The following is a 71047-nucleotide window of genomic DNA, read 5'->3' on the forward strand; positions in this document are numbered from 1 at the left end:
CTAAAAATGAAACGAAACGTACGACCTCCGGATGTGACGTTCAAATCTTGCGGCAGGATGTGAAGCGTTGACATCTCGGCCATCGTCGAGAGCTTCACGCACCATCCACTAGGTGGAAACATCCTTCGGTAGATGGACTGCCTGTTCTCACACACAAGCACGAAAGTGCTTTGGTGAGGCAGTAATCAACGTATGTCCATGATCTTGTGCTAATAAAACAATTATTATTATTAGTATTAGTATTATTATGCGCTGGAGACAGTCTATTCAACGAAGGATGTTTCCACCTAGTAGACAATGCGTGAAGCTCTTGACGTTTCGTCCTGCTCACGCTTCCCGTGTACCCTTAAGCTGAGACTAAAAGTTCCGCCTTCAGCGCAAGCTTTCTGCCCTCGCTAAAACAAGTGCAAACGCGCGAGAACACGCAACCAAAGCACTGCAGAAGCCACTCAGCGAGCTCGCGCTGAAGGCGGAGCTTGTATAATCTCAGCTTAAGGGCAAACAAAGTATCGCGAAATGGCGCAAGAGGCGGCCCTGGTGCCAACTAACCCGCAGTGAAAGCGCACTAAAATGAACCGGGGAGCGCTCGTTCGATCGGCGACAGGCTGTTTCATGACCGATGGTCGCATTAGCGCGGACGGCGTGGGGCTCGACACTGTGGGCTCCGTGTGTTGGCGGGCCTAATCGAGCACTCGTTCTTCTCGCGTCCGGGCTTTGTCGGTCTGCTTGGATAGACGCTTCTATTCTTCTCCACGCACAATGGCGCCATTCTTCTTTGGAAGCGATCTCTCGGTTCGAGCTGACCCTGCTGTTAAGGCCTTTGTTGCTAGACTAGGCCGAAGAAAGCGGTCTAGACGTGCACCAGAAGAATGCTCGAAGCGAGCTATCTGAAGCGTTTTCATTTCGCTACATTCGAGCCAAGCCATCGAAGCTCCCAACATTGGAGGTGGGTACGGCTGTCTGTTGTGTCTGTTGGTTCTGAGCCTCTTTCTGTGGTTTCCAATTCAGGTTCGATTGTGCAGTTGTTAGGGTGAATCGAACAACTTTCAACCGCACATTGAAAGATCCGTCGCTTTTTGCGATTCCACGTTTCACCTGAGCGAGAGATACATCCAGTCTGGGATGTGCATTCCCTGAACGGAGGACATCCAGGCGGTGTATTTCATCTGCAGCGCGAGATGTTCCGTCGCAAACTGCAACCACGGCCCCCTTCTGCGCCCGTCCCCGGCAGCCGAGAAGCCAGCCAGTCGCCCGGCCACCGCCCGTCGACGCCACCTCCCCTGGCGCTCAGATGAACCACTTCACGTGACGAGCCTCGTTTTACGTGCCGCATCCCTCGGCCGAAGCTGCACGTCGAGGGTTTCCTCTTTTACGCCATGCCTTTGCCTCTCTGCCGCGAAATGTCTGCTGCAACTTAAGATCTGTAGGAGAAGCTCCGGTTTTCGATGGTACTTCGGTGCGTGCGCAGCCAGCGCACAACGGAAGGCAGCGAACGCGTGCTGGAGGCTGAGCTTCTCCCGCTGATCTTCAGTACTAAAGGACTATAGTCGGTGAAAATATACAAAACAAAGTCGACAAACCGTAACTGTGGACTACATCTATTTGTTTGCAGTAACGGGTTCTCTTTGCAGTTTCGCGGAACAAACGTACACGAAGTCGCTTCCCCGCGAAGGCAGCTGCTCCTAGCACGCCGGTGCAAAGCGGTGAAGCCCGACGCGCGCGCCGAGGCAAAGCTCCGTGGCTTCACGCTCGCTGAGGTATTCTACTCAATAGGGCACCCTGACAGGTCCGTCGAAAGGCAGCGGGGCCCAAGACCACGATGCGACGTTCCACGGTCGAGGCATTCCGACGCATGTTCTCGGAGTCCGGCGTGCCGGGGCTGCGCGTCATCCTGGGCTTCTCGGCGCCGAGCCGGCGCCTCCTGTGGGCGGCCGTGCTCGCGCTGCTCGTGGGCCTGGGCCTTCACGACCTGTACGCCGCCTTCAGGGACTTCGCCCAGTACGAAGACACTGTCGACGTGGAGCTCTCCAGGTTGCCCGAGGGGCTCGTTTTCCCCGCCGTCACCATCTGCAACCTCAATCAGGCGGGTCACCACAACTTCTGTCCGTCCACGCGCTATTCAGCCGGGCTCACCCTGTATGATCGCGCAAAGAAGGCTTTCGTGCGCTGTAATGGCGCATTCACACTGAAAGCGGATCCGCGTTCGCAAAGCGGTTGCGAACGGGGTTGTATAACGATTTAGTACAATTGCACGCGCATTTGATGTCATTAAATGCGCGTGTAATTGTACTGGACCTTTATACAACCGCGTTCGCAACCGCTTTGCGAACGCGGATCCGCTTTCAGTGTGAATGCGCCATAACAGTCTCAAAGCCCGTCATTTTTATGGCCTTATTAAAGCCGAATATTGGGGCCTCTGGAACCAAAAACCGCGCTTCGTATTTTACGCAAATCCTTCCAGGTGGTTTCTTGCGCGCTTTGTTACGGAAATTGTCCACTGCATAAATGTAGCCAGGGAAAGGGCTTGAAACGGGTGTTGAAATATTGAGGCCATATTAGAAAGCCCCTCCTTGGTTGCGCAAAAATGAACAGGAAACTCTGGCCTGTTATTCTTCCGTTGAGGCGTTGTCTCGATATTATGCTTGGCACCCTTCAGATAGTTGAAAAGCGCGACGAGCTGCGATAGTTTAGAGTAACGATGTCAAGTATGCGGTCAAGCTCCCACTGACGGCTCTTTCATCTACCCGCGCAATGCCATTGCATCACCGTTAGCAGGCGGTACCGGGGGCCATCCTTTCTGCGGATATAAATATCACACTATTCATTGACAACTGGTTGAGACATGGTTAGATGCGTCTTCTTTGCGAGAATATGACGCTGACTGTAGAATGATGCGCTTGGTGCAGACAGCGGCAGCGGCCTCCCGCGCAGAAAACGGGCCATCGGAGATGAAACCGCAGACGCGGAGTGGACGAGCTGCTCGTGTAAATGGACGTTTATTGAAAAACACGCAATTCGGCGCTATCACCCAGACATTCCAAAGCTGGACCATCACTTTACCGATGTGGCCGAGCGTGTTCCCGAGCGCGCAGCTGAAGATCTGCCCAGTGCATGCGGGGCAGAGCGTTTGGCGAACTCGAACCGCCCTCGTCGCGTGCCAGGTACGTCGCTCGGTCTTCTGCGGAGACATCGTGCTGAACCGCAGCACCGCCACCGAGTGGCAGCAGAAGCTGTGCTGCGACCGGGGACCCCGCCCCATCTGGGTGAGCAGCCTGCGAGATCCTTCGTCATTCATCACGTTGGTTGACGAGACTGTGGGGCGCTTTAGCCCGAGTACCGCTGAAGCGACGACCGGAAACGGGATCCACGCGAAGACCTTTGAAGGCTTCTCATAATTAGTTCTCATGAACTAAGCACGAGTGAGCATGCAGGCTACGCGCGTGTGAAGCTGATGAGTATCGGCTGTTTTTGTTGGTCTAGAGGGATTCGGACATTGGGCTCCTCGTAGGGAGAGAATGCAACGACTCTCTCATGGGGAGTTTATACTTTCGGATTTGTGAGGAAATCCGCGCTGGCCGAAAGGGGAGTTTTGAACCGGGTGGCGACATTGACTCGTCGCTGGCGAAAAATCTCAATATGGGTCCCGGGCTGATCCAGATTTTCCGCCAGCGACGAGTCGATTTCGTCACCCGGCTCCAAAAGCTACTTTCCGCCTGCGCGGATCCGCCCGCGAATCCGCAAGTGTAAACGCGCCGGCACAATGAAGCACTTCTCGAAGGCGCTTTGATGGACACTCGATTCTCCGTGTAGCCGGGAGTGACGGGAAAACAGGGTGCCAATGTCCGAATGAAGGAGCTCTTTAAAAGCTGTGAGGCAGGGCTCTTCGGCCTTTGGAAGGTCTCCCGAGTACTTGGGGCCCTTTCCCTCCCCTTAGAAGCACCGCACAAGCAGCCTCGCACACGCAGCCCTGCACAAGTAGCCCTGCTCAAGCACCACAAGCAGTCCACACCGAGAGCTGGTGTATCACGCTCTGAAACGCTCGCCTTCCGGACGAGCGTCCCTTGGTGTCTTCGCCCGCAGCTGCCCGAGGACGAGGCCTTGGACCGTAAGGAATTCTTCAAGTGGGTGACGGAGATGCAGCGCCGCAACGCGGCCACGGCCCAGCTGCTGGGACACCAGCGGGAGGACATGGTGCTTTCCTGCCGCCTGGACGACAGGGACTGCAACGACCCCCAGTGAGCAGCCTCCACGAGGCGACGCTTCCGGGCCGCCGTTTGGCTGTTTTGTCTCGCACCATTTTGTTGTAATTTTTTTGTCATTTATTGGTACCTTCAGGGCCCGAAGGCATTACAGACGGGGTGGGATTATAACGTACAAGTTAAAAGAGCACTCAAATCACGAATCAAGTCCTAGTAGTGCAGATACAGCATTTTTGAAATCAACAGGATTAACAATTGTGGTGATGGATGTGGGGAGGTGATTCCAGTCAGCAGACGTACGGAGGTATGAATGATTCGTAATAGGTATTATTGTGACACTGTGGAATTTCGACTTTATGTATGTGATCATTACGGGATGATATATAGGATGCCTCCAGTAAGAGTTCATAAGTATTGGGTTGTGAAAAAATATTTTCTGAAATATCTGTAGGCACGTGATTGAAGCATCGGCTGAGGGCGAGTATCTTAAATACCACACGACACACTCAAATTGGTAGTGCACGAAAGCTTATAAGTTTCATCACGCCTACTTTCTTTCTTCCGATAAATAAAACATTTTCTCACTCACTCTAGCAACCAAATGGCAGATTGACGTCATGTGAAAACGCCCTAATTGGGTAAACTTGCGGAGTAAATCAACGGACCGATTTTGGAACTGTGATTGAAGATTGGAGCGTATTTAGGACATCACATGGCCTGGTTTTTTCGGGGCGAAGAGGGGAGAGGGGGGCTCAGGTAAACACGCCGCCGTCATTCACGCGCTAGCCTACCAGATTTTCTTACACTTGTCGGGTAGGCAAATCTGGGAGCCAGTTGAAGTACAGGAATCACCGAGGCGTGCTGACCTACGCCTCGACACCCCTTCCTCTCTCTTCCCCCATAAAGCGGGCGATGTTCATGAAAATGCGCAATGCTGCAATAGACCGATCTCAGCAGCCAGTTTGACTACGCCACCGCTGCCGCAATGCATTGAGGGACCTGTAGTCTTTCTGCACGTGCGACAACCTCGCTGGAGCTCTGCGCGTGTGGAGAATGTGGTGGTACGAGCCGTCTTGTGCACTGCTGCCTGCCTCCTGCGAACTTAAGTTATGGCGGCGTCACGCATGCGCCGAACGCTCGGTGAGATCAATCTGTTGGCTCCGTTGACCCCACCAGCTTTTTCTAGAACGCTTCCGGGGCACCTGCTTGACGGGGTGTCGCGGCTTCTGGGCACCGAGTCGTTTGAAGGCTCTAAGTCTTGTGGTATACAAACAAGTGGGGGCAGCGGCGTGGGCTGGAGCCCAAACAGAGACCTTCAGCAGCGACTACCCTCCGGCGATGGCCACGCGCCATCGGCGAAGGTCAAAGCCGGCCTTGAGGACTGTTCCCTTCCCACAGTGCAAGAAGAGAGAAAGAGGTGTTGGAACACGGCCAGACAGAGGGTCTAAATTTCACCTGTGCTTCGCGCAAATCCCGATGTCGGGTTAGGGCTGTGCGCGACCTTGAAAATCTGTGCTCAAATAAAGAAGGTTTCACGAGCTTTTATCATGCTGGGCCACGTCACGGCATTTGTCGCAAACGGGAGCAAAACTTGGATCCACTTGCCCCCGTGGCTTGAGACTCTTTTGTCTCCTTCCACCGCCCATAGGCGGATGCAGCTCCAGATGTACGGGCGCTACGGCAACTGCTTCTGCGTCGGGTGCGACCGCAGCGCCCCCGAGCACCGACTCCAGGTGTCCATCACCGTGGACCAGGGTAAGGGCCGCAGGGTCGGACGCGTCCTCCCGGTCTCTGTGTGTCCACGCAGCGAGACACAGAGGTGACGTGACGCCGGAGCAGCATGGCGTCCTTTTCCTCCCGCTGATAGCCGTTTCTCGTCTTCTTTGTCGAAGATGGGCAATGAAAGCGCATTGCGCTCAACGGAGACAGCCTCTTTCACAAACCTGGGCCTACTTGTCCAAGGTATTTTTTTATACGTGGGAAAAGTTACTGGGTGGAAGTATTAATTTTATTTAACAGAAAATAGTGAACTATGTGTTCAGGATACACAAAGAGTATGTATATATATATTGTTAGAGGCCGACGAAGAGGAGGACGAGGAGTAGAATGGTGCCCTAGAGAACGTTAAGTGGCATTCCGTCAGCCGGAACTGAAGTTGACTCCAGTGAGCCTGTAACATTTTGGTGGCAGCGGTGGGATCACTTCTAAACTTCGATGGCGAATCCACTGCACGTTACGTCCCACTCCGGCAACACTTCGCAGCGAGCAGCTGAAAATGGCTTCTCCATGAGCGTTCCAACGCAGCTACAACGCCTTCAAACTGGCTTGAATGTTCTTCCGAGTGACATCAATGGGCCACAAAGGGACGCTTTGGGGATTTCTGTAGATGACCTCAACGCCTGTCCATCGACCCTGGATGAAGGTGAGATCGTTTCAACAGTTAGCCCCTTGACGAATGTGAACCGAGGTACCCGTGCAAGGACTAATCCGTCACTGAAGTTAAAACCCTTCGACGGCAGCGTACCAGTTCACCTTTATCTGTACCAGGCTGAAATTATTGCACAAGCCAACGGCTGGACGGAAGACGACAAAGTTCACGCGCTCGTCTCCCAGTTGCAAGGACCAGCTCTAGACGTGCTTTACCAATTTGATGGTATTCCCCTATCATTCCCGGCCCTACGTGAAGCACTGGAGCGACGTTTTGGAGATAGCCATCTCCAACAAGTGCACAGCTCGGAGTTAAGTTTACGCCGTCAGCGCTCTCACGAAACCCTCCAGGAGCTGGCAGCCGACATCCAGCGCTTGATTGTCAAGGCACACCCTGGAGCCCCAACAGACGCAAAGGATAAGATTGGCACCTCCGCTTTTGTAGACGCAATAGCTGATCCAGAGGTTCAAGTATTTGTACGTCTTTCACGACCTACAAACGTCAAAGATGCCCTGGATCAAGCGCTAAACGCGGCAACTGCTCAAAGGGCCACAGAGTTTGTGCAGAGGGCTAGGCATCTACAAGAGCCGCCATCACCACTTTCCGCCTTATCTTCGGCGCCCAAAACGCGGCATGGTAGTAGGAAATACAATCCTACACAAAAACCAGCCCGGTCTGAGGCCACTGATCAAGCTTCCAGGGTTAACGGTGGAGCGAGCACGGTGCTTTCTTCAGTAACTCCCCTAAAACTTCCTCTGACATCAGTGGCAAGTAACCAATCGTCGGTTCCAAAATTTACTGTTTGGATCGAATGTATTGGATACCAAGATGCTCTTCTTGACACTGGAGCAGCAGTGAACGTTCTGGCATCATCCCTGGTTCCAGCAGACGCACGTCTTCGTCCGACGTCACTTGGATTGTTCACTGTGAACGGTACTGCAATTCACACCCTGGGTATTCTCACTTTGCAAGTGAAAACAGTTGGGAGTACATCACCAGTGGAGTTCGTGGTGCTCGAGAACTCTGTTTGCCCGGTAGTGCTTGGCTACGAGTGGTGCCGTAAGAATAACTTTCTTAATAATGAGTTTCCGGCTTCAAGAGGCAACAGAATCGCAACATCGACAATTGACCGCAGTAAGTTCTTATCAAGGCACAAGCTACATCTTGGTGCCGCTCGAGTTATCTTCAACGTATGGAATGTCACCACTGCACTTCTGAGAGATTCGCTAGACCACGTCCAGAAAGTGCTTCGAGCTTTGCTTGGCACCGACACAGCAAGTATCGCACTTGTGACAAGCAACGTCTACGTATGCAAAACGGTCACCATACCCCCGAGCTCTGCTGCGTGGGTTCCGGTGAATACGCCCGACCAGAGCTTCAGCGGCGACGTCATTTACGAACCTCTCCTTCAAGCTAAACCTGGACACGAGTTTGTCTCCCCCCACACTTTGGCATCTTCTCTGCGGGGAAACTTCGTCATCTTGGCAGTAAATATTGGATCACGCTAAAACCTGGGGAACAAGTCGGAACCGCCCAGCCCTCCTGCCCTGAAGTGCAGGTGAATACAGTCGCACTTGAATTCAACTCACAGGCAGACATACCCAGTCTTCCATGGGAAAAATTTAATGTTAATCCTGACCTTGACGCAGAACAGATGACAGCACTTCGACAGCTTCTTCAACGTCATCGTAGCTGCATCGCACTTTCTCCAAATGAACTCGGCTGCACGTCTTTAGTCGAGCATTCCATCGACACTGGGGACAGTCGACCTATTCACCAGTCACAGCGTAGGTTTGCTCCATCCGAACGGAGTGTTATTCAAACGCAAGTTAAGGACATGATTCAACAAGGGGTGGTCGTTCCTTCATCAAGCCCATGGTCCTCTCCAGTGGTGCTCGTCCGAAAAAAAGATGGTGCAATCCGGTTTTGTGTTGACTATAGAAAAATCAACAGCCTTACGAAACAGGATGTGTACCCCCTACCTCGCTTGGATGATGCCCTGGATCGACTACAGGGATCAGAATATTTCACCACCTTGGATCTCCTGTCAGGATACTGGCAGGTTGCGCTGGACCCCAAGGATGCAGAAAAATCTGCGTTTGTAACACCTGATGGACTCTACCAGTTTACAAGAATGCCTTTTGGGCTGTGTAATGCACCTGCAACATTTCAGAGATTAATGGACAGGGTGCTAGGCCACCTGAAGTGGACCATGGCACTCGTATATCTAGATGACGTAATTGTCTATGGAAGCACATTTGATGAACACCTCCAAAGACTCACATCAGTATTGGATGCGCTCTCCTCTGCCAATCTGCGCCTGAAACCGGAAAAGTGTTACTTTGGGTATAAAGAGGTAACCTACCTTGGACACGTTGTATCGAAAAGAGGGATTACACCAGATCCTGTCAAGCTTCAAGCCTTCGCAGAGTATCCTGTTCCAACATCCTTAAAGGAAGTAAAAAGTTTCCAGGGATTCGCATCATATTTCCGCCGATTCATTTCTGACTATGCGCGCCGTGCGGCTCCAATGACCCGTCTGCTACGCAAGAATGTACCCTGGCAATGGACAGCACAGGAACAAGCTTCCTTTGGAGACCTGAAGAGTGCCTTGTTGAGTGCTCCAATTCTCGCCCACTTTGACCCTGCTAAGGCGACCTATCTCCGCACAGATGCCAGTGGAGAGGGACTCGGTGCTGTTTTGTTGCAACAAGATGGCGACGACACGCAACGTGTTGTTTCATACGCAAGCCGCCGTCTGACGGACGCAGAACAGCGGTATCATTCTTCAGAACTTGAGTGCCTTGCACTAGTCTGGTCAGTGCAACACTTCCGGCCATATCTCTACGGGCGACACTTCACTGTTGTGACCGATAACTCAGCCTTGACATGGCTCCAAAGCAAGAAAGATCTAACGGCCAAACTAGCTCGTTGGTCGATTTTACTTCAAGAACATAACTTCACAATTGTTCATCGGAGTGGCAAAGAACACCAAGATGCAGACTTTCTATCTCGTCATCCGATGAAGGACATGCCGGATTCTCCTGACCACGATGCTTGCTTTTGTGCGTCTACATTTAATTTGAACGCAGGCCAGGAACAAGATTGTGAAATCCAGGACATCGTGTCTCGACTTCAAACGACTGACGTACCACCCACGACTAATCGCCTACGTAAAGCGTACCAGGTTCGTGCCGGGTTACTTTGCCATCGCAGTTCCAGCACTAAACATTGGGTGCCAGTTGTCCCTTCTTCACTACGCGGAGCGGTACTGCATCTTTGTCACGATGACCCTACGGCGGGGCATCTAGGCCGTGACAAAACTTTCCAGAAGATATTAGAAAGGTACTGGTGGTCTGGGCTTCGAAAGGACGTGGCAAGCTACGTAGCCTCTTGCTCACAATGTCAGCAACGCAAGTCACCAAATACAAGCAAGCCATGTGAACTTCACCCCATACCACCACCTGAGGCTCCATTCGAGGTGTGGGGGATCGACCATCTCGGGCCTTTTCCACGTACATCAGACGGCAACCGCTACATTCTAGTGGCGGTAGATCATCTTACCAAATGGGTAGAGTTATGCCCCGTGGCCAGTACATCAACCGAAGAAGTCGTGCGGTTCCTTAGAACCCAGCTCCTCCTGCGACACGGAGTGCCACGGATGATCATAACTGATCGAGGTACAGCTTTTACCTCTGCCGTGTTTTCAGAAGAGCTAGCCTCTCAAGGCATAACTCATGCTAAAGCAGCTCCCTACCGACCGCAGACGAACGGGTTGGTTGAGCGAGCTAACAGAACAATTGCTGGAATTCTTTATTCGTACGTAAATGTCAAACACACTGATTGGGACACTTTTGTTCCTTTTGCCGCGTTCGCGATGAATACCGTGAAGCAGTCAAGCACCACTTATACACCATTTCAACTTGTTCATGGTAGAACGGCGGTGCTTCCTCAAGAATGCTCATCATCTGTAGCGTGGCGGAATAGGGGAGACGATTTTGCTGACAATAACTTTCAGCACCGCCTAGATGACGCACGAAAACGAGCAAGAATGGCTATATTACATTCCCAACAGCGTGCGGCATCTCGATACAGCGCTCCTGGCTCAACGCCATGTCTATCTCCGGGTGACTTGGTCCTGGTTCGGAGGGAACAGCGAAAGAAAGGTCGAGCACAGAAACTTCTGCCTAGGTATAGGGGTCCCTGTGAAGTCACTAAGAAAATTGGACCACTAACCTATGAAGTTCGAGATTGGGGAACTTCACGGAAGACCAAGACATTTTCAGCGCATGTGCATCACCTGAAAATGTACATCCCACGCACAAGTGCGCCTCCTTCTTCTCCGGGTCAGTGAATTGTGGGAACCAAAGGGCCGATGAATTGCTTTTTGTGCTGTGATAACTTTTACGGGGGCGGGGGAGAGTGTTAGAGGCCGACGAAGAGGAGGACGAGGAGTAGAATGGTGCCCTAGAGAACGTTAAGTGGCATTCCGTCAGCCGGAACTGAAGTTGACTCCAGTGAGCCTGTAACAATATATATATATCCTATTTGTGTATCCTTGTCTCCCGTGTATCCTTTCTCCCGTGCGAAACGGCGCTGTGCTGTTTGCAGACCGGTGGCGTTGCTGCGTTTCCATAGGAGCTAAGCCTTTTTCTTTCTTTACTTTTTCCTCGGGTAAGTTCGCTCTTCGCAAATTTTACAGAAAAGTAAAATGCACCATCTGTGGGCAACGCTGCACAAAGTCGTAGCGCGATAGGTTAAGAAACCGAATTTTCCGGTCGATTTAAAGAGCCTGCCGTCTCCTTGTTTCACCCTGTAGTATAGCTGGCTTAACATATCGCTACACACATATTTTTCCACTTAAGATAAAGTTGCTCATATATAATTCCTTATTTTATTCGCATATAAATTATAATTGCCTAGGATGGGAGCACAACCACTGAAAGGAATCTTTAAAAAAAATCATATTACAGAAAAAGCTAATGAGAAGCATTCGCTATGATGCAACTGAATTTCCAACAGAAAATATTTGCATTAACTCCGTGCAATGAAAATCATGATTTGTAGATATGCCGCTTATCTACTAGCTCAAAAATTGAAGAAACAAAATCAAAAATCGCTATCTCAAATACCTAGTTAATTTAACGGAGAAAGTGTACAGATATCCGACACGAAGTATGGAACCGTGGGAAGTACCGTTTCTTAGAATAAATTATGTTCACCACGCATTAACATAGTCTTCCGATCAATTTGAGCCAGCTTAGCTCAAAAAAATTGAAATTAACAATATATCAGCGACCACCTTACGCGATGTGTTATTCAACCCTATCGTCAATTGCAGCGGCATATTATTGCATTTACAGTTGCATTCAAGTTTTTGTTTTGTTTTGTTTTGTGCGTATAGTATAATTTTTAACGTCAAGGTTTACGCTTTTTTTTTTTTTTCATTTCAAAACGTGGTCTACTGCTCAGTGCTGCATATTTGGGGAAGGGGCGACCTGTCAAGCTAAAAGAAATAATTACAAAGGAATAATAATTTCCTAATCAAGAAAATTGTCCTTATCTTTGTCCGTAAAAAAACCTTAAAACAACTAAAAAAGGAAACAATGTTTGCAAGTCACAAACTACGCCATGAAAACACACAGTGTAATTAACGAAGAAACAGTTAGGCCGCAAACAAGCTGGTGACGGTTTAACATTTTAGGCAAAACCCCGAGACTGGGGTGTAATTAAATATCAAATTTACGTCGAATTACAATTATAGGGAAAGGAACACACAAAACAAAAGAACACAGAAATTACGTTTCTTAACTAACCTTATTTATTTTTTTTATTTTTTTTTTAAGAACGTACGGGCAATGATCTACGAGATGTTGCGCGCCGAAGGAACCAATTGAGAAGATGATAACCCGTGCACAAGGACCGAGAGAAAAGCTTCGCTTGGTAGGACATCTAGTAAGTCTCGTTTAATGACGCAATTCGTACGGTTTAGTCGCGAGGCAGGCAGGACGCACGCAGTGAGAAGTAGTATCACGTCTTATGAAACTAAATTATTGATTCTCAAATGAAACGAGCTCGATCTTGTTTTCACTCACCACTTACCAGGAAAAACCCGCCAAGACACCCGAGCCACGTTCGGTGAGAGAAAAACTAAATTCGGGCAGACCCAACTATGTTTTTGTCTACTCAAGGCCCGAAACTGGAATAAGGACACAAACGGAAAATTTGGAAATAGAAGCAAAAGACACAGGCGAGTCGTCTTCTCCGGTGCCTTTATCTTCAACTTCAAAGTTTCCTATTTTTCCCTCACCAGAGTCTCGAGTTTTGAACTTGATGGTTCGTGATTACTCTTACATCACCCCGGTAGCGCGAATCAATTTCCTAAATATAAATTTACACAGTGAGGGCCGAGAGTCAAACTCTGGCCCAGCGCGAAAGGTGGGCTCTGCGACGGCCCAGGGCTGCGGCTCCTGCTGAACGTGGAGCCCGAGGAGTACCTGCCGCTGTCCGTGGAGGCCGGCTTTGTGGTGAACGTGCACCAGGCGGGCGTCCAGGTGGACTTCCGCAGGGACGGCGTCTTCGTACCTCCCAGGCACACCACCTTCGTCAGCGTGGACCAGGTCGGGCTGCCCGCACTACAATGCATATACGGTCTTCCGTTTTCGGGTTTTACATTTCTCAAAATTCGGGGAGTAAAAATGTGGCGCTTTGTTCCGTGTCTGGTAATCGGAAAGAAATCGGGTTTTTCAGGCAGACGAAAAGACAATAGAAAACCAAATTAATTAAATATTTAATGGGGTGAACGTTTGCCAGGAACGAAAAAGAACACACGTGGAGAAAACAGTAGCGAGCATCGACGGCGGTGGCAGCAAGCGACGGCACGTCGGCGTAACAGCTGGATAACGCGAGAGAGAATCAATGAATGAATCGGCGTTGCGGCCCTCAGCTCTTTGTCTACTATGCTCGTCATTTCGAATGTTCGACCTAGGATGTTCGGGAAAGAACTTGAGCGAGACTGACTAAGCAAGGTCATTCTGGCCTCCTTATCGTTTGCGCTCAGAGTAAGAGTGTACACGAATCTTCTAGATCAGGGGTGGCCAGGCTGACCCGGCGTAATAGCCACGAACAAAACCACTAAACTTCCAAGAGCCGCCTGGGAGATGGAAGGCAGAAAAAAAAAAGAGGGGGGGTTTCAAGCTTTCGTTCAGAGCAATAAATGAAACTATTTTAGGTCTATCCGAATCAAAAGCAGTCCGACCGTACGTAGGGTAGCAGTAGCACAAGACTACCAAACCGGAACCGGTCTTTCAATTTAAAATGCATTCCATTTCTATTTTCGGGGAAGTGCTCATGTGACCAAGAAAGAGGCGGGGGGAGGGGGGGGGGGGTTAGGGGGTGAGGTTTACTAGGGAGCCGCGAGCCACAATTTAGCACGTAAAGAGCCGCAGCTAGGCCACCCCTGTTCTAGATGAACGAGGAAGCGTATCTTCTTGATCATGCATGTTGCGTTACTTCCCCCTTTAAAAGCGCATCGCCCCGATGCAACACAAAAAAAAAAAAAATGGTGAGCTAAAACGTCCTCTGAAAAACGAACAGTCCTCAGTGCTACCGAGCACAGAACGGTTTTAGTCGAACGATGTGAACCACCTCGGGTCGTGGTCGACGCCGTGATGATGTTTGCATTCCATCGGGCACCACTTCGTAGTTGGCCTCTCCGAAGCGACAAAGTGCCTTGCACGGTCCAAAGAACCGTTTCAACAGTTTTTCGCTGAGGCCACGAACACGATGCCGTCCAGCGAACACCTTTTTGATTTGCCGGTTTTCAGTTTGTTCACGTGGTCTTGATTGCGTCTTCCCCTCGTATAGGTCTTGGCTGTGGTGAACCTCACCGTCATCCTTCACCGAATTGTTTCCGAAGTATTTTTCAGATGTTTGAAAAGGCAATCCCCTCTTTTCCGACGCCACCGCAGTCAGGACTGCAGACAATGGCGGGGCGGCGGGTGTCGGCAGGCGACGCGGACCGGAACCGCTGGCCAGTGCCGACAAGACCGACTCTCTCAGAACTGCTTTGTAGCAGGAACCGCCGCAGAAAAAAGCGGAAGACGAAAGCTCGAGCCGTAGGCCTGAATAGAAAATGAGTGAATCCCCAAACACCCTGCTTGGCACGACTCTTTGGGTGATTTAACTTGTAGGCGGAGCCTAGGCGTGCATTCACGAAACGCTTATGAAAGGAAATTCAAGCCACAAAGTGTTGGCAACTTTTCTGCGTAAGTCGTTTCGATCTAAGGCCACCGTCTGGTTGCAGACAATTCTGAAGAGGTTGGAGCCGCCGTACATGAACCCGTGTCAGCCGTCTTGGCCAGAGGAGTACCTGCAGCACACCCGGCCCGGGAGGGATGTGTACACGAGCAGAGTAAGTCTCCCCTTGCGTCTAGATTCAGCATGAGTGTATTGGCAGACAACGGAAAGTTCCTGTGCTTCAAGGGGCGCCCTGTAGCTGAGAGATTTAGCGAGCGCAGTTCGACCGCTACACAGGGGTCTCTGGCTTGCATCACGCCGACACACGAATGCATGCCGGTACAGTGCTCGTCCAGGGCCGCTAAACTCGTCAAATACAAAGTTGGGGCCGATGTTCGCGGAGCAGCGGATTGGGCTCATGATGATGGCATCACGCGGGACGAGATGTCAATCATCCAAACTCGCTCGGTACCACGGTGTAAGCTCGGTACTCAAGTTCCAGCGAGATTGTGAAACACAAAGTTGTAGCGAGCTTCAACACCGTGGGGCCCGCCGATTGAACGACTGCACTGATGTCGCGCTCGCGTGTCCCTACATCCGTACGCCACTCCCTGCCAAGGGCCGCTCCACTGTACCCGCTCATCTCATGCTGCGTCACCATTTGCTTCCTAGGGCCGCTCGAAACACAGGCCACTGGCGCACTTGCAAGACAAACGCAAACACATCGAGAGGCTTTACTCTATGAAACACAGTTCACACCCCACCCCTTCCCATTTCAATCTGGATGAGCATCGTACCTGCGTACCGTCGTGTATCACTACTCCAGGCTAGCGATTGTACTGCACTGGCTAAATTTCTCGTCCACAGCTGGGAGACAAGTCGCCCGTTAAGGCAAAGTTTCTAGGCTGTATAGACATACCATACCTCGGCAAACCTCATTCATGAGGGCCCTCACTAACCCTCATCTTCACGGTCGAAATGAGGGTGAATGAGTTTCTGAACCAGAAAAATTCATGAGAGTGAGGGTGAGTGAGGGCCGTGAGGGCTGTGAGGGCTGTGAGGACCATGAGTGCGTGAGGGCCGTGAGGGCGGTGAGTTCGTGAGGGGCGTGAGGGGTGTGAGGACCATGAGTGCGTGAGAGGCGTGGAAGCGGTGATTGGCGTGAGGAGCGTGAGGGCCATGAGTAAGTGACTGGCGTGAAGGGTATGAGTGCGTGAGGGGCGTGAGTGCGTGAGTGGTGTAAGGGCTATGAATGCGTGAGGGGTATGAGTGCGTGAGGGGCGTGAGGACGGTGAGTGCGTGAGGGCCATGAGTGCGTGAGGGGTATGAGGGCCGTGAGGGCGGCGGGTGCGTGAGGGGCGTGAGGGCCATGAGTGCATGAGGGGCGTGAGGGCGGTGAGTGCGTGAGGGTCATGAGTGCGTGAAGGGCGTGGGGGCGGTGAGTGGCGTGAGGGTCACGAGTGCGTGAGGGGCGTGGAAGTGGTGATTGGCGTGAGGTGCGTGAGGGCCATGAGTAAGTGACTGGCGTGAGGGGTATGAGTGCGTGAGGGGCGTGAATGCGTGAGTGGTGTGAGAGCTATGAGTGCGTGAGAGGTATGAGTGCGTGAGGGGCATGAGGACGGTGAGTGCGTGAGGGGCGTGAGGGCCATGAGTGCGTGAGGGGTATGAGGGCCGTGAGGGCGGTGAGTGCGTGAGGGGCATGAGGGCCATGAGTGCATGAGGGGCGTGAGGGCGGTGAGTACGTAAGGGTCAAGTGTGCGTGAAGTGCGTGAGTGGCGTGAGGGCCATGAGTGCGTGAGGGGCGTGGAAGCGGTGATTGGCGTGAGTGCCATGAGTAAGTGACTGGCGTGAGGGGTATGAGTGCGTGAGGGGCATGAGTGCGTGAGTGGTGTGAGGGCTATGAGTGCGTGAGGGGTATGAGTGCGTGAGGGGTGTGAGGACGGTGAGTGCGTGATGGGCGTGAGGGCTATGAGTGCGTGAAGGCGGTGAAAGGCGTGAGGGCCATGAGTGCGTGAGGGGTGTGAGCCGTGAGGGCGGTGAGTGCGTGAGGAGCGCGAAGGCTATGAGTGCGTGAGGGCCGTGAGGTTCAGTGAGGATGAGTGAAGGACTGAAGGCGAGTTTGACTGTGAGGATGAGGGTGAGTAAGGGGCTGAAGGTGAGTGTAGCTGTGAGGGTGAGGGCGAGTGAGGGGCTTAAGTGAGTGTGGCTTTGAGGGTGAGGGTGATTGAGGGCGACCCAAATTGCCGACCTCTAAAACATACACACACCCCAATTTTTCTTCTATGAAACACACAGTTATGAAACGAAAATCTAGATGGCGCTTGAAACGACGGGAGGCGGACTGAAGTGAATAAGGGGGTACCCCCTTCCGCGGGAGTTCCACAATTGAAGTAATCTAGTAACGTTGGTTGCTCCTGATAATCTTTGTCGTGATGTCACGCCTATGAACTACGTTATTTTTTTACAAAAAAAAAAAAAAACAAACAAAAAAACTAGGCATCGCCGAACGCTCCTTCTCAGCCCAACGGTAGCGCTAGAGGTCCGAACCAGATGCTAAAGTTTCAGCCCGATCCAATACCTTATTCAAACGTTATAAGTGATTTTCTGACTATTACAATCGGAAAATGGCGGCCGATGGAGTTTTCGAATGCATGGGGCTCTATGGAGCCAGAAACCGAAAACGAGCAAAAATAGGCTCCATATTCCCATTGAAAGTTTCAGAAAATCACTATAATATAACTTTTGAATAAGATAATATCCATTCGATCTGGAACTTTAACATCTAGTTCAGACCTCTAGCTCTACCTTCGGGAGGAGAAAAAGCGTTCGGCGATGCGTAGTTTCTTTTTTCGGTAAAAAAAAAAAAAAAAACCGTGTAATTTGTTTGGGGGACACCCTGTACATACGTGATCTGACCCGACAGGCGTGCCGGGACATCTGCGCGCAGTTGAAGGTGACGGCAGCCTGTGGCTGCCAGTCCCACGACTACGTCATCCTCGACCGGAGCCTGGCCGACATCTGCGACGAAGACGACGATAATGCTAGTAAGTCCCGCACGCTGCCCTCTGGGCTCCCGAAAGGAGCGTTGGACCACGCGGGACGAGTTGATATCCAAAACTTTCTGGATGCCCAGTTCTGCTACTGCGGGGCGCTTGGGGAAGTTCGCAACCAAACCAAAGCCCTCCATCCTTGGAAAAGGGACGCCATTCATTGTTGTGGAAATACTCGAGACACGTGCCGCGCGCCACTCCTGGGAAGAACATGGCGTCTGATATGTGTACTCGTTTTCACCTCAAGAACCGTAGCAAAACAAGTCCGTCTCCTCGCGAAGCCTTACTAATTTTCCCTATTTATATGGATAATTAAGATATATGTAGGTGAATTTTAGAATACATATATGTTATGAAGACGTACACATTCCAAGCGCCGACAGCATCGGTTTTTCCTCTAACAACCAAATCTCGTAAGAACTACATCGCATCGCGTATGAACAATACGCAAAACTTCTTTTTTTCTTGAGGTGAAAACGGGTATAGATCACTGCTGCCATAGACTCCTCTATACTGACAAAGCCTGGCTGGTCATCACGAGATCGCCAGGAGACGCGGCCGCGAAAATTGAAAAGGTAGAGCGGCAGACAAGGGATGAGAGGAAAACCACGTGACAAGCACCCCGCTGTGGTGAGACGCCGAAACACAGTTCTCCCGAGCGATGGAATGTCCCCTCGTGCTCCTCGCGTTGCCCGCGCTACCGCTTCTTTTCTTGACGCGTTTGAAAACCATGTTTCGGGTCCTCGCCGCTGCAAAAGCTGTGCGCTGACGTCCAGGTTCCCCGAGAAATGCCCTGTGCTACCAGATCCTCGCGCTCCAAATCTGCGACCGGGCACTCTATGGCTCCGTTGGCGAACTGCCAGGCTTTGTGAGTACAGAGGAGGCTATGGCCGGACGAGAGGATGCAACGAGAGCAAGTCAGGACGAGATAACGCCAACGCGCTTTCCGAGCTTTCGATTGATATGCGGGTATAGCATAGGAAACGAAAAAGCCTTTATGCAGCGCCGCAAAGTCATAGCGTGACGAAATACTCCTGCCACGGCCATGTACTACATGGTGCGCGCTTGGGCTTTATGGTCACACGGTTGGTATGTTCGAGTAAAAATACAGTGTCGACAACAAGCAGATGGTGTATCACGCATTATTTAATCGACTCCCTAAAATAGCTCGCACCGAATCCCAAAGGAGTATTAGCTGTAGTAACAAGCTCCTTGACTAGCATCAATGTCGATGATTAAATTCGGTTAAGCATCGATTCTAATTACCAGTAGCGGCTAAAATAGAACAAATAACGGGAAGAACCGCATAGGACGAAGAGAAAGCTCAAGAGCGTGGTGATACCGTTTTGTGGATACCCCATTCACACGGTCAACATAAAGGTACCTTTAACATAGGTCCCTTTGCTATCGGCGAGTCAGCCTGTGCTCTTGAGTCGCGAGCACACGCCACGCGCGGAAGATCGTTAATTAATTGGCCCAAGATAATAAAGGTTTTTTTAGCTAAAGGTACCTTTACGGTCGTGTGAATGCGGTATTAGAACACTAACGCAAGTGCGGGTGAAGGCCGTGACAAGGACGAGCATTAGGGCCGACTTTTTTTGCATATCTGGAAGGTCGGAGCTCTGCTTGGAGTTTCTGAGGTTTCCTGTGTGCCTTGCTCGCAGACGCCTGCATCGAGGGAGTGGCGTCCAAGATCTGTGGCTCTGATTGCCCGTGCCTCGAGAGCTGCAGGTGAGCTCGGCCGCCCGTAGGCCGCTCAGCGTGTAGGGGACATGCGGGTCAAAACACAATCCTTTGCAAAAAAAAAAAAAGAAATGATTTTTGGTTTTTTTTTAATGTATATAAAAAAAAGAGCGAATATGGTCGCGAATTTTTTTCAAATATTCACCTCATGGCGACTCAGAAAGGCTTACGTACGAGACAGGTTCGTGCGAGTGGGTGTTCGAATTCTGGCGACCCTCACAAGTATTTTGAGAAGCCCATCTCTTCTCATTGGCACTATTTTGTAGCTTCAGCCTCTCACGAAAAATAATATCGAAACATTTTTTAAATATCTAAGAAACTTTTGTTGGCCCTTTGAAAATGGCGTTAATGCGATTTTTCATTATTTAAAACAAAAGAATTCTCGTGCATATTATCTTTGTTTGCTCATTTCACTCAGTCGTTAGAAAGGAGCGAATTAACTAGTCTATTTTACTGGGCTCTTTTAAGTGTGTTGCCATGCACCAGGTGTAAGCGAGAACAGTCTTTTTTTATTTGGCTTGTTAATTGCATTTGGAACATAAATAACAAACAACTTAAACACACCAGATTTACTAAAAGAAGATTAAGCACTAAAAACTAAAAACAGTTATTTCAAACAATATAAGAAAACGTTTTCCCCTGGCGGATGCCACCTTAAGGCCTAGAAGGCGCGTCTCCGACTGGTCTGTTTAGACTCGATCCTATGTGTAGTGTTTTTAGCCTCCTATTCCGCCCATGCATTCAAAGTGGTCCCGACCAGGGATAGGCAGTATCGCGATACTTTAGGGGCCGGTGTGTCTCGTTACATTTTCCAAGGAATCGCTGTCCTCCGAACAACAGTTCAAGATGACTTCTTTTCTTTAGAGGCTTGAGCGTGGTGTGAAGGGCGCACTGCGGTTTTGTTATTGTGCAAACTTGTCCCCATCTGTACTGACCCACTTCTTACTTGAACATCGACTGTTCATGAAGGTTAGAAAAACTGCAGACGCTGCCGGCACACCCAATCAAAATATAAGAGAATAATGTTTCATTTTATCGTGACGTCATAAGATCGGTTTAAAAGGGGTGCTCAGATTGGACAAGGGCGTGCTTAAATCTTATTTATATGTTTATTTATTTATTTATTTATACTGCAATCCCTCGATAGGATCTTCGCAGGTGAGTACAGTGGTAAAGAAGATACGACAAACTGGCTAAAAGAACAAAAATTAAAACAAGTTGCAGTACACTCATTTAAATTAAATGCAAATATTGACAACGATGGCTGCATAACAACACTCTCATCGAGGTCATTCCATGATCACTTATTGTTCCTGGAGTTATTGTTAGAGCATCCCTTTTTCGAGTAGCATATCATGATTAGAAAGTGACTAATTCGAAAAGGTCTACCCTTTGATGCCACTTAATTAATTGGTGTACCACGTTTAGATAAGAATGCCGATTTCTTTCAGACAAGGACAGTAAATTAGCTTTGGTTAAAAGTTCGGTTATTAAAAGTTCGGTTAAAAGTTTTTATTATTATTTTATTATTTCGGGATGATCATGGCACATATTCAGCCCCCTCGAAATGGCCGTCAAAAATAAACGGGACCGCGATTTTGTTTTTTTTTAATCTCTAAGACGTTTTGCTTTTCATTACACGACAGCGATAAAGTGGTCGAAGTCGCGAAATACAAACAAAAATTATGACTAGCGGTAGATGTCGTGCTTTATACAATAATAAGAACTAGCGAATAATAGAAATACAATATCGACTTTGGTGCTCAAAACAATCGAGGAAAAGTGATTCCTGATAGCAAGAAAAACAAAAGTCGGCGTGGAAAGCGGTGTCATTATGTTCGAGTGAAGGGCGCTGATCATCCTCCTGTGTCGGTTGCAGGAGCGTCACGTACGGCAGAACCGGCAGCTCCCTCCGCTGGACCGGCGACGTGGTGGGTGTTGGCACACGCTCCCCGTTGGATTCATTTGGACGAACGCGACACTGCGAGCGCGGGCGAGGCTTTTTTCTTTACCAAGTCATCGAAACGGCTGTGGGAAGCGCTCGGTTTAGCGGTAGATGCCTGCCCTTCCAAGTCTTTATATATTGCCCGGACGTTGAAGGGTCAAATAAGTGTCGCACGGTTTACTTCTTCTTAGCGATGCAAAGGGTAGAAAAGTGGAAGAGAGTCAATCGTGCGCTCGCTCGGGGCGAGCCCGTCAGTGACTCGCGCGAATGTTCGTGAATACGGCTGACGTAATCACTGTTCGCGCTAATCAAGTTACAGGTGAACATCACCGGAGTACCCTTCTTGCCGCAATCTAAAGCAACCCGAGAAGCGAAACGTTTTACGCCACCAGCGACTCGATGAAAGTTCGTATCCTTCGGCTGATCGGCGAATTAGCTCGCGATCCTGGCTCTGCGCGTGTCAGGGGCTACCTTTTTCTAGCTGCCGCGGACAAGTTCGAGGCGCGAGCATTCTTAGGTACCGCCTTTGTGATTACTCGCATCTGCACAGAAGTATCAGAAGTGACATCGAACAAGTTATTAATGAGCGTTTCAGTATATTCTGCTGGTGCAGTCAAGCAATAGATCCGCGGTTAGGAACCCCGTACAAGCACCGCCTCCAGCACGCATCGTTGCCTGCCGCCGGGTTTGAGCTGCGCGTCTTGGGTTGGCGCCCGAGGCGCCTTTGGCTGGCTCGTTCCATACCAAACGTCTCAAACGGTCATACCGACTATGTTGGGATTGTTCTTTCGTTTGATGCAAGAGTTCATATCATGTAACAGTGTTTTTTTTTCTAGAATAAACACGCACACACACGAAAAAAAAAAAAAAAAAGAACGGTCGACTTCGGAAATATTTTCAAACTTTATCTGGGCTGGGCTGTCGACGTATTTTACGCTTAAAATTATTTGAGAAGGATAAAGCAAACAGGTTTCAAAAAAATAGACCTGAAAGTTACCAAAAAATAACTTTTCCTGGAGATTCAGACCCAAATTAAGCATTGAGGCCCTCCTCATAAAAATGTGCGGGATGACTTATTGAGTGCACCAGCTTGTTACCTTGTAACTAAGAAAATTTTATCAAAGTAAGTTTTGTTTTGGGGAGAAAAAACAATTGCAGCGACGTAATTGATCTCTGTGGTACCGTACTGCGCTTTGTCCTAGGTCTAACACCCTAAGGGTGTTAAAGCAACAATCTTGGGATACTGGCGAACACTCTAAAATAGGGTACTGAAATCTTAGCAGCACCCTAGAGATATTTTTACGAGAAACAAGTGTATACAAAGAGCACGCCCCACAGACGGTTGCATATTCACAAAATTTTTAAATACAGTCACAATCACGAATTCTGGAACACCCATTTAACACCCTTAAAAGACACATGCTAAGGAATTTTATTTCAACAACCTAAATTTTAAAAAATAAACACAATAAAATAAATTTACAACGAAAAAAAAAATTGAAGCTATGTCTACGGCGCGAAACGAGTTCGTAGTTGACGCCCGCGGGAACTCGCGGAAAAGCGGCTACTAGAGTCACGTGACTGGCCACTATTGTCACGTGGTGCTTGCACTCTATCGGGAACTTCCTATGCGCTCTAAAAGTCGTTTATTAATTTTTGTTTTAAGTGCACAAAACAAAAACAAAAGCACGAGGATAAATAAGTAACTTTAAGAACCTATGGGTATCTCCCCAAAGAGCGCAAGCACCACGCGATAGATCTGTGCACCGGTGAGAAATTGAAGGCGGCGGCGCGCCGGAGCGTTCCCTTTTGAAGTTCGTAGATAAGGGCTTCCTACAAGTAGTGACATTCTTTGAAGCGTCGACTGCGTGACGGTGGAGGCTTTAGGAAGCGAATGGCGGCGCACAGCAGAAGACTGAACTGTATGACTCCATTTTGTTCCAGCGGAATGTGCTTTGTCATTTTTATTGGTTGTAGTTAAAGTGTAAAATGCAGTATCCAGGGACTTTATTCATCTCTAAAACCCCTTGATAAAGGCCTTTTCGCAAGTACCGCCAACCATTGTTTTAGAAACGCGCAAGACACGTGCAACAAGCGGGTGCTCCGCCGCCATTCGCTTCTGGGCCGCTCATTTCAATGCTGGGCCGCCATTTGCTTCCACGGGCCGCTTGAGACACAGGCCTTGTACACCGGCCCATTTGACGCTACTTGCAAAACAAACACAAACACATCGAGGGGCTTTATTCCCTTTCGGCGGCGGCGTGGAGAAAAGTGGCTAAAAATGATAATGATAATGCGTTTTCTTTTTTTTTAGATGTTTTCATTTTTTAACTGAATAAGATTCGTAAAAATGCGGGACATGGCCGTAGTTGGGGGACCTGAGACGAACGAGCTGCGCCTCAAAATGGCGGAGTTTTGGAGAGGGCATAGAAACTTGTGCGGAACATACCCGCACAACCTGACAACAATGCACTTATTTCACCTGATCGGTTGTCCTTTGTGCCAGCTGCAGCAACCTGGTGCTTCCGAGGACAGCGAGGGGTATGTATTCACTTCCCTTAAATTGCTTTTGCCGCAAGGAACTGGCTCGCACGACAGCGTTTCCGCTGTGTTGCACTGCGATATTTTTGACGTGGAACTACGTCGTTCTCCTCGCTTGGAAGGGGGTTCAAAGTTGGAAGATCAATGTCACGAAAACTTGGTCACGGACGTGACGTCACACAGATAACACCGGAGCGCCGACCGATCGCCGCGCTCCCTGACGGCGCGCCCTTCTGCCGAGAACCGCGCAGTGCGCACGCGCGTTCTTTTAATGCCATAGCATACTTTAGCTACCTTCCTCTCGAATTTCTTGGCCTTTCTGGCCTCCTAATGCGCAGTATGGTATGCGCAGTAGACCATTTCAACTCACAATCTCGCACTCCCTCACATTCGCACCCTCTTCGAAGGATCTGACGGCCTTAATGTCGTCCTCGACGTCGTCCTAGAGGTAGTCTTAGAGGTCGCCCTTAAGATCGCCCTAGAGGTCGTTCTAGGAGTCGTCCTCGACGTCGTCCAAGACGTTGTCCTCGAGATTGCCCTATAGAGTAGTGTTGCCAGATGGTCCCATCAAAAAACCGCCAAACGACTGGAAGGTATAGCCCAAATATAGCCAAAGCCGTAAAACAAATATAGCCCAAATTAGCCAAGACTAAAAACAATGATTTTTAAGCCTTATATTGACAATTTCTCACACTCATATAATACACGTTACAGTCTCTGTTCCAACCCTCAGATGCACCACCTTTTGTGTACATTATGTTACTTGTGAAGTTTTCAAAAAAAGCTTCGGAAGGATGAAAATTTGCACAAAACTGGCCCTTTCCTCGTATGTTTTCAGAAGTACAAAACACGCTAAGACGGCTTTATTGTGAGCCCGGGAGATATATGATCATACAGTAAAAGAACAAATATACAGAAGCAGAACTGTCAGAAGAACACAGGGTGTTTCTTTACCAATATCCCACCCGTCTCTTTTTCTTTGTGAAGAATATTAATGTCACCTCTTCATGCTCATGCTATTTCTGATTGTGTTGTCCGTTCTTGGGGTGGGCAACGACTAAAAGGTAGTCAACTGTTTACCGGCGAAACTGCGGACTTTTCATTTCTACAAACTTGGATGCCTAAGGATTCTCGCAATTGGAATCAAAGCAGCATTTGGAGAGTTCAGTCTACGTCCGGGCAAAGCCATATGCGTCCGGGTTGAAGGCGCGCTACTGGGCCTGTGGTAATAGTGCAATCTGCTTGGTTTGCTCCACTGTGCTGTAAAGAGACCGCTTGAACTCTACAAGCGTTGCTTCACTGTGCATTCTTAACACCCCGAGGTTTGTAGAAGTTTGAAGCCTTTTTCCTTCCTCTCGACTAACCAAAAGTGATTTTTTTTTCCAAGCTGATTAAAAGTTTGAAAATTAACTAGGTTCGACAAAAGTTCGCCGCATTCTTAGAAATAGCCCAAAATAGCAACATAGCCAACCACAAAATTTTGACGCCAACTAGAAAAAAATGTAGCCCAATTTGGCTATAAATAGCCCAATCTGGCTACACTGCGAGGTCGCCCAATAGGTCGTCCTGGATGTCGTCATAGACGTCGTTCCTGAGGTTGTCCTAGGTGAATGCTATCGCAATTCATAGGCAACTAACAATATTGGTTTCTGCAGCAATTTCTTCTCTGCTGGCTTGGTCGTTTGTTCGCTTCAACGCGATGCACTCCTGTCTAGTTGATTGTCTGACTGATTGGTTTCTGCAGCCGTAATTTCGCAATCTACTCTCATCGCTCTGGATAGCCGCCCGAGTGGCGGAGCTCGGCAAAACATTGCCTCCCCCGCCCCCCCCCCCCCCCCTCTCGTTTCTTCTGCCACCCACACGTAGTTTTACGGAAATTTATGGCGGCATCTAGACCTATTCACCGACAAATGTTTTGTTTGTTCTTCTGTCCCAATCGTTGTAAGTCTTTCGCTGCACAACTGGCAAGTGTAGCCGAAGCGTTTCTTTAGCGACCCGATCCAATGCTCCGCAGACCTCCCCGAATCCTCGGAGACAATGAGTGCGCCCTGTATCGTCCACTTCCTTGTCCTCTCCTATTTTATGTTTTTTTTTTTGTTTTTTTTTTTGTTTTTTTGCGCTTTTTTAGGTCGTGTGCAAAATAGCACGACTTTCCTGCTCGCCTCCTCTTGTCGTCTCCTCCCTTGTTTTCGGGGGGTTGGGGTTTGACTGCAACAGCGAAGGCCTTGACTAAAAGCCATCAGAGCGTGTGAGTGGCTACGTCCTGCCCTACGTCATGAGCACGCTTTAGGGATTTGTCTAAATACATGCCGTACTCTGCGTGGACCTCTTAAGGCCTGCCCGACTGGCATGGCCTTGCTGTTTGTCGCGACTGCTTTTTCTTTTTTTTTAGCTAGGGAGTTCTGCTTTTTTGCCGATTTCGGGCGTTTTAAAGGGCTTTTGAGTATCCCACACTTCGAGAGCATGTGCAACCGCATGGCGAGCCCTCTAGAGTAGCATAGAGACGGCCGGAAGCGTCGGGGCGCCCGAGTGCTCCTCCGGAGTCCGCTTTGATGGATAAAACGCACTGCCAGCCCTTGGCGCAGACGATCTCGGCTCCCGGGCGACGACAGCAGATAGGGCTTCCTCCTCACAGGTCTCCCGTCCTCGCCGAGGTGGTGGTGCACCTGGCCAGCACGCAGAGGAGGCTGCAACGTCACGACCCCAAGGTCACGGTGAGTTCAGCCGTCTCCACGGGTCTCGACGTCCTCCCGTTTGGGCACTGCGAGTGTTGCGAGAAGCGACCGTCGCTATTGCAGGAGACCCGGCGCCGTGAGGCGTGCGACCTTCGTCCAGGTTGGCGCCGCTGTGTGCACTTCGATAGCCTTAGGAAGCGCGCGCGTTTGCACTGCACAGTCGTCGTCTGCTGGTCGACAGCTGCTTTAAAGCAGCGCTCGTGTCATAAAAAAAGAAAAGCATTTCCGCACTGTCTAGCTTGCACAAATTCCAAGGTGCGAGAAATGTCCTGCTTGTCAGACCCGAGTTCCACATTTAACGAGCGCAAAGTCATGTGTTCAAAACTCGATGCTCCACGAAGACTTCTGCCCCGGTTTGGATCGTTTTGGTGCCACGTAACCCCTTCTCCGCCTATCAAGAGTTGGCGAGGAAAGGAGGGCGATACTCAGCATGTGGACACGGAGTGCCTCCATCGGCCGTCTCTGGAATTGACTCGATGCAATGACGCCCCGAACCGCGACAAGCGCCTATTCGAAGCACGCTGGAGCCGCGGGGAAGTGCCACTCGGACGCATCGAGTCTTTAGAGGGGCACAAACCTCCTTTCCAGGGCCTGGCTCCTATCGAATGCTGCCGTGCCACGGGCGTAGCATGTTTTCCTCAAGATAAATACTTTCGCGAAAAACTTCTTTTTTTTTTCTTTCTATAATGAAATTTGTAAAAACATTTCAGGGACACGTTATGTTCTTTTTGTGACTCGTCTCTGACTTGCGGGGTCCGTCTCCCATCGTGAACAGGTTTTTGCCCCGGCCGAAAGAACCCGATCTCGGTTGCCTGAAAGTAGGGAGTAAAGTAAAAAGCAATAAAATTATTCAGTAGCCGGTCCATAGGACGGTTAATGCAATTAACGAATAACCGATCGTGCAATCAGCAATTAATGAGGACGGTTACAGTAATAAACGAAGGACGCGTAATCTCCGCGTGTGGAAGTGCAACGACTTCGTAGAAGGGCTGAACCGAGCGGACTCTTTGGCGTACGCAGGTGCCGCAACTGGTTAGTAGCATCGGAAGCATCTTGGGCATGTACGTGGGCATGTCCTTCCTGCTCGTCTTCAGCGTGCTCGACATGGCCGCCAGGGCCGCCTTCATCGGCGCCCGCCGCCGCCACACTCGCTCGCTCAGATGGAAACTCTGAATCCAGCGGAAGCCGTACGCCGACCAGATAAACTGCTTTTTAACCAAAAACTACAATAAATGTGGGTTTTTTTTTTTCATGTTGGAAGCGTGATTGAGATATGGCGTTCGCGAAGTCACCGACTCGAGTGCGTGTGGGGGGCCGATTCAGGTCAGCCGGCAACCGCTGGGGCGTCGAAGCGCGTAGGGCGTTCGTGAGAAACCCCTCGTCTTCGAGTCCACCCTTAGTTTTCTTAAAGGCGAAGAACAATCACCGGACCCGAAGACCCGATCCTGCGTGCAAAGAGCCACCGGGAACGCACGAGCGAAAAAGCGGGCGACTGCCTTTCCGGGAAGTTGGGCGGTGACGTTAGGAAGTTTTAGAATTGAGTACGCAAAAAATGCAGAGCGCAAGTTCGTTTGCTTCTTTTGCAGGAATTGCGGTGACGTCAGAACGTCGAGCTCTGATTGGTTGGGAAGGAAAGATAGTAGGCAGACCTTGAGGCAGCTTGCTTTGAAGTCTACCCACTCTCCTTTAATGAGAGCCAATCAGAGCTCAGCCTCTTTCTGACGTCACCGCAACACCGACTGCGCATGCGCCTGACGCTAAACGCGTTTTGTGCTCTGCGTGCCCTATTTTAGCGTAAGCTGTTTTCTTTTTTATTGCGTGCGTACGCAAAGAGTCTTTGTGCTCCTAGAGGTGTATTCACGCTGCGGACAAATTAGGGGAACCAGGTCCGCGGGCCAAAGAAATGTGCGTATCACGTCGTGACGACGTCATTACGGAGAAATCCACAGGTCCGCGGTTAGTCCGTGGACCTGGCTCTCAATCCCATGGTTACCGCGGACCGAAGTGAGGACTGCGAGTCCGAGCTCGTAGCTTCGGTTGCTGTATGTGCTACCAAACAAGTTCAGCACCTCTCAAACTCGTGACCTTACGCCCATAGCTTTCGCTGCACTCCAAGTTAAAAAAGAACCACCAGGCAGCGCACGGGACACTGGATTTAGCGTCTGGACAATCTGCCACTGAAGAATTGACAAAGATAAAGGGTCCCCAGCGACGTTCTTTCTAATTCTACTCGGGGAAGAATTTTTTCAACTGCAGTGCCCCCAATACGATCAGTAGCGGAACAACGATATAAAATGCCAACTCTGGCCTCAGCGAAGAAAATCAGCGGTTGCTTCTTCCGTTATGGGCCTTACATGGCAGGTGAAATCATTGAACGCTGACTGATTCATGTGAACTCGTCGTGCCTTATATTTCAGAAAACGTAAAACGTTGCTTTAAACAACAAAAATAAAAAAGGCGACTAATTTTAAGCATAAACAGGAAAAAAAAAGTTGTTGGGGATTTGTACGGTATGCGGAGGATACCGCGGCCTCCAGTTTGTAAGCCGCAACAGCGTGTGCTTACCCGGGCATGCACAAAAATCAACCGAGAAATTAGGATCATTATGCTGTGAGTAATTCAAAGGCGATTTGATGAGTGAAGCTGCTAACGCTAGTAATTGTCGGTCACGTCTTGCACGGGAGTCACGCTCCATCGAGGCGACAAATTAGGAATGAGCATGTACAATCGTGAACGTTGCCTTGTGGAACGTAAAGGCTTAAAGGCAAGTCGGAAAAACATGTATAGCAGGTGGTTTAGTGGAATAACGGACGGGTAGGGGCTCATGATAGTTGAGAAACACGGTAAAAACTCAGAAATTCCTTTTTTTTTTTTTTTTTTTGCTTTACAGCTATCTTGAGAAACAGCGTTTGGGGAGTTTGACGTAATAACACTCGGTTTATTCCTTCTAAATAATGTCTCGTGTCTTTTCGAGCAAAACATTGGTGTCTCCGTGGTACGGCCAGAACGTGGGTGAAATTTAGACAACAAAATTGCGCTAGAATTTCGTTAATACCTCATTAAGGGGTCAGTTATTTTATTTTAAAAGTGTAGTATTAAAATAGTGAAACAAGCAAATGCGACACGAAATGTGACTGATCGATTACGTGTCAGAAGGCCATCATATAATGAATGAACCTGACAAAATGTAGATTTCGTCACACGGGAAAACGTCCGTCTTTCCTCCGTCTCGGTCTACAGAGATGTCGTGGTTCCTTCAGTGTCTTTTTTTTTTTTTTTTTTACAACGCTAAGTTTTTACGATAGCAGTCGCTTTTTGAATGGACCAGACCTGGCAGCCTCCACTAAAGCATCATTTTCCCCCTTGCACAAAGTGTTGAGAAGGACGTTAGTCGACAAGGTGAGGATGAGTTGGAGCACTGCTTGAGGTGTGTGGTCGCTTGCCACAAGTGTCCAGGTCTCCCAACTCTGGCAGCGTGGTTAGTGTCAGGCCCCTGACAACTATGCGTTGATGACGTGCCCGCAAGAACTGAGCGGTGTGCTGGGGTGGCATAAACTTGTTCACAACAACTTGAGCGTGCGTCACCATACTGACGACTAGTTGTGTCGGACGGTGCAGTCACCCTCGATTTAAAGCATCTAGCTGCCAGGTGATGATGCAGTGCATCGTGAGAAAGAGTCTTCTCCAAAACCAAACGTTCTCTGTAGTGTTCACAGAGAACGTTTGAGAACGCTCACAGAGGCACAGAGGCCAAGTACTCGGCTACGTAGGCCAGAATAGGAGCCTTGGCCAACAGAGCTCCAAAATCATAGTTGGTGATGTCGAATGCAAAAGCTAAAACAGAAAGCAATACGCTGTGCAGGCGACTCGCATGCTAAAACCCACGAAATTTTTCTGATCATTTTGGTAGTGGTATCTCGCTCTTAAAGGGGCGGTGCAACGATTTTATGATTAAAAGAATTTGCATCTCGTAATTTTTACGCTGTTTATTGTGTCCCGGAGGATAGAAAAAACACCTCACTCATTAAAAATGTCGCGGTTCCGCTGCGTAATCGCAAAGCAAAAGTTTAGCTTTTTCCCCCACCTGCAGCCCCAAGTGGCAGCCGAAGGAACTACGGCGAGAAAATTACGTGACCTCGCTCGGCTCTAAGCTGCAGCATAACGTCCGCTAATGTCCGCAGAGAGAGGGAGAGGAAGCGTCCTCCGAGATAGCACACGGGAACCCACACGTCACTCACGAATGACGTCATGTTAGTAGTGGGGGACTTTCTACCTTCTCCCCCCGGTACCCTTCCCTCCTCCTCCTCAAGAGCTGCGCTCTAATTCGGCGTTACAGGGGATTGTAAACGTCTTTTTTTTTTTTTTTTTTTTTTTGTAGGCTCTCGAAGATAAGAAGACGGAAGCACTGGAAAATTCTACTTCACCGGAGATGAGCGCAACTTGGCGTCAGCTGAGTCGGTGAGAATTTACGCGCCCCAACTGCGGAGAACACTCGTGACCGATCCGTGGCCGAGAAACTCCTCGTTATCTCTCCTCCGTTTCATCCAGCCAACGCCACGATGGAGTCGATCAAGTAGCACCAAAAAGTGCATCGTCACGGCGCCCTTTCTGCGTTCACCGCCTACACCAATCAACAAGGCGCGTAACGAAGCCGCATACACTGCGCGTGATTGCTTTAGCAGGGGCCCTAATCTGAACACTTCGCGAAAAAGAAGGCGAGAAATCCAGCGGCTCTGATTGGCAGGCGCCAAGGTCAAGTGCGGAGTTGGCCAATTACGGCCGCCAGATTTCTCGCCGACTTTCTCGCCAAATGTCCAGATTAGGGCCCCAGATTAGGGTCCCAGATTAGGGCCCCAAATTAGGATCCCAGGTCATAGTAAAGTCCTAGATAAGAGGTTCCTATAAAAGTAACGACATTCTTCGAAGCACCGACTGCGTGACGGTGCAGGTTTTATGAAGCGAATGGCGGCGCACAGCAGAGATCTGAACTGAACGACGCCATTTGGTTCCAGCGGAATCTGCTTCGTCATTTGTATTGGTTCAAGGGACTTTAGGTCACAGCAGAGGCAGAAAGACCGCCGTGACTATGCACTTTTGCTGCTACTTAATCGGCTCGATCCGATCGTCGGCCGCGCTCGGACTCGACGTGAATCGGAGTATCCTTGGCCCGAGGGCCTAACTAGAGGGTCTAGAAGCGACCATGGGCAGCGTTGCGGGAGCTTCGTCCTCATGCATGGTTATACCGGCGTCGCGTGAACGCCGGGCATTGCGTGCGCGCAGCGCGGGAGGCCGGCCCCGGCGCCCATCCGTGTCTCGAGGGCGGGGGCGGGCACGGCGGGGAAGGCCGCCTCGGGGAAGCGCCAGACGTTCGCCGACCGTGATCGCCGACCCCTGCGGACTCCGAGCGCGCCCATCATGGACCCGCACGAAAGACCGGACGATCAGGTGGGCACACCGGCACCCCAAAGTGCCCCGCTGCGGGGAATTCGGGCGCGTCGAACCTATCGCTCGAACCGGAGTTGGACCGCAGGCCGACGGTCCACAGCCAATCGCGCCAAAGGGCATCCTCACGTCGCTCGTCGATTTTCTGCTGTCACCGACTGAACCAACAGGGAATGCACCGCGATACTTTTTTTTTCTGCGCCCGAATGGCACGCACAGCAATTGCGATAAATGGATGGATGGATGTTAATGGCTATGCCCTTTGTAACGGGAGGTAGCTTGTGACACCTAGCCCAAGTTTAAAAAGACCAACATATGATTCCTCCTGCTCTACTAAGGCCGATTTACTCCTCTTAACTATCACCAGGCAGTGTGGAATATCACCAGGATGACACTCGGGGGTTCGGCAAACGAAACCAAAAACATCACGCAAAGACGCGCCGTGACGATGGCCGCTGTTCGACCGGCACAGCAACGGTTCAAAGGCGTTCTCCACACTGGGCACTAAACAAGAACAAACAAACAAAAAAAGTATAGCACAATAATATCACTTAATATTATACAATTCTACGAAAGTGAGCGAAGCGAACCTGGGTCCGGAGAGTGGTGTGGGTGACGCGGGCCTGTGCGACGCTGGTCGAAACGGGGAAGTTTCTGCGCGCTTGGATGCTCCGTGAGATGCTCCTCGGCACCACACCCATCCACGAGCACGCACACTTGGGGGCCTGCAGAGCCGCGCCGAGGTCTTCCCGCGTTCCGCCTTCCGGCGCACCCGTTGTCGCTCCTAACTTTCACCTCGTGTCCACCCCCGGTCCAGTCTCCGCATACACTGTCTTGACTCGGCTCGGAATGAAGCCGAGGTCCTCACTTTCCCCTCTTTTTCCTCGACAAGACAAAAAAAAAAAAAAAAGAAACCTCCCGAGTCGGGGACAAAAAAATACCACCGCACCTTCCTCGGGAAGGGACCTCTGCCGCGACTCCCAATTAGCGGGGGTCGCGAAACAGCACAAGCCGATGGCACCAGCTCTCCCGCGGGGCAAGGGGCGACCGACGACCGGATGCGCTCCCTCGCGAAAACTCCAAAATAGATTGAAAAAAAAATAGTTGAATTCTGTGACAGACCTGATTTCTTTAATACAATATAGTTTGGTCGGTTATAAATCTTCCGCTGCATCGGTTCACGGTCTTAGCCTGCAAGAACTGAACAGGCCCAGATGCAGCACGGGGTGTATAAGCGCAGCCTCGAAACCACTTTTCTCCAAAAGACTTTTCTGTCGCAGAATTTAGCAAGTACGGTACAGATCGCCGAAATTATCAGAATCAAACGACTCGGGATGCTCGATGCAATCATGTCTCCTTTAATATGGACCCCTCTGTTACCCCTAAAAAGTGCCGTAATGCGAGTTGTTCATAATAACCAGCCATATCGTCCCCGGAAATGCGTCTATGACCGCCTCGGTGGCTCCAAGACAAAGCGCCGGCCTACGGATCCCCTGGTTGCGGGTTCGAATCCCGGTGGAGGCGCCCGCAGTCCGATGGAGGCTTATTGCGGATAAGGCGCCGTGTGACCGAGATTTTGGTTTCACGTCAAAAGATGCCGAGGTGGTCTAATTTAATCCTCAGTCCTCCGCTGGGGCGTGCCAGATGCACTTCGTTGGTTTGGCCCGTAAAAGGAAACACCAAATTTGTTTTTCCACAAGGGCAGCCATTTTAACGGTGTTCACATTAACGAGACACGGAACTAGACGACTAGTGACGCATTGGATTCTAGTTGGACCTCCGACGATGACCCATAATTATCCAAATATGCGTTTTGAGCGCGGTGAAACAACTCTGAGAATCCTCCATTCTCCTTCCCGCGTCAACAGTATGGGCAACGTCCTCCTCCGTCGAAAGAATCTGCCCAATGGCACTCGCACTCGCCAGCTATGCGGATGAACTTTATGCCAGGGCACAAACTGAACATTCCTCCTGCAATACAACACTATCGTGGCAGCGCATGCGCATGCGCGGGAGTGGAGCGGTGGCGCACGATTCGCGTTCCCGCCAACGCTCACGACAAACACGGCAATGGCGATCGCGAACCATGAGAGGAGTCGCTATTTGGTCCATCCCTCTATTCTGCGTGTTCTCATTGGCTGCGGACGTTCACTATTCAGCACGTTATGCTTTTCTTAGGTCCACTCATAAATAACACAAAAGACAGGCTGTAGACATGGTGACGGCATCTTCAAAGCGTGTTTACACGTCTGTATGACTAGTGTGATGCAAGACACATACAGTGTACTGCCTTCTGTGTGATGTAATGTAGTAAAGCGGAAGCGCTCAGTGGAGGGATCCTTAATGAATGTCCATCTGGATGAGCATCGTACCAACGTGCGGTCGTGTTTCACTACTGGGCTAAAAGTAGCACCGCGCTGAATAACGTTTCCATCTGCAGCATCAACCGACGTGCACATACCTCAAAAGACACGCTGTCTAAAGATCTAGCTCCGCGAGTGGAACTCGGAGGCCGCGGCCGTCACGCTGCCCCGGGAAGTGGGTCTCGGTGACCGCGTCCATTGAGAAGACGCCGGTCTTGCACGCGCTCGGAAGCCGCCACACCTCACGCACCGCCGACTCGGTGAGAGACAACAACGGGCGACGGGTGTTCCGCCGACGTGTCGGGTTGCGCCTTCCCAATGCGAGCTTCGCGGAGATGGCGGCAAAAGGCAGTGCACTTGAGCAATGGCTCGGACGAGGTCAGCCGAGTCCTGTGTCCTTCTTCGTAACGCTGCTGACACGCTTCGCTCCCGAAACACAGGCTCCGCACTCGCTTCGGCGATCTTTTGCCCCGGGTTACGTTCAGCTTCACTCGAAGCTGAGCGACGTCGGCCAACAGTTTCCGTCGCGTAAGATTTAGGCTGCCACAGCTTACCCTAGGTTGCCTCACCGACATGCCACTCATGTGGCCAACTTTCTCGGATATTCCGATCTAGTTCTAAAACTTCCCGCCACGTGGCATTGCAACCTTGAGCGAGATTTGGTTACGCGGGTCCACCGCGATGTAAACCTCTCGTCATTGCCTCCTTTCAACTTTGCTCTTTTTTTTTCTTTTTTGACTTCGGCGTTTACAGAAAACGCTGCCTCACGCACCGCAATCATTCAAGCATAAAAGGAGTGTTTGCTAGCAAGAAGCATGACAGACACCATGACGGTGCGCTTTTGACGCTGTTATTAGTCCTATCAGCTCCTAGCGTCGGCTTCGTCGGAGAAACGAAGTATATAGCGCCTTGTCTGCTTAGCGGTGGACGGAGTATAGTAGAAAGTTACGATTTTTATCGATGCATATCTGCCTTGATATAGGCAACAAAAATGTCCCCCTTGTATTTTCTTGACGTACTAACCGTGACCCGCACTTAGCCCTGAGGGCGTCGGTCTAGATAAAGTTCACCTAGAAGTGCCAAAGAGTTAGCGACATAGAAAGTGTATAATTAAGAGCACGAGACTTGGGTGCAAAGGTAGAGCTGCTATAGCTTGCATAAACATGCAGGGAGTTAAAATGGGAGGATATAGGAGAGCAACTAAGACAGGAGGATTGAATGGTAAGTGGGTTATTTGAAACGCATCTTAGAGACACGGAGGCACCCCCTTGCAGTCCTGATTACGCCCAGGCAGCGGAAAATATTGAAGTAAAATTGGGTAACTTGGCCCAAGTTTGGCCGGCTTCGCCAATATGCACCGAATATTAGTGAACGTTGAGGAAGTATTGGTATAGATGTCCAATATTATCCAGTGTGTGTCCAATCTTGGCAGATATTGGGACAATCTTGGTATAGCGGGACAATATTATTAAGTATGTTCCCAATATTGGTCAATATTGGTATATATTTTATAGCTGTTAAATATTATCCAGTATGCGCCAGATATTGGTGAATATTGGAACGATCTAGGTATAGCTGGGCAATATTAGTAATATTGTTCAATATGTGCCCAATATTGGGACAATAATAATAATAATATAATAATAAATTTTTTATTTCACGTATTTCATAACAACATACAAGAATGCGGGTCCGTCGAAAGCCAAAAGAGGCTTGTAGGACTGGACCCAGCAGCGGTCTTGGATAGCTAGACAATAATACCAATATTACCCAGTATGTGCCAAATATTGGTAAATATTGGTATAGTCTTGATATATAGCTGTCCAATATTACCAAGTATGCGGCAAATATTGACAAATATTGGGACAATCTTGGTGTAGCTGGACAATATTACTAATATTACTCTATGTGCCCATTATTGGTAAATATTGGAATAATCATAGTATAGCTGTCCAATATTATTTAGCATGTGCCCAATATTGGGACAATTCTATAGCTTAGCAATATTACCAATATTATCCAGAGAGAGAGAAGTAATATTAACGATCCTTTTCTGGCGTAGGGGTTCTTGATATATAAAGTATAAATGTGTCCAAATAGGAAATAAAACCAATCAAAAAAATATGCAGATCAATACAACAAGCGTCTGTACAATAAAAAATAAAAAAATATCACATTCAGTTTTTTTTGTTTTTTTTTTTGTACTATGATACCTAGAAAATTAGAGTTTTCGGGAACATTACGATATTTTTCAAGAAAATCAAACATTTATAATGATGTGCATATTTTTAGAGCCGTGGAATCAACTACACGCGCCCAAAAGTTTCATTCCATCTTATTTATATGTTATGACTGTCATTTAAAATATCCCCGGGAAACATTGCAACCCCTGTTGTTGAGTTTAACTTCTCCTTTAGTGCACCCAGCAGAGGCGCGTGGGCGAGAAGGCCGCAATGCGTTAATATTCAAAAAGGCTTTGGATATGAATTTATCGAGTGCCGTAATATATATTTAAAGGTTTTTATATGCGTAAATTATGAACTTGCTATATATTCCCTATGTTCTTTTCTGTAAATCTTCCTGCAGGAAAGTTATTCCAGACCTGCGGGGGATCATTTCCTTGGATGATGTGCTTATGCACGATCACGCTTTAATCTTTAAAAAAACTTTTTTTTTTTAAATAACGTTTTAACGTTTTGACGATTGAGAAGTTATGATGAAATAAAATATGAATTCCCACAACCTACAAAACATTTTGTTCACAAAATCAAAGTGTTTTTGCCGCAGTGCATTCGAGTATGCAGTTGTGATGACTTTACGGCGATTCCTACCCAGGTCAACACAAGAAACGTCCGTGGAATAATTTTTTTAAGGAAATAAAATTATAATTGATTTGCGCTTTACAACACACGGGCAATTATAGTCCACGGAAACATTACAATATTTTGTCAAGAAAAAAAACATTGGTAGTTTTGTAAATGTGGCTTATAGGATTCAATGCTAAGAAACTTTGTAGGGCCGTGGAATAAAAACATCTAGGCATCCAAAAGTTTATAACTGCTTATTGATATTTTATGACTGTCATATAAAATATTCCCGGTAAACATTGTGATGGTTGCTATTGTTCAGTTGAAATTTTAGTTTTAGTGCATTTAGCCGAGAAGCACCGAGAGAGGGCGCAAGGCGTTCATGCCCAAGAAAGTTGGGGATGGTGATAACGCGCCCGCGTTGATAAGAACACTTAAGTGTCCCACGTCGCGCGATCACCGTGAGGAAGCGAACGAAATACAAGAAACAAAAGGTCAGTAATACTTGCGCTTCCTTCCTCGCCTTATTTGCACTGTTTCAGTCACAATACTTGCGCCCATGCACAGCTGCTGAACAACACACTGCTCGGTTTTCTCGAAAGTGCGAGTCTTTGGCATTCGCAATCTGCTGCCATTAAACTTGCTGAATACTCAGAGGGAGCGGATCTCGATTGGAGAACCACTCGGCGACGTTGATTTGCCTCAGGAAAGTCGCGACATTTGTTCTTTGGTGAGAGTGATTCTACAGCGCTAAATTAAGGAATGTCCGTTTTCGGACAGCACCGCTAAGTTTCCGGATCATCTTAATGAATTTGTTAAGAGTGAGCGCGCTGTGTCATCCGCTGTCTCCTCTGGCGTTCGCAGGGGCGCAGGACGACCGCGGCACCCGGCACTGGACCGCGCTGGCGGCCCCGCCTGGCGGCCTGGCTGGCCCTGCTCCTGCTCTGCACGCCGGGCTCCGCGGCGCCCGGGGCCTCGGCGTCGGCCGTCGAGTCGTCGCCCTGGGCCGGGAGGCGCCAGGGCTCTTCGCTGCGCTCCTTCTTCGACGCCGAGGACGTGCTGCTCTTCATGCTCGGGCTGGGGCTGGCGTCGCTGCTTGGACTGGCCACCTTCATGGCGCCCTTCACGTCCATCCTCGCGTCCGGGCTGGCGCCGGTCGCCATCAACGGGGCGGCCGTCACCAACGGCAGGCGGCGCCGGGACGATGCCCTTGCGAACGCCCTCGCCCGAGCGGGCCGCGAGTTCGGGGAAAGCCCCGTCGCTCTTCGGGGAACCCGGCGACGCAGATAGGCGCACCCGTCGTTTCCGAGGGCGTGTGTCCCGCCCCGCTTGTCCTCAAAGCCACGACCAAAGCGTCTTCGCTGTCTCGATATTCCCATTGTGGACTCGTGGCTTTGACTTGATTGCCGCGGAAAGTTGTCTCGCAGTGCATCATCGGCAACTCGTGCGAGTGCACCTGATCGTGTCGGCTCGGGCGGGACACCACGAGACGGACTGCTCTGAAAGAAACACCGGACCGGCTCGTATCTCCAGTCGTAACCGTTCCAAACGATAGTGCTTATTCCTATAAAACTGACGAGTGATAACGATGGCTGGAGCAAGGCACCTTCCACCCCGATCCTCGCTGGACGATTCCGACTCTGCCGTGTTTGCGGCCAGCAATCGACCACGCTGAAAGCGATGGCAAGCAGTTCGTCGAACGACGTTTCATCGACACTGCGACGATTTATCGAAAGCTTCCCGCGTTCGTTTCATCGACACACGTTGCGACGTTTCTTTGAGGGCGTCTTTCCGCGCACATCCCCTAGTCCCTGGCATTTAAATGGTAGTTTAACTTGCCGAGTCATTGGCTGTTTTGATGGGGCCGTCTGGAAGTTTGGGCCCGAAATTTTATTAAAGTTTCCCGAGCGAAGCGCGAGGAGTGATCGCGCGTGGAGCGGACTGTTTGGAAGTTTAAAATAGGGTCTCGCAAATTTGTTTTTATCCTATCGGAGCCACCTGGGCGAGACCGATTTAGTTCTGTATGCTTGCAGCAAACGAGATGAATCCAGTAACCCGATCCATTTAATAACAAAAATGCGTTGTCGACGAAACGTCCCAGAAGCATGGGTCCACCAAGCGAGCATGCACGAAACATTGTAGTGTCGACGAAACGTGTGTCCATGATAAGTTGTCCACGAAACGTGTTCCCGTGAAACGTGTTTTGACGAAACGTTGTCCTCAATATGCGTATGATGCGGGACTGTTGGCCGAGCGCGTGGCACGCGCAGCAGGCGGCCGCCCTTGTTCGTGCATGGGGAGCTCACGGCCTCGTTCGGTACTCAGGGCACTTCTTGGTGCTCCTTGCTGCTTCGTTTACTCCGGCCGGGGAGTAAATGGCTTTTGGGCAAGGGGTGTTAAAGAAGACTCCTAGAGAAGACAATTTGCTAGTTCTCACTGACGAATCAAGAAGTCGTCGGGCGTATACCAGACAACCTTTATTTATTTATTTCGTATATCGTCAGGGCCAGTGGAGAGGGAAGCTATTACAATATTAGTACTAACCTTAAATGACCTTTTAATAATCCTGAAGGCCCGACACTGCGAGAGAAACAGATTTCGCGTGACGTAAGCGTGGCCTCATCTGTGCACTCGTTGGGTAATTGGTTGAAGCAAACGGCAGAGCGCAGTTTTTAGGCGCCCGTTTCCGCGTTAAACGGCGTCGCCATCGCCGCCAGCGTAACCGCCCCGCTAAATTTAGCGCAAATTGAGTTGATGCTGAGGTCACGTGACGTCAATTTCCCCGCTAGATCTAGCGAAGAAGCTGAATTTGTTCATGGGTGGCGTGGCACGTCAGTTTCCCCGCTAAACTTAGCGGGGTAACTTAACCCGCTAAATTTAGAGGAACATTTAGCGGGGAAACTTAACGGGAGGAGGAGGAGTGAAGGAGGAGGTGGAGAAAGAGGACGAGGAGGGTAGGAGGAAGAGGAGCATACCCTCTCCTACGTGCCCTCACCTCCTCCTCCTCAAAAGATAGGCTCTAGTTTTGCCTTACATAGATTTGTAAACGTCCTTAATTTTCGTTTTCTTGTTTGCTGTTAGCTCTTTGAACATATAACGTGTCAAAACTGAATCTCAATAAAAAGGGCATATTTCGTGCCTGAAGTGTTTTCTTAAATGAATCAAAATAATGAAAAGCGATTCCCGCGCTCGTCTTTTGTTGGAAACACCTACTGATAAGATCGGTGGGGAGGTCCGTCAGTTGTCCCTCCTTCCACATTAGAGGATGTTCCTCTAGCTTAGCATAGCATGTGCCAAGCAACAGATTACCTGAAACCATATAATACGTCTTCCCCTATTTGGAAGATTCATTCTCGGAGGCAGTTTACACGGCGCTGTTCAAAACACTTTGTACAGAGGATGGTGAAAGAGGGAGTAGAACAAAGGTACATTTATCCCGAGAAATGGAGGCCACAGCCACCCGAAACTGCATCGTCCAGATATTTCCGAAGACGATAATTCTGGTTTTTCCAATATGACTGCGCGTCTCAGATTCACACCGGGTCGCCAGTTTATTTTCCAGCAATTAACACAGAGGACATTATAGACGTTTTTCTCGCCAAATTGATCTGCTGCCTCCTCGCCGAGATGCCAGCGGCAGGGACAAATCTGTTCAAAGAATGCCTCGCGCCCAAGAGCAGCGTGCTGACTAGAAAGTCAACAACTTGTTGTGCGGCCACAGGGATGAAGCGAACAGAAGAGAACAAATACACCGCTACCGAACAGACTCTCCATCACTTGGCAGAGCAACGCGTCCGCTCCGCGGGGGGTCTTCTATGCCACGAGGACTGCACAACCACGGTGCACATAGGCCGCGACGAAACTCCGTATAGAAAACATCCGAAGGGTATTAGCGGCGAGATGTTTCGGTGGCGCCCTCGTTTGGTTACCTTTCGTGACGTCATTACCTTGTGAACAACAAGTTCAATGGTGTTTGTAATGAGCAGGTGGAAGCCTGAAATCATAGAGCTCTCGAAGCACGCTCGAGCGAGCCGAACTTGATCTCGTGACACCAGCGGAGTTACAAGTGGGAGGCATGAACCGGGCCATTGACTCCGTAAGTGTGACGTCATGGGTCCAAACAAACCGTTGCTAGGGTCGTTGTTATGGACAAATACATGTGGCTAGGTTTCGCTACGAAACCCGGACTGTTCAAAAATCGGGAGTAGGTTTTAAACTTCTAAAAATCACAGATACAGAAAGCTTGACTGTCATATATGTTTCGACAGAAGTGTGCTGGTAATCGCTTGTTTCTGAAATATTTACGACTGCAACTTCCGGTCCTCAAGATGCCTGCAGCAGACGACGAATGCAAGAAGAATGCCGGCTGCCACACGCCCGCCGGCCAAGCCGGCGCCGGCGTCCGAATCTGGTGAATAAAGACGATATCCTGATATTGCATTAGTTTGAAATATAATGAGTTTCAGATACTTATAATAATTCATAGTGGGTGCGATGCAAAATATGGTTTATCGAAAGTCCGGGCGTCGATCGAGATGATCGTCTGCTAAAAGATCGCAATGCGCCCGTAATAAAAGCACTTCAGGCGATCGGTAGAGATCTCAAATTTTGTTTGCGGACTCGCGCTATGGGAGGGTGCTTCGTACCTGGTTGTAACCATTGCGTGGAGAAAGATTCTTGCAGTTTCTTCAGATTTCCGCAAAACCCCAAAACGCAGAAGAACTGAATAAAAAAACATAAGGTGAGTTTATTACAGATTGTACTCTCATCACGGGTTTGATGGAGATCTTCACCGAAAGAGGACATCCACTAAATTTAATGCATACAAAAACAAAAAAAAGCGATTTTGTGATAGGCATGCAATATTTTAATAACTTGACAACCTCAATAATAATAATAACCACAAACGACTTATCTCGACGGCGTACGATTTGTTTCTCATGCTGGCCTGCACTACGCCGGTAATGCACTTCAGGTCGTCGTCGTAACTGATCTGCATGACTTGGTTTGATTTTACGGACTTCTCGCCCCTCTGAACTAAGCTGGGTTCTTCACAGCAAAAAACGCGCATTGCGGAGGCCTCTGCGGCCATGGCGATGCACTTGCTTGCGTTGCTCGTTTACCGACGCAATTCAATGAAGACGCCCGCTGCAACAGAGGCCAGTAAATCTATCGTGTCGTCTGCTACCAAACCAAAGCGGAGTGGAATACTTCAGAAATGGCTTTCGTCGTGGCAATACGACGCTGAGATGGCAATAACATCTTCATAATTAGATATCAAGAAGTTCGGTTGCTTACAAAAAATGATTTACTTACTTATAAGCGAAAATTTAGCCTCGTGTGGAGTCTCCATGCATTAGTCCATATCAACGTCTTTAGCAACGGTTTGTTTGGACCCAGACTCCAAGTTGTGACGTCATCACTTACGGGGTCAATTGCCTCGTATGCACACCGCTTTGTTCTCGTGGCGGCAGACCGCATGACCAGATGGCAGAGCTGCGCGTCGCGCTCACCACCTCGGTCATGACCGTTCGAGATGCAACTTTCACACCGTTTTCAAGTAGAGTGCAGGCCGACCTCTCGACGTCTGGTCGAGTAAGCAAACCCGACGATCGCTCGTGTTCTTTGATCACAGACTAAAATGGGACACTTTTGTCCCTTTACGCTGCGCTTGCGACGCCGCCAAGCAATCGTGTACCTTCGTGTACCGCTACGGCGCTTCTTCTGCGTCCCTGGCAGAACGAGGGCGAATGCTTCGCGGATACTCTGCAACGACTGGACAATCCTCGCGGAAGAGCGGAGGAAAACTCGGAGAGTATAGACGCTTTACATACGCGCAAGATTACAGCCGCCATTGCTGACCTGTTCTTGTCTTACCGAGATACCGAACCACTGAAACGGTCATTGACGGACCTTAACAAACGCTAATGCCGGGGAGAAGGACAAAGTAGAATCTAAAACGGCAATAAACTGGCCTTCTATGGTAATGATGAAGTGACGTGAACGGAATAAAAGGAAACCAAAACTGAAGGTCGGTTATGGCGGCGCACATGCAGAGCCGCTGCAAAGCGTCTATACGGCATCTCGCTGCGGCACTCCTGGAGCTCGGCTCCTCCTAGTTCGCGGACAAGAGTGGAACGAGACTCCAGCGCGGGAGGCATTGCAGTCCCTGTGAAGCGTGGGCCCTTCCAAGTACGAGGTTGGGGAACATTCCGAAAAACAACAAAAAGATTCCGGCACTCCATCTCAAAATTCACATCTTACCGGCGACTGTCTTTCTTACAACCACGAGCCTACCAGTTATAGGGACAAAACAACGGTTCGTGTACTTACCAAACTGCTCTCTTAATTAAAAGACGGCTGGTTAAGCGAAGAGAGAAGGAACGATTGAGGATTGGCCAGCAGTGCGGAGCTGGTCCCGGCCCCTTGGTCCAGCCGTGTAAAATTAGGGCCCCTGGTAAACGGTCGGTGGCATCAAGATTCCTGGACATCTCCGGCCGGCTCTGTGCCGTTTTTGGGAACCCTCGTAGGTCTTTGTCTGAGCCTTCATAAAACGCTACCGAGGGGGCTCCCCGACCACAACCAAATTAAAATACCTTTTTCTATTTCGGTTTCAATGTCTCCGGGGGGTGCGCACATACAAGGAAAGTGTTCAAGGTGTACAGAGCCAAGACTCACACCACCGGACGGGAATCTTTTAATGCTCGCTGATTCGAGAACATCAGCTGGCGTAGCCTACATGGTCATAGCTTGAGATTCGCACTAAAAGGTCAGAAGATGAGACGTGAAAAAAAGCAGATCGGATTTTATCCCACGACGATGGTAACCACAGATAACCATGTGAAGAAAAATATACAAAAACACTGTACAAACAAACTCTCCCCTTTTTTTAACTTAAATATGACGGAGAAGAACTTTTGTGAACAAGTTTACAAAGAAGACTGGGCAAAAGCATCGTTCGCGGCGATTTTTCCAAGTTCGCCAGGCATTTTCGCGGCAATGTCGTAAACTCTTTCAAATTCAATCGGTATGACTTATTTCATACACAAACCTAGAAACACACGAAGAACAAGTCGGCACAGCCGCGCCGTCTACAGTGCAGCTGTAAAAAGGTCGAGTGGCTCCCTGTTCTGTGAGGCTTTGGTGGCCGGTCTCCAGAGAGCTGGCCGGCAAGAACTCGGATACGGAACCTCTAGTTGAATTGGGCGATGTTTACATTGTTTGACCCGTAAGAGCTGTTGATTTGTACTTGAGTGCCGTTAAAGTGGATGGACAATGTCCGAGCCTGAATCCCGCGGCCCCCAAGAACCGTCTCCACAGCACTCGGCTGACGGACGAGGCGAAGGTCTCCGCTCCACGAAGACTTCATCGACGTTCGGTCGGTTGTTAGCACTCGATGTCGCCGACGCTTGTCCATGCGTGTAAAAGCAGCGCCCCGCCTGAAAAGCAGACTACATTGCACGGGCGAGCTGCGTCGCAATCGGAGAAACTCCGTCCCTAGGTCCGTGCCCTAGGTTTAGTCGTTTTATGTGTTACGCACGAACAAGAAGCACAATCGCCCGAACTAGGCGATTGTCACGATGAACGTTTCTCTAGGGCCCGGTGAGCGCCTCCGATTTTCGTGTAAAGGAAGTTACACTTGTTAGACGTTGTCTTCGAGACAGTGCCGCCATTACGAAACAAATGTCCGGGAAACGATTAATGCTCCGATTCCACTACTTGCTCAAATAGTGAGCCGTGATTCACAGTACAGCCGTACAACCTAGGGAGCTTTCATGTGCGCTTTGCTAGGGTGATGCCACCCTTTGTAATACCACTCGCCGACAAACCAGCAGCCATTTTGTTCCTCGGCGATAATCCGTGGGGCTTATAACCCTCCCGGAAACAAGCACCTTATCTCAGAAGTTCGGAGCAGCGTTGTGGAACCCACAGAGGGAGGATTAGCATTTTCCCCCTCGGATGGGATTACCGATGGACACAAAGGCCACTTTCCGGCGCACGGGGAAACAATGAGAGGAACAAAATGGCGGTGGAAGAGGGTGTGGGAAAGGGAAACAGGCAGTTGGCATCACTCTATGCGAAGCGCACATGAAGGCACTCTAGTACAACCATAGGAGGGATTTAGTCAAGTTTCAGGCATGAGGGTTCTGCTCTGGTAATGTCTCCGACATATGTAACAAATTAAAAAAAACACACAAACACACACAAAAAAAAAACTCTATATATCAAACTGATTTCCAGAGAAGCGGTTGTAGCCGTTCACACTGCTCATACATTATACAAAAAAAAAAAAAAAAACGCTCGCATATTTGCAGATACGTGCATGTTCGAAGAATGTTTGCTTGTGTGTGTTTGGAAGGTGTGTGCAAGAGGTTTTTGTATAACCAATCTGGCAAAACCGTCACCTCGGGCAGCGTCGTCAGACTGTATTAGAAGTGTGACGCTTTGTAAACAACTTCACTCGGGACGTATTTTGGCTCGCACTTACCCAATTGTGAATCGTGACGTCAGTGCTTGGCGGGTTCGGGTCGGTCGGCGGCTGCCTCCTTTGCCACGACGCCGCGCGCCTGCTGGTCGGTGGCCAGTCTCTCGGCCACGCTCCGGAGCTGCGGCATCCGGCCGTGGAAGTGTTGCATGTGCGTGAACGGCATCAGCAGGATCCTGGACAGAGATAGCGGAGAGATGACCGAGCAACTTTTTTCGCGGGTTAAGCGCGAGCCTCGGTGAGCGTCTACGTGACGACGCTCACGATACGGGAGATCGCTTTTCAGGTGCTCCTGATACGCCCATGCATGACTCGCCAAAAAGGGGCAAAGGCGCAGTTGACGAAAATGAAGGGAAAAAGTCACTCTCTCGCATCCCCCAAAGCGGGGAAAATAAACGGACGACACAAAGCTCCTGGAGCGGTGTCCGTCCCGTTTTTGCCCTGCTCCTGGCTGTCAATATTGAACCAGCGCGCCTGCACACTGGCTTTAGTTTCGCCCTCTCGTTGTTGTCTGCTTGCGTATTTATAGCACGAAGCGTCGGAAAGATGGGTCCACCCAATCCGACAAAATTCTGCTTTGTCAAATCGATTCATGCATGCATGGCCTGCCAATTTCCCCCACCGCTTCGCGTGCGCAGAACCCCGGAGGTCATTATTCGAGCATCGCACGGACGTGTCGTAAAACCCGTCAGACGCCGGACACTCGGAAATGCGACGAGCGCCTCGCATCAGTCATCTGCGTGTCACGGCGACACGTGGACACAGGCGACGTCGTGATTGACGGGCCCCTATTCGAGTTCGGTCATTTTGCCAGAGTGTGCTACGACTCATGTCAGACGTTTTCTCGTTCGTGTGAGACAGATGCACGACGACATGGCCGACGCCTCGTACGGATCCGACAGCGCCGAACTATGTCTCTTCCCGTGGCTCGGCAATGTAGTACAAGCAACGCGTCGGTCCTTTTGTCGAGTCTCGCCCAAGCCTCCATAGCGAGTAAGAGCTACGGGAAGGCACCCATCCGCAGGAAGATTTCGCTGGGGCTCGCTCGCTACGGAGGGCAGCCACCTGCCTCTTTTCTCTCCATCCGACTTGTGGTGCGCAGAGCTCCGCTTCCCCGTAGGAGGACACTCGGTCCATCAGATATGAGGGCTTTGCAAACGCGAGCGCTGCGCGTCAGCGTTGCGTGATCCACGTTGCACATGCGCGACGCCGTCCGTTCAAGACGCAATTCGGAGCTCTGCGCATGCTCAGTGCGGAACACGCCCTCGTATACGCAAGATGGCAGCGCCCATGCGGTGCAAGGACGTTTCTGTCTGCCGGCCAAGAAGGCGCGGTTAACGCGGCGCCGTGCGAGTCCGGGAACGGCGTACCTGGGCACGTTGTGGACGTGGAAGCGCCCGAGGTGGATGACCTTTTCCCAGAGCGTGAACCAGTAGTTGAGTCTCTCCGGCTCGAAGAGGTTCTGCACCAGGCGGTGCAACAGGGGCAGCGGGTGCGGACGGCAGCCGATTACCAGACACAGGAGCAGCAGCGCGGGGCTGCGAGGGTTCGTCCGATGGGGCATTAAAGGGACACTGACAGGGTATCTATGCTCGCCAGAGTTTTTATTTGTACGTGACATATGAGAGGCCAATTACCCGGAACACAAATTGTGGCTCGAAATTCGTTTTCTTTCCGCCCGAAAACCACCGATCGAGAACTGGCCGGTTTGAGTCGCGCTCCCTCTCCTTTCCGTGGTCACGTGCCGTTTTCTATGGTTTAGACACAACCACCAAAGATAATCGAAGTCTTGGGTCATTGAAGGCACTCAGTAAATATTAAAAATAGAAAAGCAAATTGGAACTCATCTGTTGTGGCCTATTAAACAGCGCAAATACGTTGATTAAAAAAAAAAAAAAGTTGCACATCCACGTGACTTTCCCGAACTCTCTCCTCCTCTATATTTCTTCTTCCGCAGTCGAGTTTCAGTTTCGAGCAGTTGCATTTTTTTTTACTTTATTAAAATATATGTGATGCTGTATCAAAATATTGATTTAGTAGTCTTGACACAATATTACCATTAAATTGCCTAACAGAAAATTAAAAAATATATATATATTTTTGTGGGATGTCAATGTTTTTTTTAATAAGTAAGACGGGACACCGACAATGATTCAGGTCTCCGCTCACACCCCCCCCCCCTTCCCCCTTTAAGGTCAACGTTTCTTTTTTTACAGCGGAGCTGTTAAGGGCTAGGCTCCCCAGGATCGTGTCCGGTACTAAAATGTTGTCGACAAAACCTCCACAAACCTCTGGACAGCTACGCCATCTATAAGCGACGTCGGCAAGCACACAACCAGTCTGGTTGCCGCCGTCGCTCGTAGATGGCGGCAACCTTTCCAGTTATCATAGAAGAATGAATAGTTGGGCGCGTTGGTGGGAATTCATCGTAGGAAACAGCGCGAAAAACAGACAAGGACGAAGAAGAAACACACGTGACGAGCGCAGCGCTCGACACGTGTGTTTCTTCGTCCTCGTCTGTTTTGCGTGCTGTTTCCTACGCTCTTATCAGTTTCGGTTTGGACTGACGATGTGTCAGCCGCGTGCCCTTTCGGGGAAAGAAGACTCGGTACGGAAAGAGCGGGCGACGTACGCAGCAGCGCGAATGGGTCCGCAGCCGACGTGAAGCCGCTGTCGCCTCGACTTCCACTGCGTTCATCGCTTCAGACTCTCTTGCGAAAGAAGAGAACATCGCTCGCCTGGAAAACCGCCGCCGAGAACAGAACCAGCGATGTAAACGGCGCCGGCGGGCCACGGAGGCCAAGCGCAAGCGCGAGGCCCGGCGACGACAGCACTCCACGCCGGCTGAACAGTTCCCGGGTGCGACGGCGAGGTTCTGGACGGAGTTCGTGGAGAACCCGTTTGGTGTCACGTGCGCCGTTTGCGACCGACCGGCGTGTCGGACGAAAAGAATCGGAAAACGGACGCGTGCGCGTTGCGGCAATGTATCGAGTCGGCGGACGTCTACAAAGAACCGGCGTGTAGAACGTGCCGAGATCCCCTGCTCAAAGGCGCGGTGCTCCGGTTCGCGACCGTGAACGACACCGTACCGGAGCACCTACCGAGGTTGAATGTGGTGGAGGAACGACTAGTGGCGCCTCGACTCCCGTTCATGAGCCATGGGCGGTCGACGTGGTATAACCAAGACAACCGGGGACAATACGGTTCTCACATAACCAATTACCCAATCACACCTTACTCCTTACATTTATAAATACTTAATTTCCACCATAGTACAGCTTCGCTGGTTTTCCTTCTTCACGAAACTAGAAAAACTGAAAGTTTTTTTTGTTTTTTTTTTTTAGTTTCTGGTGACATAGTTAATATTAGGTCAGCAAAATAGGCTCGCCAGTGACGTTATCTTTCATCAGACCCTCCAAGCCCGACCCCGCCCCCTCTCTTTAGGCGACGTCAATGATTCGGCTCTTCGGCGTCGTTCGCAGGGAGGTGCACTCTAAGAAAAAAGGGAGGAGAAAGGTAGCAAAAGCGACTGTTCCTCCTTGTTGCGGACAAGTTGCCCAGAGAAGGGAGGAACGGCAGTTCAGATGAAAGGACGAGGGCGAGTTCCTCCTTGTTCAGTTGGCGCAGGGGTAGAACATCGCGCTACTGACCAAGTGGTCAACGGTTCGATCCCCAAAAAAGTGTTTTTTTTTTTGTTTTTGTTTTTTTTTTTTGTAAAGTTTTTTTTTTTTTTTTTTTGTTTACCAAAACAAACATTAACAAACCCAGACCGATGAAAGGAAAATTAAAGTCCTTATTATTCTCCGAGACGTTTTCCTCCTCCAGGCAGACCGGAGAAACACGAGGACACAGCGCACCCGTAACAAACACTCAACGTTCACAGTCACACCAAAAGAAAGGGACACTTACACAGCGCTGACTTCAACTCTTTGTATATTCCCGCCTTTTCTCTTCTTTCACGTCTAACGAACTTCTGTTTTAACAAGACCGGAGAAAGCTTTCGCCCTCCCGACTCATCTTCTTTCGGTTTCGTTTTTCGAGCACATCGCGCACGTTGTTTAATAAATTAATGTTGAGTTGATTGAGCTTCAGCGGCAGCGAAGGCCGCCTGTAATTCCGTCTTCTAGTCCAAACGTGCAGAACATTTCGGTTGCATTGACGTTTTTACCACTAATTTTATCAAACGAGCTAACGAAGCCGCTAGAAACAGCGAAGTTCCGGAGCAGTGCCAGCAGCGCTACATACACTGGGTAAGACGGCCGTCGCGGCCGTCTCCAATTTGCGGGACACACGCGGAACTACAGCAGCGAAACCACGAGGAACTGTTTCGACGTTTTCGACGTTATGGAAATTGCGGGAACTGCGTCCAAGGAAGGCAGGTTTTCCTGCCGGCTGCCTTCCGTGCTGAGTTCGGTTCCGTTGTCCCGTGCCGAGTGCCAACCGGCGTTCAACGTGATTCTTCTGCGTGTCAGCAACATCGTCAACGTGGTTCTGTATTTCTTCGTGTCAGCGACATCGTGATGGCAGTGTTGTGGGTTGTGAACAGAAGACTGGAATTATCGCCGATGTGACCGTGTGTTCGCGTATCAGTGGTGTAACAACAAGATGAGATGACGTAAACTGTCGGGCATTGATGCCGCTGGTCGGGCCGTTATCGGAGGGGCCGGGGTGTCGCAGGATGACATTCCGCTTTACATTAAAGAGTTTAAAACCACTTGAGGGATTAGGTGCAGTCGATCGACGTGTGGACAGTCATGTTGGAACGCTGGTCTGAACGGTAAGCTCCTATCGCACAGTGGCCAATGTGACTGTCGGTCCCCGAGAGCGATTGCGCTCTGGGGAAAAGACAACACTACGAAAGTATGACGGAAAGTACGTATATTTATAATGGAAGTTTAGCATAAAAAAAAAAGACAGGCAAAATAAAAAAAACAAAAAAAAAACGCTATCCTTTATTTTACTGTTTAAATATATTACGGTTCCTGTAGAAACTGCCCTCTAAGTGGCGCGCTGGGATGAGCGCTAGAAGTTTTCGCGCTCGCAACGGCGCAGCTCCGTACACTTAACAGTTGTCGCAAGTCGCGGCTTTGACTGCATTCAAGTTGATCGAAAAACGATTTCTGTGCCCGTGAAGCATCACTTCCAGCTGAGTGGATATCCGCTCTACAGAGATTAATTCAAGACGGCAATTGCAGCTTTGCGCGAACAGCACAAATAGAAAAACGAACACTACAATATAAATACTGGCTACGAAGGGCCATGCGGGAAAACAAACTCATGGCTTGGAACCACATTGGAGCGGCTCGATTTATTGGCTTTCAAATAATTATGGCATGATCGAGCGTCTTCTTTTTAATAAGAGATTCATCCCCTGAGCCATTAAAAATAGCCTCAGATGTATGACATTGCTGGAAAAAAATGAACATGTTCGGAATATTTTTTTTTGCTTAGGGAGTCACCGAAAACTTCCGTACGTTCAAAACGACCACTATAAAAGACGGAAACGCAGGGCTCGGTAGTAGTGATCGGGGTAGTGTGCTGTTGTATTGATGTTTGTATGTGCAATGCCTGTGTATGCGTTCAATATATGTTGACCTGATGTTTGTAGTATGCGCAACGTGTCTACATGTGTTACAGATTCCGAAGAAAAGGAAACGCAATTGTGGCGTAAGGAAATAAAAATATTTTTTGTAAAACATGAATTGGGCGGTACCTAGCGCCACCTAGCCTAGCTACGTGCGATTACTCTGCTTGACCCTGCCATCTGGTGGCAAGCGATTTAACATCCTTTACGCTACGCGGCTACGCCGGCTACGCCAAGGAGGTTCTTCTATTCTCCCTTCTATTCTCCATGGGCTACGCCATAATTGCGTATTACCGTGCTGAGATAAGCCAAGAGGTTGCTTCGGACTTGCTTTTTTTTTATGAGCGGCTTTTGGTTTTGCGGGCGAATGATTTTCACTCCTCCGTGATGTGCGGTTGACGCAACGGTTGACGAAGGAATTGTGGCTCGAGGAATAGCAAAGGTAGGGCATAAAGTGCGCGAACTGATTGCCGGTTGTCTCCGTTGAACATCGCAGTGCTGACGATGAGAAGACTGAGTGACTGCATGCTTTCGAAACGTAAGTTTCTTTACCTGCAGGGGTAAATAAACTTCGGAAATAAATACAGTTCGCGGAAAGCTCGTGTTACGTTTTTATTTCCTGCTCCTCTCGCTTCGTGCAATAGACTTAGTGTTCTCGTTAAGCCTTACCGAGCTCGACTTGCTCGATTCGTGGCCGCCATAATGAGATGCAGTCGACGGAGGAACTTTTCCTCCCCTGCTTAAGGGACGAAAGTTTCTCCCTTTCTGAAGGAACATATGTGTCAAGAGCGTTCCTCCCTTTAGGGAGGACTATACTGACCCTTTTTTCTAAGAGTGTGTTGCCCGTCCACGCTCGAAAATGGCATCGTCTGCCGCAAAGCGGGAGGAAGATAAGGGTTTCCGAGAGGAGCAACAGGCCTGTAGAACGGAGCTTCGCATCCAGTCTGCCATAAACCCACAAACCACGCCACTGATCACCGTGGCAACGTCCAAGAGTAGAGTGTCCCTCCACGTGACGCAGCCCACGTGTCAACGCGTTGTCGTGACTCCCACCTCTTTGTTCGGTGCACCCCTGCCTGGTCTGCCTGTGCCACTTGTCCAGGTCCGCGGTCCCCGTTTCCTGGCTTTTGGTAGAGTGTTCGAAGCGGCCGGCCATCCGACGCGGTCAGAGGCTCGGTCCATCGTCCCCGAAAGCGGCGTCCGCCGACCGTGTCGGTCTCCGCTTTCCGCGCTATTTCGGGACACGTTTTCTCGGACGCTTGCACAGAGCGCCGGGGCCGGACGCGTCATGGTCGGCGGACCGCACGCGATGGCGGGACGCCGAACAGAATTTCGAGTGGACGGCACAACTCGGTCCTGAACGCGCCGGAGGGATTGGCCGCCACTGTTCCCGCACCACTGACCCGTCGGTCATTTGGCGCCGAGTTACGCTTACAAAGCTGTGGCGTTGCGTCCGTGATAGATACATTTTTGCTCGTGCTACGATCGTCAGTACAGGAAGTTATAAAATTATTCTACCCAACTAAATATCCGGCGTACGTGAGATCTGAGACAGAAAACAAGTTTGCGCCTGCATGCTGGAAGACATGTCCGGAAAACTGAACCGATAATCGAAACATGCAAAAATCGTTTCAAGCCATATTAAAAAAAAAAAAAAAAAAAAAAAAAAAAAAAAAACAAGCGTGTTGATTGCAAGGGAACCGCAAACATGATCTCATTCAAACGATATACGGGATTTCCGTACCCCAAACCATAAACTTAATGTTAACCTTTTTTTTTTTTTTAGTAGCATGACACTTTTTTTTTTCGATTTTTGCGGGATCTTCGGTTCCTGTTTAGATTTTGTGGAACCATAGACTATGGAACAAATATGGGGCGAATAACCGGCGAACTTCACCCGACGGCACGTTCGCTTCGTGTGCGGCACCAACAGCCACTGTTCTGACGCCGCTCGCAGGTCGAGCGCTGAATACGGTGCTTCATCAGCGTATTCGTTCCAGGGAGTCCATATCCGCATTTCGGAGCAGCAAAAGCTCGCGCTGCGGAACCCAGGGGCCTCAACTCCCACCCCTTACCTTTTTTTATTTGGATGAGCATCGTACTGGCGTGCGCTCCTGTATTACCACTGCGTGGTGCACGTTAAAAAGAAACTAAAGAGGTCCTTGAAAAAAAAAAAAAAAGTTAGAGGTGAATTTTAGAGTATTTTTATGCCATAAATCTGAATATCATGTTCGTTTTCCCCGAATATACAGTATGTCTGAACGCGAGAAAACACGAAAAACCTTTGACCAGTCGTTACGTCATAGAGGAATCCTTCGGCCGCCGAGCGCATGTCGCTCGTGTGGGCAGTGCGTGAAATTGCAAGAGATCTCTGGGACCAGAGCGTGGCTTCAGTAAGGCCGGCTTTCCACTCAAACGCCTCGAACGCGGTTCTAGAAATACAAACATGAAGACACTGTTTCCAGGCTCATTAGACGACGGAGAGGACGAAAGAAAGAAGCTCTTCGTGCACGGGCGTGGGCCCGTGCTGCGCTGGCCAAATGGCCCCCCTGCAGAGTTGTATCGCCCAGAGACACGCCGACGTCTAGCCGTTTGAGCATGCGTGACCTTTTTTCCAAACAAGTCCTCGGCCCCTGCCCAGGCGAGCCAATGTTTTCGAGAGAGCAACAGCCGCCACGCATCTCTTCCGTCTCAAACCTTGAGCTGGGAACGCGAGTGATATTGGGTGCTTCCGCCGCACGTGCGATCGACGTATTTTCGGCGCCTTTCGAATGGTTTGGCAGAGGGTATGTCCGACGCTCTCGCGGGAGCGCACGGAGCCCTAGAGAGCGCGTGCTTAACGTGCACGAGCGAGAGGACTCACCGTGTCGGGACGTGGCCCATGCCGGCTGACGACGGTGCGGCGGCAGAAGAGGCGGCGCCCCGCAGTGTCACGGTCTCTGGGTCACGGCTTCCCGGCCCTGCCCCCGACAACCCCAACCGGTTCGGAGAGGTGCCCCCCTCCCGGGCGCTTCCGTCGGGCGCCGCTTCCGCCGCTGGGGCGCCACCGTCCCAGCCTGAAGAGCCAGCTTTCTGCCTTCCTTTACTGCGTCAGACACGCGCGGCAAAAGCCCAGTGGAGGAAGGCTCCCTCAGCACGTGCTGGGAGGCCGACCATCCACTGTGTTCACCATCTACTGGCGGCCTCCCCGAGCAAAAGTGTAGCTGTGGCCTTCACGTTGGCCACTATGACGGGGTTTATTAAATAACGTCTTTGACACTTTAAGGGGGAAAAAATTGGTTGTGGGTATGTTTATACAGCCTTGATGTTATTCAGCCTTCAACGAGCGACTTGTCTCAGCTGTAGATGAGCAATTTAGCCAGTTCAGTACAGCCGCTAGCCTGGGGTCTTTAGATTTGCACCACGCCGTAGTGATACACGACCGCGCGCAGGTACGATGCTCATCCAGATCGAAAGGGACAGGGGTGGGTATTGAACCCAGGATACCTGGATTCTGCAGCGAGAGCTTTCGCTCCACGTGCTCCGAACTCCCACTGAATCTGGCAGTTTAGGTACTTTTTGGCAGGTCATTACTCATCTCCTTTTAAATACTGTTTTGTGGGATTGATGTCATTCGAAAGGCGATGCAATCCTCTTTCATTTGATATTATGTATGTGTTGGTTTTTACTGTTCATGCGCATTTCTAGCGTTGCGAATATGATGGCGCGGACGCTCACTTGCTCCGCTAGTTCATGTTTTATGAACGATCCATTAAAGATAACACGGTTCCAATATAGCAGTTTTGTTAAGATGATGTCGGAGCAGAATGTAACGATACACTCTTTTGGTATTTGCACTACTTTGTTTTTTTTCATCCCTCCAAATATTGCCCTAAAATTGACACTTTTCAGCACAAATATGTTTTTAATGACAAGCGCTAGGACAATGAATTTAGCTACAGATGTAGTGCTTATAATTAGTAATATGCAGAAAAAAATTTAATGTTGTGTAAAATGTTTTTGTTTGGATATTTCATATCAAACCTAGCACTTTTTTGTGCTTTGAGTCATGGTACTTCAGATGCCGCTGATGAAATAATTAAACTATGAGAAAATCTTTTATAACATTAAGAGCTACAATGGTTGCCCAAGAGGTGAACGATGGCTTTTTTTCATTTTCAAAGTCATAACGCTCCAGGAGCCCTTCAAACTTACCTGTTTTTGACGCATATCTTTTTTGGACATCAAACAGATTTATTGGCATCTAATACCGTTTATTGTCTGGAATAGATATAGATTGCGATGTATTAAATTTTCACAATGATCTTGCTTTGGTTTTTAATAGGTGTAAAGCTTAGCTAATTTTAGAAACAATTAAAAACTGTTTGGGTGTTTTGTTGCGCTACCTGGCGGATGGCAGACAAACTGCTGAATTCTCATGTTCAAAAAATTTCCGAAGGCGGCGTTGGCGTCTGTATCATCATCAATCTCCGTGTCTTTTTACCTCCACATTTAAAAAATATATCGGAAGATTTAATATCGATAAATGAATGGTTTAAGTGCTGGGTTAGGTTAATAAATCTAAGACAAATAATTACACACGCCTAGCGTGATATAACGTGTTCATTATTTGATATGATTGAAATCAATAAACAATAAAGACGAAGAGGAAAAGAATACACCCGAGTTCACTTCATGCCTAGAGTCACTAAATGAGCTTTAAAGTATCGGCACTCCGTTCCCCAAAATTGTTTTGGGTGTCGCCATTTTGGGTCTTGTTCAGGGCAAACGCAACTGCCGATCGTCATGATCCAAAAGTGCGACTTCCTCAGCATTAGTTGCGGTGCTAGGAAGCTGATGCAATATTGCAATGCTCTGTCGCGGGTTGTTTAAACATTTGTGGGGGACGGAAAAGCGTTTCCTGTGATTTTAGATAAAGCTTCAGATAACTGGCAACCATGATTTTAAGCCACAATATGGCCAAGTGTCGTTACTCTGAACCGTAGCTAATTTACTAGCACAAGCGAGAATAATGAGGAAGAGGCAGGTGTCAAAAGGTAGTGGCTTGTGGAATCCGCGGGGCTTATGTCATGGCCCCTCCAGGTATTACAAGCCTCTTGAACAAGAGCATAAATAGTGTCATTAAGTAAGCTACGCTTCAGAGTAGCGACACTTGGCCATATTGTGGCTTAAAATCATGGTTGCCATTTATTTGAAGCTTTATCTGAAATCACAAGAAACGCTCTTCCGTCCTCCACTTTAAACAGTTTGCGATAAAGCAAAGCAACATTACATGAGCTTCCTAACACCGAATCTAATCCTGAGGATGTCGCACTTTTGAATCATGACGATCGGCAGTTGCGCCTGCTCTTCACAAGCACCAAAATGGCGGCGTTCACAACACTGTCGGGGAATAGAGTGCCGATACTCTAAGCGCAGCTCATTTATTGGCTCTAGTTCCCGCGAAACTACTTTTTCCTGACTGAAACTGAAAGTAAATATGAATAATAACCATTATTATAGCTTATTTAGTCCTAACCAACTACAGATAATGAGAGGAGGAAGCGGCCGGGTAGGAGAAACGCGGGTTTTATTGGTTTTATGTGCGACCGTTCTAAAGGCCCTGTCACACTGCGGAAACAGTCGGAGAACTTTGTCCTTCAACACGAGGAAAACATGTTTTCGGGGACCCTGTCAGATTGCGGAAACAGCAACAGTCCGGAAACATGTCGCTGTCGTCCGAAAACCATGTTTCCCAACTTGTTCTCCGACACTCGGGGAACATCCTGTCACACCGAGAAAGCGTGTTGGAAGAACACAAATCGCCTCCTCTCCTGCGCGCTGCCTCCCTCTCTCTCTCGCCCTCGTCTGCCCGGCCGGCTCGGCTAACTTACAAGCGCGAGCTCCGGGCTTTCAGCCTCCCTGCCAAGCACGCGCGCTCGTGCAGTGCAAGCACTGTTCTGGGCCAGATGCTCGCGCGGCTGCGTCTGGCCGCTGGCTCCGCTCGCCCCTTGAATCGTTGCCATTTTGGATCGCCGTCTCATCGACGTCGCTCTACCGTAGTCGATTCATCAGCCGCGCGAACCATCTCGTGTTCTCTGGATTTGGCCGTTGCGTTCTGCTACAGGGCTAGACCCTTGCACGATGGCATACGCGCCGGCCACAGCAGCAGCTTCTGCTTTGAGGCCCTGTCACATTGAGGAAACACGGCGGAAACATGAACAAAACATGTTTCTCAACAGTCGGGAAACATGTCGGCTGTCGGCTCTGTTGCCCGACAACCCTGTCACATTGAGGAAACAGCAACACAACATGGACGACAGCGACAATGTTGTCTCGGTGTGACAGCTTTTGGCAACGGAAACCTCGACAACTTGTGTCGGACGACACGTGTTGCCCATTTTGGTGGCTGAGCGAATTTTTTTCCAGCAACACGGCAACATCTATATTTTTCTGTACAGATAGTCGCACGAGAATACTTCAATAATAATGTCAAGCGTGAAGGTCCATTTTGAACGCGGCTTCTTGCGCGGCGGCAGCTGATCGTCAGAATCATCTGAATCGATGGCACAAAGAAGTACCAAAGCAGAAGCTGCTGCTGTGGCCGGCGCGTATGCCATCCTGCAAGGGTCTAGCCCTGTAGCAGAACGCAACCGCCAAATCCAGAGAACACGAGATGGTTCGCGCGGCTGATGAATCGACTACGGTAGAGCGACGTCGATGAGACGTCGATCCAAAATGGCAAAGATTCAAGGGGCGAGCGGAGCCAGCGGATCTGAGCCTAGCCGCCTATACTTCGTTTCAGCTTCGGTCCAGACGCAGCCGCGCGAGCATCTGGCACAGAACAGTGCTTGCACTGCACGAGCGCTCGTGCTTGGCAGGGATGCTAAAAGCCCGGAGCTCGCGCTTGTAGCTTAGCCGAGCCTAGTGCCACTAAATAAGCTACGCTTCAGAGTAACGACACTTGGCCATATTGTGGCTTAAAATCATGGTTGCCACTTATCTGAAGCTTTATCTGAAATCACAGGAAACGCTTTTCCGTCCTCCACAAATGTTTAAACAGTCCCCGACAGAGAAAAGCAATATTACATGAGCTTCCTAACACCGAATCGAATGCTGAGGAAGTCGCACTTTTGAATCATGACGATCTGCAGTTGCGTCTGCTCTGCACAAGCCCCAATATGGCGGCGCCCACAACAATGTCGGGGAACGGAGTGCCGGTACTCTAAGCGCAGCTCATTTAGTGGCTCTAGCCGAGCCGGCCGGGCAGACGAGGGCGAGAGAGAGAGGGAGGTAGCGCGCAGGAGAGGAGGCAATTTGTGTTCTTCCAACACGCTTTCTCGGTGTGACAGTATGTTCCCCGAGTGTCGGAGAACAAGTTGGGAAACACGGTTTTCGGACTACAGCAACATGTTTCCGGACTGTTGCTGTTTCCACAATGTGACAGGGTCCCCGAAAACATGTTTTCCTCGTGTTGAAGGACAAAGTTCTCCGACTGTTTCCGCAGTGTGACAGGGTGCTTCTTTGTGCCATCGATTCAGATGATTCTGACGATCAGCTGCCGCCGCGCAAGAAGCCGCGTTCAAAATGGCCCTTCACGCTTGACGTTATTATTGAAGTATTCTCGTGCGACTATCTGTACAGAAAAGTATAGATGTTGCCGTGTTGCTGGAAAAAAATTCGCTCAGCCACCGAAATGGGCAGCACGTGTCGTCCGGCACAAGTTGTCGAGGTTTCCGTTGCCAAAAGCTGTCACACCGAGACAACATTGTCGCTGTCGTCCATGTTGTGTTGCTGTTTCCTCAATGTGACAGGGTTGTCGGGCAACAGAGCCGACAGCCGACATGTTTCCCGACTGTTGAGAAACATGTTTTGTTCATGTTTCCGCCGTGTTTCCTCAATGTGACAGGGCCTTAACCGTCTCAAAAGAGAGAACGCGCGAGCTTTCGCGGGTTTAAAAAAGGCAACAAAAGAAAAGAGGCGGCACGCTGTGTTCTTTGTTATTATGCGTCAAATTGCAAATTGTTGTGTGTATGTTTATACAGCCGGAAGTTAGTCTGCCTTAGTGGGCGTCTGGTGTCTCAGCTGTAGATGAGCAATTTAGCCAGTGCGGTACAACCGCAAACCTGGGGCCTTTAACGTGCACCACGCACTGGGGATACACGACCGCACGCAGGTACGATGCTCTTCCAGATCGAAACAAGCGGGGGCGTGGTGGGTTCTGCAGCACGAGCTTTCGCTCCAAGTGCTCCGAGCTGGTGTGCGCTAGACCATGCACTCGGCCACCGACCCCCCCCCCCCCCCTTGTGCGCCTAATTTATATACAGGTATAAGTATTTGAAGATCGACGATGGACGTCGATCGTCTCGAGGTACTGTTAACATAATAACATTATATAAATCATAAACTTGTCGAAGGACTGAACGACTCAGTTTTTTAATTCTTGAATTGTAATATGGCGGTAGCCTATTGTACTTACTGTTGATGAAGAACAATATCAGGTGACGAGGTAATGATTAAATGATGAGGCTCTATAAGGACGACGACATTAGTGGGTGTCGAACCACAACGTACAGTGACAGACTTGTTTCAAGTATCGTGTACCCAAAGTCTTTCTTCACCCGCAACAGAATATGGTAGAATCAATGAGGATGCTGCTTTACAACTGTACGTGGAACAGGAAAACTGCACTGTGCAGAAGTGCGGCCTATTGGTTAATATGAGGGACGGATTTCTAGCAGCATTCTTTCTCTGATTGGCTACTTGGAACAAATGGCCTCGTTGACGTAAAGTGTCCCCGTTCCAAAAGATTATTGAAGCGTATACTTAAACCGCAAAGGGGTATGCGGCGAAAAATAAGAAAAAGGAGCCTGGTGTGAAAAATCCAAATCACCACCATAGCTTCTACTGTCAAATACAAAGGCAGTTACACAATACACAAAGAGTGTTTTGTGATTTAGTTATATTTACACTTAAGGGCATTGATATCCAACGTATTCAGAGGGATGACACCTTCTGGTCAACCAACATAGAGCCTTTTCTACTCAAGTTTTACATGGAAGGCCCGACTTCCGCTGAAATTCCTCACGTAGACGAGTTGTCCGACCGAATAAACTGCCATTACTCCCGATCTGGGAATCTCTCGATCTTCGTTCGTAGCCCATTATATCATGAGATCGAGGGGTGTGGCTCTTCGTCCGCCGAATACTGCTTCGGCGGGTGTTTTTACCGTGTAATATGAGACCGTCGCGTGCTGCTGGAGCAAGAACCTGGGGATTTTCCACTGAACTGCTTCTTCCGTAAGCTTCAAAAGGGCTTTTTTTCGTCTTGCACACCATCTGTTCTGCTTGCCCGTTAGTTGCGGGATGGTATGGTGCACTAATGTGATGGCTGATGCCGTCTTATTTTTCTTCAAAAACTTGTTCATTTTATTTGAAGCAAGATTTGGCTCGTTATCAGAGAAAAGTATTTTCGGTAGGGCAAAAGTAGGTAAAAGAGACCGTAGAACGTCAATGACGTGTTTGGACGTCGTGGCAGGCATCGTGTAAACTTCTAGCCACTTAGAGTACGCATCGACCATGGCTCTGCAGATGTGGATCACGTTTCGCCACCCACCGACTGAATAGTGGATCGTTTTCAGTTACTGTTCATGATGGCGTTGGACTCAAGGAAGACTTCGAGTCTTTCCAGAAAGTTTCTGGGAACCCCCTGTAATGTAACAACCTTCACAACATCTTCCGGACCCCGTGAAACACAATATTTCGTGACGTTATTTTAGTCGTCATTAAAATGGTGAGGCAAGTACCGAAAATCGCGAAGCAGTTTACCTGACGTCCGCTTCTACTGGTGTCTTGGAAGATTGAGTCTACTGAGCGTGCGTGCATTCCCGCAGAAGAAATTTTCATTGATAGAATATTAACACGTCAATGAACATTTAATTCCTTCTTGGTAAGATTTATTGCGAAAGCCCGTTACAACCGCCGAACCGCATCTCCCTATATCAGAGAACAATTCATACCCAGCCTGACATTCTCGCATACATCCGTTTGCTGGGCCACGCTACTTGAGCTAGCTGAGCACAGCTGCATGGCATCGGCGCGAGCAAGGCCACGAGGGGAACGTGATGGTGCTCGAGCCATCCCACTGTGAACCAATGTTTCGGTCACCCCACGGGTGCGTGTCGCCATCTATTGGTTGAACTAACGTCTTGTTCAAGATGGCTGCCGTGGGACCGCAGCCTTAAGGACTGCAAGCTTTCAAGCTTTCAGCGTGCTTTTTACACACACCATCAACACTGTCACTGGCAATTGATAATCCTGTTCGTGACGTCGTAGATGGGAGCCACTGAAGCACCTCGTCGTCAATCGAGGCGGGAATGCAGGCACCACCTTCGGCCCGTGGCTGCCGTTGAAACAAGAGCTAGCTCTTTGGACAGCGTCGGGCAAAATAATGCCCCACTTTTGAAAGAACCAGTCTTCTGGATTTGGAGTGGTTTTGGGGCACTTTTTGTTGGTATCTTCTTGGGCATGCAAGGCACGCTCAAGAAGATACCATCTACTAGAAGATACTTGGGTACTTGGGCCTACAAGGTAAGCGTGCGAAGTCACAGAGGCGCAGCACTTCGGCGTGCTAAGGAAGGTTTGATCACGACGCGAGACCGGCAAGACCTGCGTTTGACTAGTTGTGCCTTTTACCCGCCGTGCAGCGCTTCCGTGATTAAATTCGCATGTTCTCGAAGACAACTGTCACCGCTTACACCAAGATTAAAAAAAACAAAAAAAATCTTCTCGGCGAATGACGACGAACGAGCACAAAAAGTGTCTTCAGCACGCTGCCACCCAGCCTCGCTGCGCTCCAGAAGGTCGATTTTCCATATGGCAAGATGGCCGTCCGGTGGCCGAATGAAGCGGTACCCAGCAATTGTCATAGAGATCAGGGATGATTTCTTGTCAGAGCTGTTTCACTTGCCAACTCATTCCAGTCAGTTGTGGCCAGAACAAGGGGGGATTTAACGAAGTTAGTCTCCGCAAAAGGAAAATGAACTTTGTTGTACTCGCCGACAACTTTTCTTGGCAATGCAGTGGAAGCTACAGGCACGCGTTCCCTTTCCCATTTTGCGCGCTGAATAAAGCTGTGCGCGGGTTCTCCTCTTTTTCCCGGAAATCCCAAGACAGTTTGTCGCGGAGTATTGGGTGATTAGAACGGGAGAAAATGCGTGCAGGTGGTAAAATATGAAGAAAAAAAACCAAAACAAAAAAACGTTTTTTTCGAAATAGAACAGTCTCGCGAGATACCTCCTCTGGTTTTCTGAAAATTTCAATCTGAAAATAGGGCCCGTTTTAGGTGACTGGGGCCATTCAGCTCCATGTATTCGACTGGTCTATCGGCCGCCATTTTTCCACTGAAAATTTCAGAAAATCGTTTCTAAATGCTAAATACGATAACAGTTAGTTGTGAAACTTTGGCACTTGGTTCGGACCGCTAGCGCTACAGTTTGGCGAAAATTGAGCGTTCGGTAATGCGTAATTTATTTTTGCGGTAAAAGAACAAAAAGGGAGAGGACACTCTGTAGTCAGTTCTTTTTTTGTGTGTGGTAATGCTGCCGTTGCATGCGTCTTAAGGTCTTCTGTATCCTCTGCGGCTCACGCTCAAGAACATGCGCCCTTCGGGTGTTAAAAGAAGGCGTAAACGACGGGGTTTGATGAGCGCTCCAGCCACGGGGCTGTTTTCACGGAACACGGCTCGCTCGAATTCTCGTCGGCACTCCATACGCGCGCAAGCAAAGCGGACATCCGAGAGGAAGCTTAGCATACGCTCCTACTGGACGCCAAATCTTGCCCGGCAGAAGCAGCAGGGAGTCATGCGTGGGCAATCCTTTGACGCCCCAGACTGCCGGTAACAATGCGCTCGCTTTGAAGAGAAGCGTTGCTCACATCAAAATTTTGATTTGTATCTGCGTTGCCTTTCTAATTTACTCTTTTAAACGGGGAGACTCTGAAGCAGTCCGAGTTCTTCAATGGGTGAAGTGAAGACGAAAAAACAAACTCGAGAGGGAGAGATATATAATGGCACCGGCGTCTGGCACCACTTGAAAGGGTTTTGTTCAACCATTGTCGCCGGTGCTTGTCCTTGCCCGAGCCACTTTCCGAAACCACAGTTTCGGACACGCTAACATTTGTATGTTTCAGAGCAGTCATTTTACAGCAAGAACTGTTAGTGTGAACATGCACGGGCAATTGCAAGGTTGCTCTCCACCGCGAAAACTCCCGGTGACGTCATCATCTACGTCATAAATCACGTAATCACTGGATGGATGGACGGATGGATGTTAATGGCTGTGCCCTCTGTAACGCGCGGTAGCTTGCGCTACCTAGCCTACGTCTAAAAAGACAAGCATAGGATTCCTCCCGCCCTTCTAAGCCAATTTTCTCCCCCTATCACCAGGCAGTGTGAGATATCACCAAAATGACTTTCGAAGAATCCGGCAAAAAAAAAAAAAAGATAAAATATCTCCCCCACCTTTTCTTCCCGGCGAGGGAGTCGCCGATTTTCCTCTGATGAAACCTTGTCGGCGTTACCCCAGCACCGGACCCACTGGGATACAGGGTTGAGACTTTGGGCCAGAGCCACGCGGGAGGGAGTCCCAATTTTCCTCTGTCCCGCCTTTCCCCAGCTGTGCTAGTTAGTGGTCCATCATTCAACTTTCCCCAGACAATTTCCACCAACCTTCTAATTGTCTCTTTGTGACTGTAATCCTTTTCTCTTCAGTCCTTCCATCGTCGCCAGCACCCCGGCCAAATCCGTTACCCCTTCAAGGAGGACAGAGCGAAGCCCCGTGCACTTCAAAACCATGTGCTCTAATTGCAGACGGCACATGATGTGTCTGTCTCCCGAAATTTAGCCCTATACGTCCTCGTCCTCAAAACTACCACCGCACCTCTTTGCTGTGCCCGACGCCGCTGTAGTCGGCACCCCGTTGTGCCAGCGCACGCGCACGAACCACCTGAGACCGGCAATTCCTCTCCTCCTCCGGCGTGTTGAGGTCGGAGGGAGTACAATAGCACGTGGGTTCATTCGTACAAGAAGCAGTCCGAGGCATTCCAACAAACATACCTCTCCTGAGAAAAACAAAAACAAAAAAAAACTTGGTATTGGTCTTTGTCGTTTGATACCGGCTCGCGTCGTGCTGCCCGACCTTGGGAATGCAGCCGGAAGGGTCGTGGCAGCCTTTTCGGAAAGGCGCAGAGCGAGATGCTCGTGGGCTTCCTGGAAGCGCCGAGCCGACCCGCAACCGGAGCGGAACAACCCACGAGCGTCTTCCTCCCGCCTCTCTTTCCTGGGCAACACGAGGAATGCGCCTTTCACCCCATGTAAATAACCGCCAGAGCAGCTGGGCTGTTAGATTTTTTAAGGTGTAAATATAAGGCCCATCCTTGAATATGCGGATATTAGGTATTCGCCAACAACAGTATCTCTCTGATGACCTTGAAAGAGTTCAAAACAGGGCCGCAAGATTTGTCACTATGGTCGGTGACAGGTCAAGAACGAAGTGGAAGCTCTTCCCATCTCTTTCCACTTTAGCGGGGCGAACGCTTGAGAGGAGGCGGCCTCCTCTCCAGTGTTCGCCCGGCTAAAGTGGAGAGAGGTGGGAAGAGCTTCCACTTCGTTCTTGACCTGTCACCGACTATAGGCACTTAACGAGTTTTCCGCACTTGGATGGAAGCTTCTCAAGTGTGGCTTGCGTCTGAAGCTCTTTTAATATATTTACAATAACGACGCGGGCATAAACGGGGAAAAATTCCTTCAGTCTCATCATTTCATCTCACGTAAGGTAGACCACCAAAAATTGGTTTAAGAATATTGTTACAGGACTAACAGCTCGGGAGGCAAATCTCTTGACTCGACGGCAGAACTTGGGGCTGTGACTCGGGACTCATTCCACTTTCACTGGGAGTTCAACGTCCCTCCACTTGTGAATCGGGTTTCCCAAAGCTGGCGTCGTCTTGGGTATGTTGGTTCGGAGGTGCCTATAAGTTTGTTGCCACAGGAATTCAAACAGTTCGGTTGATAATAGGGGAAGCCACCTAACCCCACTGCCAGACGGATCAGCTCCATCAAAGCCGTATCTCTCGTTTACATTCTGCACATATGATCCTGCAAACACTATAGTCAGTTACAGGTTAAGCAAAATTCTCGAGGGAAAAGAAGGCTGAGGAGGAGGAAGCAGACGGAACGCTGGAGGGGGAAAGGAGGTTTCCTTCTCTGCTCTCCAGCATTCCGTTTGCTTCCTCCTTCAAGAGTGTCTGGTTTTGAGGCCAATGTCTGTTATTTTTGCTTTTCAAGAGTGTCTGGTTTTGGGGCTGATGTGTGTGTTTTTTGCTTTTCAAGAGTGTCTGGACCCGCTGTTGTTGACGCATGATGTACCTGTGAATGGAGCCAATAGGTTTTGGGATCCGAGCCTTCACTTTGGTTATGCACATGCGTATTGGTTGTATGGAGGCTAAGAAACCCATTCTGCCGTTTTCCTCAGGGCATTCAAAGCTCGTGAAAAGAGGTATGATTAATCTCCGTTTTAGGAATGGCCCGTTCAAGTCCTGCTCTCGTTAAAGAATACTTCGACAGACAAGATTCGAGGTTCGGGAAATCGGGGTATCCTTCTTACTTCTTGACAAAAGTTGTTGAGAGCTTGCTTAAGCGCCTTGAACCTACTGTGCAAGCTAATTGGATTAATAAAAAAAGTCAAGTACAGTTTTACCTTACCTTCATAAGGTTTCACATAATCTAAAGAAAATTGGCCGTTGGGATGGTGTCGACGTGGTTTTTTTAGCTCCTGAAAAGCTGTCTTAGATGTGTAAAAGAAGTCTCCAATGTTAAAAAACAAGAAAAAAAAACAAAAAAACAAGGATGCACAAAGAAACACCGTGACCGATTTGTGCCCCGTGTACAGGGATTTGTGTACTGCACTGGGCTGTCGTGCGGTCGGATGCACGTCGGGCAAGCGGGGCGATACCTGAGTGATCGCTTAATAGAACATAGGTGCATCCTGGTTGTGTCATTACATCTGGGCTTGCATAGCCGTGAATGTCAATGCACGCCCAACTTTGACAAGTGTGCAGTGATTAGAAAGAACTCTGATAAACTCACCCGAGAAATTATAGAAGCACGGGAGATTGGGAGATTAGGGCGAAACTGTGTCAGGGCACCATCACTATTTGTATCCAATAAAGAGTGTTGCTTTTTAGATGCACTGCAGCAATGCGTGACTGTGGCTTAAAGAGAACGTGGCGTCCTTTTTTTCACTTTCTATTGTTATGTGTTTTTTTGGCGTTGCAGTATTTACACTTCATGTTAGCACAAATAAACTTCAGTCGTAATTCACCTCGGTTGTTCGTCTACCTTCTCGTCCGTGTCTCTGTGCTGTTTTTAATCTTTAACCATAAAATACCAACTATCCCAAACGTCAACGTTATTGGTAAGGTTTTGTGTTTTCGGTAAAGAAAACTTCTAACTCCAAATTTAACCTCTAAGCCGATTTTATCAAAATCGGTGAAAACCAAAAAATCCCCAATAAACGCTATCCTTCTCAACTAATAAAAAAACAAGGTATTGCAAAAAAAAAAAAGAATTTTTCAACAATTTTTTATTTTTTTTTTTGGCTTTGGTTTGAAAAGGTAGCGATTATTGAAGAGTCCGCGAAGCTTCTTCTTGCATGGGTACGGGGACGTTTTCCAAGTATTCGCGTCGGGCGCTCCCTGGAGGTTGAGGAACCCCGCGTTACATCCACATAAGCCCCTGATAAACCCCGATTTTTTGTCCGACGCCAAAAACTGGTACCCAAAAACACAAAATTTGTGGAAACATTGAAACCCCCGAAGTCGAAGAAAAATATGTACCGAAAACACGAAACCCTAGTTATCTGGCGCCCTCGTTCTGTGCTGCATGTTATATACAGAATGTTAAAAGAAACAATGCATGTCCGAACGCTCATTCTCCGACGAAATGTTGCGCTAGAGGTCGGAACCAGATGCCAAAGTTTCGGCACGAACGGATATTTTATTCGAAACTTAGAAGTTATTTTCTGAACATTTTAATGAAACAATGGGGCTCATTTTTGCCCGTTTTCGGTATCTGGCGCCACAGAACATCATGTATTCGAGAGCTCCGTCGGCCACCATTTTGCCATTGACATTTTCAGAAAATCGTTTATATTTTTCGAATAAAATATCGGTTCGTGCTGAAACTGTGGCATCTGGTTGTGACCTCTTCCGCTACCTTTCGGCGGACAATGAGCGTTCGGACATGCAGTTTTTTTTTTTTGTTTTTTTTTTCTGCGAAACAAACTCTGTAACTTTCTTGGTGGACACCCTGTATATGAATATGCGTGACATATTCCGTCGTGCCGTTCCGACCACGATGCGGCACTGCTCCTTGGGCGACGTAGTCACGCGTCCGCACATAGCGAACGGTCGGCGCCAGAAATCGCGTCTCAGCTCGCACACCAGGCCGCAGTATCACCTCGATCGTCCTCCTATCATCGTCACTAACCACCCCACAGCGATTGAGGCAAAGAATAGATGTATTGCGAGGCTTAGGGTCCGGAAGCCACGAATCAGGGGCGGACCTCCGAAGTCCACCCGGAGACGCAAGCGTTGCCCAACTCTCGGGTTTACAAGGCTAGCCCGTTCTTTGTAGAGGACAGATCTCGCCCGATATCGTGCATGTTTTGTCTTGCCTAAGCTACAACCACTTCATACGCTTCTGCTATACTTCGCGGCGTTTATTCGAAGCTTGGTGAGTTGTATACGAATATGAATTCATTACATCCGAAATCTGCACTCCTACTTCGCGCTCGTCGATAATAGCTACTTACTTTTCAGGGGTCTTCGGGACTTTGAGTTATCTTCAGTGTGATTTGGTGTATAAGATTTCTCTCTTTTTTTCCCCTATGCGTAGAGCAAGTTCGTCTGCTTCTTGAACAGGGTTTGCGATGACGTCACAACACGGAGCTCTTAGCCTTTCGATCAAGGCCAATCAGAGCTCGGTGTCGTTCTGACGTCATCGCAAGTCGTGTTCAAGAAGCAGACGACTTGCCATCCACATTGTGTTTGCGGGTCAAATATTACACTTTAATCCTAGTTCAATCGTAATTTACGGTTCTCTGTTCGAACAGTTTTGAGGGTAGCAGCGAGATGTGCAAGGAGGCGCAATCATTTAAGCGGCCCCTTGAAATATCTGACATAACCGAATATTCCTTCCATATCCGAAGTCACGCTTTAGCTTTTGCGCGCGTTGCTGAACTCTTTCCGAATATCACGTGACACGACTTTGGATTGGTTTCGATCGAAGGGTCGTCCTCCTAAGGTGGGAAGGAATACGTAGCGCTGCCCCGCTGTGCACCCGCTGGGCGGCTTCCCCTCACGCCGACTCACTTAGAGGAGAAGCGCCCTTCCCAGGCGAGGCCCGTGTTGGGCGATCGCTGCAGCTCCTGAGCCTCGACGCTTGGCCAGGTGAAACGAAGCCCGTTTGCTCGCCTCGAAACGATGGCACTAGGACGACGCCACCGTGGCGGTCGAAGACCTTTCGGATTGCGCCTTTTCAACGATGTTTGCGCGCTTTGCAAGCGCTTGGGACCGGAGTGCGCGCGCGAAAAATCGTCGTCCGGTTCCCAAGTGGGCAGTCCTTCGCAGACCAGACCAGCGACGGCGTCCAAACCAAGACAGCTGGGCCACGGTCACTCGATGCCCCGCTTAAATTCCAAACCCTGATACAAAGAAACTAGAAGAACCCGCTCGCGCAGCGAAACCATTTGGACGACTGCCACGTGCCACGCTAAACCATTTAGACGACTGCCACGCTAAATTCAGCGGGCAATTGGTGTTGAGGTCACGTAGCGGTGAATTGAATTGGTGCTGAAGTCACGTGACGTCGATTTTCCCGCTAAATTTTGCGCGGTTATGCCGACGCCGCTTAACCCGGAAACGGGCGCGGAAGAGCTGCGCTCTAAAAGTATAAAAATTCACAGGGTCTCTTATGTTCTCCCTAAGACGACTTGAAGGCGAAAGCACAAGCGCCGATCTCGGTGATAGCGAACCTCCGAAGACAGCGCGCTCTCTGACGGCGCGCTTTTATCGCCGTTAATCTCACGGCATGTCGCACGCTCGCTCTTCACCGCTGCACGAGCGAGGGTGTCCTCCTCTCCCGCTCGGTTTGCGCCGCGCCTCCGCCGATTCTGGCACAAGTAACGCCATCTCGAGGTCCAGTGGCGAACCGTTGGTTTTGGTACCTTTCGTGTTGCCGACGTGTTTTGGCTCAAGGACTGAACCATGAGACATATAAGGCTTTCGCCTTAATAACGTCTAGCCGCGTGCATCTCCTTAGATGTGATATTAAACGCTGTATTTTTTTTTCTTTTCAGGGGCGAAGCTTTTTAGGGTCTAGCTTTGTCCGTCAGGCGTCCGTGCTCACATTGATCTTGCTGGTGCTCGTGCTCGTGATCGTGCTCGTGAGCTCACGTGCTCACGTGCTCGTGTAGGGCAAAAAAAAATTTTTGCGCAGTCCACAGGATCGAACCTGTGCAGGGAGGCCCCAATGGAAGTCTAGTCAATCGCCTTAATTACTCGGCCACGACTGCGGGACGAGTAGGAGGATCTGAGATGTGGTAGCAACTCAAGAGGTGAGGTTTCTGTCATGGATGAAATGTCGCATGTAGCCGCTCAACGTCTATACAGGAGAGGGAGCTGCGGTCAAATGCGTATATAATCGCGTTAAGCTTTGCATGCATTGGCTCAACGTTTATAGACGAGACGGCGCTGCGGTCAAATGCTCAAATGCGTATATAACCATGTTCCCTACCACACATTCTCTTTCTGACATGGAGGAAAACGAACGAAAGGCTCGGCATGCTGCGGCTCAGGGTCTACGCAGACAAGCACCACCAGAGCTTCGCCCCAATCAACATCGTTCACCACGTGGAGATGCGGTCATTTTTTTTTTTTTTTTTAGTTGTCCCGCCTTTTACCACAATACTTCAGCGTCACCCCGAGCGCATGTGCACAGGCACGTGCTGGAGGTTCCAAAGACGTGTGCTGCCGTTCTCACATTGTCACTGACGATAGAGCAGCATGGCAATGGTCTGTGCAATGCTGAAACCACAGTTGAATTTACAAATGTGAAACGAAAACATAATGATTTGTTGTTGGGATGGTTCCCTCACGCGTTGATTGAGAAAAGGGAAGCTATTTATGATGCTTTTAAACACTAGCTGAGTGTTGTAGCATAATCCATATGACCTGGAATGGCCTTACACATGGTGCACGGCACTAGCGGTGCCTCCTGTCGGATACTCCACGAAGCTCAAATGGACATCGAGCCGCGTCTTCAGAGTCTGTTGTACAGCTTTGCAATGCCGCTCATTTGCTAGGGAACATCGGTCGGGGGAAACACGGAACAACCGACCCACGGCCACTGCAGTCTGATTCCCGCAAAGGTGAGTTTCTTTTTCAAGTGTC

The 71047-nt window shown here is 49.4% G+C and overlaps 2 protein-coding genes across 4 annotated transcripts; both read left to right on the forward strand.

The window, feature by feature from the left end:
* Positions 1–1107: 1107 nt before the first annotated feature.
* Positions 1108–15073, forward strand: LOC120836017 (acid-sensing ion channel 4-B-like). Its single transcript, XM_040205790.2, has 5 exons — positions 1108–2083; positions 4081–4235; positions 5848–5954; positions 13087–13247; positions 14933–15073. The coding sequence occupies exons 1-5, from the start codon at positions 1820–1822 to the stop codon at positions 15071–15073; spliced, it is 828 nt and encodes a 275-aa protein (XP_040061724.1). The 5' UTR covers positions 1108–1819.
* Positions 15074–17785: 2712 nt separating this feature from the next.
* LOC8050444 lies at positions 17786–31338 on the forward strand. Of its 3 annotated transcripts, XM_040205788.1 has the most exons (6): positions 17786–17909; positions 19580–19646; positions 21538–21589; positions 24110–24144; positions 26780–26858; positions 31258–31338. In XM_040205788.1, the coding sequence occupies exons 1-6, from the start codon at positions 17904–17906 to the stop codon at positions 31310–31312; spliced, it is 294 nt and encodes a 97-aa protein (XP_040061722.1). In that variant the 5' UTR covers positions 17786–17903; the 3' UTR covers positions 31313–31338. The 3 variants fall into 3 exon arrangements, with proteins under 3 accessions (XP_040061722.1, XP_040061721.1, XP_040061720.1); XM_040205787.1 differs by lacking the exons at positions 26780–26858; positions 31258–31338 and having other exon boundaries at positions 24110–24321; XM_040205786.2 differs by lacking the exons at positions 17786–17909; positions 19580–19646; positions 21538–21589; positions 31258–31338 and adding an exon at positions 27900–28071 and having other exon boundaries at positions 23942–24144.
* The last annotated feature ends 39709 nt before the right edge of the window (positions 31339–71047 follow it).

This window comes from Ixodes scapularis, unplaced genomic scaffold (genome assembly GCF_016920785.2).
Source record: "Ixodes scapularis isolate PalLabHiFi unplaced genomic scaffold, ASM1692078v2 PGA_scaffold5__190_contigs__length_132052651, whole genome shotgun sequence".
Taxonomy (NCBI): Eukaryota; Metazoa; Arthropoda; class Arachnida; order Ixodida; family Ixodidae; genus Ixodes; species Ixodes scapularis.

Bases quoted from the DNA above. Each gene is read 5' to 3' on its own strand.
- LOC8050444 (XM_040205786.2), top strand. From the start codon at position 23,954: ATGCGGGACATGGCCGTAGTTGGGGGACCTGAGACGAACGAGCTGCGC. The intron at 24,145-26,779 runs GTATGTATTCAC...TCCTCCTCACAG, and splicing joins GCTTCCGAGGACAGCGAGGG to GTCTCCCGTCCTCGCCGAGG. The intron at 26,859-27,899 runs GTGAGTTCAGCC...TGGCGTACGCAG, and splicing joins GTCACGACCCCAAGGTCACG to GTGCCGCAACTGGTTAGTAG.
- LOC120836017 (XM_040205790.2), top strand. From the start codon at position 1,820: ATGCGACGTTCCACGGTCGAGGCATTCCGACGCATGTTCTCGGAGTCC. The intron at 2,084-4,080 runs GCGGGTCACCAC...CTTCGCCCGCAG, and splicing joins CCATCTGCAACCTCAATCAG to CTGCCCGAGGACGAGGCCTT. The intron at 4,236-5,847 runs GTGAGCAGCCTC...CACCGCCCATAG, and splicing joins AGGGACTGCAACGACCCCCA to GCGGATGCAGCTCCAGATGT.